The sequence below is a fragment of the Serinus canaria genome, chromosome 3, assembly GCF_022539315.1.
Source record: "Serinus canaria isolate serCan28SL12 chromosome 3, serCan2020, whole genome shotgun sequence".
Lineage (NCBI taxonomy): Eukaryota > Metazoa > Chordata > Aves > Passeriformes > Fringillidae > Serinus > Serinus canaria.
Genome location: NC_066316.1, coordinates 66,301,593 through 66,373,681, shown reverse-complemented (window position 1 = coordinate 66,373,681; position 72,089 = coordinate 66,301,593). Strand labels below are relative to the sequence as shown.

Genomic DNA, 72,089 nt, shown 5'->3' with positions numbered 1-72,089 from the left:
TTAAAGGAGGGTTATAAGGCATGCAGCCACACACAAAACAGCCAGCCGAAAACAAGCCATGGGCTCCCTGCCTGCGCCCTGAGCACTGCCCATCCTGCTCCAGGAGTGCTGAAGAAAAAAGTGCCCTTTGGAAAAAACAGAGCCTTTAAGCCATTAATTCCTCTGCAATAATGTTTGTAGGGGAACTGGCTCGAGTAACAAAGCAGTCACAGTGGTAGCAGAACCAAACTTTTGAATTTTAATAATATTCTTTCACCGTGGCCTGGTATATCATCCACATGTTCTGTATGTTCCAACTTCAAAGAATTACATGGAATAGAAAATAGTAGCTTCAAGTAACCTTTTCAACCGTGAGAAAAATGCCTTCCTTCAAGATACTAACTATAGCACATTTTATGTTTCTGAACAGTTTTTGCTTCTTCCACCAACTTGGTGCAGTCAGTTTTCAGTGAAACATGTCTTACCCACCACACTGAAACACAAACCATCTTTTTAATAAGAATCACATTTCTTTAGCAATGAGTATCAACTGTATTTTTCTAGTATTCTGGGAGCAGCTCTCCTTGTTGTGTCCAAATGCCTTTTTTCTCTACAAACCTTTTTCTCAGAAATTTAACTAAACACATTCTTTCCTTTAATTGGGGTGTCCAGTTTTTGGTTACAGCATCTGCCCCAGGTAATGCCCCATCTAGCATTTGTCTGTGGAGAAATGCTAGAAATTCTCTTTCAAAATTTTGAAACACATCTCTGTATCTAAAGATGCAGACCAGAATTCAGACAGATTTGATATGTCTTACATCCTAAGAAAGATGGCTGCAAAGAAAATTTTTTGTAACACAAAGTCAGGGACAAGCACAAACAAGAAGAGGATGAACTAATAACTTTGTAGTTTTGAGAACTACACTAATAAAACATATAAATATCACTAGATGCAAGGCCGTCGGTTGAAGAGCAAGCAACAGAAACAAACTGTAAATAGAAAGATTATCTTCTGAAAACACTAAAAGAGGTGGAGAACACAAGAAATCTCACTAAACAAAAGGTTTCTCAAGAGCTGCTACTGTCCAGGCTGTGAAGAAGAAAATGATGAATCCTATTATGCATGCCAACAGTCAGAAAAATATAGATGGTGCACCTGGCTCAGCCTTGTGTGTGCTTTATATGTCTTTATAGATGGTCCCCTGTCCCGTTATACACAGCTCAGCTCAGATTTCTCCTTGGGAAGACTATGATGGGGAGAACTGGCTGCATGGACAGACAGAAGACCAAAAAGCACATCTACCAAGAGGTTGTGAAAGCCTTGGCTTGCTTAGTCCAGTGAAGAAAGGCTGAGTGTGACGGTACTGATCTCTATAAATACAGCAAACGAAGAGACAAATCGTTATGCAATTTAAAAACAGTGTTGTCATAAAAGCAAATGGGTAAGCAGCATCTGATAACAAATTCAAGCAAAAAGATATGTTTCCAACCACAGGCACCCTGAGATTACTAAATAGTCTCCCAAAAAGGTATCAGATGCAAAACATCCTAACAATTTTGAAAAAATTTGAATAGTTTATGGAAATATTTACATTATGTCATTTATGACTTTTTGGAACTGCAGAAGAACAACTCACTACACGGACCTTTGGAGTTTCTTTCATGCTATATTTCAGTAACTAAAAAATGAATATGATCCAGATTCTTACTTGCTGTTAGTGTAATTCTTTTAGTTCCACTAAATATGAGCCTTTCTATGACCATTGAGATTTTAACCTTTTCTGTCAATTGTCTCTATCTGTATTTTAACAACAAATATAGTTTTAAAAGAAACAATTGTTATTTAAAATCCTTCTGTAAATCCTGCCTGTTACATTATAGTTTGGATAAAATTGTTTTAGTAGCTTAAAGCAGAGCAAGATTTAGCAGACCATTTCAAGTACTGTTTTAGTACATCCAGAAAGATGAGTTTGGCTGATGTGTAAACACAAAGCAGCTACATCCTACCTGAAGAAAAGAAAAAAAAATTGTGCTACATTTAGTTGCCTGCACAGTGCAGACAGGACCTAGCTGTCTCCTCAGATAGTGTCTGTGCTCATGGAGTAGAAATCTAGACGACAAACTGCTAGGGAATGAAATTCAATGTCAGAAAAAATGTATTCTCAAAGCAGCCCCTGACCTGCCCTCACTGAAGCACAGACACTGGCAGCACAGCACCTTCCCAGCAGAGCTGGCACAGCCTTGTGTGTGCTTCTGCCTGCTGTGAATCAGCTGTCCAGCCTGCAACAGCGAGGTGTGAGAGCTTCTCCTGAGCTCATTTGTGTTTACTTGTGGAAGCACAGATGTGGCAGCAAGTCTGAAGCAAACCCTCCTCTCCACCATGGGTACAGCCCAAGCAGCTGCTAGATAAGAATTACCCCTCCCTTTACACCCGACATGAAGGAGAAGTGTGTTTGTATTTTCACATACAGTTACATTATATAGGGTGAGCAAACACTGTCAGCTAACAGCTGAAAAAGGGAGGGGATGTCCCAACTTCACAGCCAGGCACAGAGTCCCATCACTTTCCTTGTGCTGGCTTTGATAGACCAGGATAGACCAGGAAGGCCCACTGGTCCTTACTGTCAGATGACCTAACTGTGCTGAGAATCTAACCTATCAAAAATATATCGTTTGATACGGCAGGGACTAAGAGAGGCAGAAAGAAAAAGGATGAAGTAGAGAGGAAGAATAACAAGCATGATTCGTGTTTCAGCAGGAGCGAGGAACATGCTACAGACCTCAGCTGAAGGTAGAACTAGGTCCTTCAAGAGACTGCCTGCACCTTGAGTCATGAGCAGGTGCCAAAAGTCCTGGTGAGTTTTGTTACTCTGATAACTGTTCCTCAGGAAAGTCCCAAAAGAGCTTGCCACTTGGAAATAGCAAGCTTAGTGACCAATCTGTTGCCTCAGATTGGCTCCAAAACACATTTGTGAAATAAATGCTCTGTCTAGATTCAGGTCACCATTTCCATAGGCTTTGATGCTACTGCTGCTCCTTTGATCCAAGGGTCCATGTATTTGTAGGCGTCTCCAGCTGGGAAGATAAACTTGGTAAACTGTGGTTTTCCTTGGTGCAACCTTTTTTAGAAGAAATTCACAATATTCCATTTCTGTCTGTATGGAAAATCTGCCAGGTCAGAAAATGGTGGCACTGTATCCTCATGCCTTTAACCAGAGCCTTATCTTAAGAGTTCATATTTGTCCCATTCCCTGTCACCTTACCAGTCTCTCATGCCTTACTGCCTTTTTCTTCTCCATGCAGGCTGTTATTCCCACAGACACACCCCAGCAAAGACTCTCCAGAGCCTCCCCTAATCATTTGAACTCCTAAGCAGCTTTTCATTTCCTTTCATTTGGAACAGAAATTATGGGCTTAACTGTCTCTTGGAGATCCTTTAAGCAATGATTAGATCTCCTGACACTTCAGGATATATTTCTGAAAACAACAGTGTGATCCCAGATTAAAATGCTCTTTTGCCATTTGCATGCAGGGAAGTGATGACTGATTTTTAATTTTCTGTGAAAGTGAGGCCAAGCCTGTTGACATCCTGAGACTTCCTGGTTCATATTCAGTAGCAAATCTGTGGCAGAGTGCTCCTGTAGCACTTTGGACACCTGGGTGCTTGTTAAAGGGAAAGCCTTTCAGAAACTCTAAAGGTTGTTGTGCTCTCAGAAAACAGAACTAAAATAAATCTGTTATTTATTAATGTTTATGCCAGTAATGGCATGAGTACTGATTTTCCCACATCATTATTTCCCTTAACACTTAACACCTGGAAAACTCTCCTTAACCAAACCTGAGAATTGAATTCCATTTTTCAGCTGAATAATAACCCTTCTGTTTACCTACAAACTCCCCTCAAGTTGTATTATAGTTTCTGTCCTGCCTTCTCCTGCCCAAAGCTTGTATTCCTCTATGCAAGTAATAACTCCATCTCTCTGACTTGGAATCCTGGTCTATCAAATCATGCTGATGTCAATAAGTTCTCTAAAATAGTCATAATAGGAGTTCTTCTGCAGCAGTTATCTTTGCAGAAAGCTTCAGCCAGCAAGAAAAGTCCATGAGAACTTCTGGGAGGATGTAGGATCTGAGGCAGTAGAAGAGTCCTTGCACCTTCTCTCTGCATTTAGGATGTGAAGGATCCTAAGCAGGAGGATTTTAGCAGGAAAAAGATAACTTTTTAACCCTGCAATAAGATCTTTATAGTTTCCTGGAAAGCCCCACAGTCAGTGGTTGCTGCCCTGTTTACACTCAGGCCAGGTGTAGCAGCAATGAGATCATCTCACCTCAGTCCTGAGGGCTGGTTCCCCCAGGGGTGGCACACATTGACCCTTATCTGAGAGATACCTCCATGCCAGCTCCTAGGACAATTAGGCTCTGAACACAGGAAAAATAAAGTTGGTTTAGGAGAAAATCAACTGCCTGATAAGAAGATTCAGGCTCACTGGTTAACATAGCAAGAAACTTCCAAATCTATTCAGCAGGAGCTTACACATGGGATGAATTTGTCCCAAATCCCACCTTTCTGAGTGTTTTATAGATTCTTAGCCTTGAGCATCATCCAGGGCACATGAAAGACTGGAATTAACAATCCTGCACTCCCCTTTTTTAAATATGATGTGCTTTAAAATGGGGCATACTCCCTATCTTAGCCCAGGGGACATAGGAGTGTAGAAGAAACTTCTGCCTCCTTTTATAGGAGATCCCTAAACATGGGGCTGAGCAGAGGAGATGTGGAAATGTTTCTAATTCCTGTTAAAACTCTAGGGGGAGGGGGGAGGGGAGGGGAGGGGGAGGGGAGGGGAGGGGAGGGGAGGGGAGGGAGGGGAGGGGCAGGGAGGGAGGTGCAGGGAAGGGAAGGGAAGGGCAGGGAAGGGCACGGGAAGGGAAGGGAAGGGAAGGAAGGGACGGGAAGGGACAGGGAAGGGAAGGTAAGGGCAAGGGCAGGGACGGGAAGGGACGGGCAGTGCCGGTAATGGAAGGGCCGGGACTGGAAGGGACGGGAAGTGCAGGGAAGGGAAGGGAAGGGAAGGGAAGGGAAGGGAAGAATTCTGTGCTAATTACTAGGGCACTTACCTAAGGCATGTGGCATCAGATAATTTCTACCCCAAAAGACATTAAACAGTGGTTGTATAAACTGCATGAGTAGCTCACTGACCCTACAGTATGCTTAAAACCCTTTGCTGTTTAGAAACCTGTGAGCAAAACTCTGAATGCTCTTGTTCACTGTTGAGCAATCAGCTTTCCTTTGCTCAAGGCAAGATGCACAGCTACTTGGATCCAGTAGTGTCTCATTCCCCCCCCAGCAACATCTTCATGGGACTTTCTCTTCAGGCACTCACAGTTTTGAAAACAGCTCTCCTGATGGCATGTACAAAAATCTTTATGCAGGGTCAAATTCTGACCACGGCCAAAGCAGTAATCCACACACTTAGTCTCACAAGTACTGTTTATACACATGGTATCCAGCTCATAAAACTAGTGTTAGTACTTAAGCAGTGAAATGCAGTCACTGCAGCAGCCTTACATAGTCATCTAAAGGAAATAAAAAGTGAATATTGCTTACAGCAAAGGGCAGAATGTGTTGGCAACAGTTATACTTGTGCATTGTCAATATGAGAAGTCAGAATAGCATATTTGATGAAGAACTCTATTTAAGAAACAGTGTATTCCAGTTTACTAATCTGTGTGAGAGTGAAATTGTGGGAACAAAAATATTATGCTAATGTGAAACCACTTCAAGAAAGAAATCAGAAAATATGTGTAGTTAATCTTCCACCCAGGAAAATGAAAGCATGAGAACAAGCACTAACTTTTTGCAGAGACAGCTGCTGATGGTGTAAATCACTCACACATTAGTATGTTTTTTTCATTTAGAGTTATGTACTGAGCTGTTTTTGTAGCCTACAATTCCTGCTCCAATCTATTTACCAGTAATAGCCATGAGCTTTGTTACTCTTCAGAAATACAGTACAATGGAATTATTCTAGTGCTGCAAAATGGCTCATTCTTACTGCACAAATGACTTCTACGTGCACTAAATCACGCTGCATTAACAGGAGCTGATGAAAAGAGCAACATCTCTTCCTCTTCTCTGGTTCTGCCCTGAAAGGAAGAGAAGGAGAGGGGAAGGGAAGGGGAGGAGATGTGAAGTAAAGCTGTGGTTTTCAAGACTTGCACTTGCCTTTCAGGAATTATATTTTTCCCACCTGATGTTAGTCAGAAGTAATTATACCTGTGTGAGTGTGAAAAAAGAAGTCAGAAAATTTTAAGGGGGATTTAAGTGCTAAGTGGAGGGGTTTACTCCATTCCTTTAGCTAACTCAAATAAAGTTCCAAGGGAGTTGGGAAGAAAATTCTGTACTAGCAAAAAAAAAAAAAAAAAAAAAATTAGTCTTGAAGTTTGTACAATTTTGTTGAAATAACAAACTGTACCCAGATCTATATCAGTGATAGCTACATCAATCTGCATCAAAATGCTTGCTACAAATAAAGGTATTTTACCCTTTCACATGAATTTTTAAGTTGCTGTTAAATTTAACAAGATACTGCAGATATCAGATAGAGGAAATGTGGACTGGAGGTGGAAAAGATTAATTTTAATTTTTTTTTAATCATCTTCATCTAGTTTATTAGTCTTCATGGAAATAATTTTCAGGTGTATGCATTACCTCTGAAAAACAAAAAGCAGAGTGGGATGGATATAAAACTCACATCATACTGTCTTATCCCTTTGAGACAGAAGTCCCCACACTACAGGCTCCTATTCCCCCTCCAGCATATGGATGAAACCAAACTGTGCTCTCTCTCCCAACTGTGCCTAGTGCATGATCATGAAGAGGAAAGAAATGATTAAATCTTCAGCCCATGGTGGCAGCCCTTGCCCTCCACGTGCCCCAGGCATAGAAGCCTCCCTGACTGTGTGTCTCAGCCTGTCACTGTCACTCAGACCAGGGGCAGCTACTTCAGAGTGGGAAAAGGAAGCGCTGATGGATGGTTTAAGTACAGACACATCGATCTCAGCTTCTTTGGCTACTTCTGGGAAAAAAATAGAAGAAAGAGTTGTTCTCTTTGTTGGTGCCATGATGCACAAAGCAGAGTTAAGCAGAGTGGTTTGATGATGATCAGGTATTCAGCTGCTGGGCACAGCAGCCTGACAGCTCTCAGCTTGTGGATGATAGCACAGAGCAGAAAAAAGTTTTCCCAAAGTTTTAAAATGGGCCAAGCTAGATGCATGGGGGAGAATCTGAGCTATGAATTAGTTATTTCTGTAATGTAATCCATGTAACTTATCTTAAATATGCACCACAGGATGGGAAAACTGTATTCCAAACCAGCTTATTTTTCTCAGTTGATAAGTAATACCACAAAAAGATTGTTTAACATTAGGCCCAGCCACAAAATGTCATTGTAAATAACTTCTTGGAGCTGGGAAATGCAAGTAACTAAGACAAAATTTTCAAAGCCTCAGAAGCAATTTTTAACCTTACGTCATGTCCACTTTCTTTGGCAATGTGATCCCTTTGGGCAGTTTGGAAATACCATGCCTCAGCAATCCCATTTGTCTTCTTGAGGAGATGCTCTGAAATGAAGGAGGTGTTGAGAGCATGCACCAACATGGAGGGAACCCTGAGTGACCACAGCAGGAGAGCAGAAATCAGGGTACTCTCCCATACTGGGGAACTCCAGGAGGACAGACATGGGTCCAGAGGATTCCCCAGAAAAGGAAGAATAAAGCATAAGGGTTACCATAGAGAAGTGATCCCCAAGGGCCATGTTGAGGAAAATTATTCCACAACTGATCATTTGAAGACCAAACATATCCCCTCTTACAGAAGCACTTCACAAAGAAAGACCTTTGAACAAAAGAGGCAGTGAGGAATTTCTTCAAGGATCATGTTCAGAGGAGGAAAAGTATTGTAACATTTCCACCTTCAGGCTTCACAACCCAAAAAAGAAAAACCCAATATATGTGTACCAATGCTTCTGTATGCCTATGTGTATATATTAAAGTGGGCAAAGTAATGTATTTATGATGAGATGTTTAGGTTATAAGGAAATTTATCAGGAGCAACCAAAAAGTTGATAAGAAAGGCCCTTGAGCAGGTAAGATAAATGAATCTGTTTAGGCACTTCATACCTAGACTCATAGAATGGTTTTGGTTGGAAGGGATCTTAAAGGTCATCCAACTCCAGCCTGCTCACCATGGCTATGGATGCTTTCCACTAGACCAGGCTGCTCAAAGCCCCATCCAATCTGGTCTTAAAAACTTCCAGAATTTGTGGGTCATCTGCAACTTCTCTGGGCAACCTTTTCCAGTGCCTCACCACTTTCACAGAAAATAATTTCTTCCTAACATGTAATCCAAGAGTAGACAGTCCCCCTCCCATAAGGAACTCATATTTTCCTACCCCCACTTACCATCCTGTGGAAATGTCAGTCAGAACATTTGCTACTCTGTAATCTGGCCTTTCCCAGGAAATTTGCTGGGTACTTTGAGAAGAAAGTCCCAGTTTATTACTAAAACTGATTCTACCAGCCACCTCAAATTTGAGTATAATTAAGATATAATTTTCCAGCATATGAATATTTTTTTCTTGTGCAATAAATCTTCCTTGAAAAAAAGGAACATTTTACAGAATTTACCGACTGCTGAGTTTTGAGCCTGTTTTTGATCCTTTACATAGCGTGTTATTCCACATTATTGTTTCTCAAGTAAAAAAGTGTTTCTTGCTTTCCTTCAGTTCTCACTTTCCTGCTGAATTAATTCCTGTCCCCAAGCAGTGTTTTACTGTCCCTTCTTCTGTAGCAGCATATTCCAGGGCTACAGTGATAGAATATCCTCTGAAACACTCTGAATTGCTTTTATTTTTCTAAGCATCCAGAGAGGATGCTTAAAAGAGTTTTGTTGCTGTGGTTGTTCTGTCCTTCTATAAATTAAATTGTTTTATGAAGAGAGTCCCACTTTCTCCTGTCCTTCAACAAAGCAGTTGCTTGTTTGCTTCTGTATTAATGGGATCATTTCACTAATGTGGTTTATTGCACAGCCCTGTAAACAGAACCATAACAGCAAGAAACTGAGAATGCGAATAGGCAGCTAAGGCTGGGGAGTTCTTATAACTGGGAATTTCTCATATGAGCTCTGCTGCCTGAGTGAAAGTTGCATGGAACAACTTCCTCACTTTTTTATATTCTTGGCAGCTGAGATGATCATAAAAGTAAACTTCGGCTCTGAACTTTGTGAAAAGCTGGACTGAATCTGTATTTCCAGCAAGTTTAACTGGAATTGTACTTCACACTCTAGGAGTCTTGTCCTGTTAGTAGTTTCTAGATATTCCCTTGGCGTCTGCTCTGTTTATATCACTGAATGTTGAATTTTCAAAACCAAAGTGCAATTGACTTACAGTTACGACTGAAATTCCATAAACAGGTTGGAACAAGTGGTTTGTGGTCACCAAAACTAGATTTTCACAGCCTGGCTGAGTTGATCCAAATGCTGGGGTTGAGCAGTTGAGGAGTCACACATGTGACTCCTTTGCTGCCTGGCCTGGAGACCTAGCCCTGCTCCCTCATGTGCACTGGCTCTGGTGTACACCTGACCCCACACAAGCCCCCACGTTAGGGACTGGAGCAGAGAGTAACCTCTTTTCTCTCCCACAGAGGTCAACATTCTTCACATTAAGCTTTCTAAATAACTCCCTGAGTGAGTGAATATTTTTTCCAGAAAGACCTCAAAGCTTGACTGTAAGACATCACCAAGCAGAAAGCTGTCTTCTCTCTGACTGTGCTTTCTGGTGGTCGATGGCCCTCCCTGAAGAATTGTGTCCTATTTACAGCTCCCTCTCTCCAGCCTGCCTCATGGCCTTAGATTTACACTGTGATAATGTCAGAAAACACTCTGAACAAAGCTATCTCACTTTTTATCGGAAGAAGTACTGTGAATAAGACTAGGAAGACAATTTTTACCTCTGTGTTCAGTATTCAAGAGAATCATAATTTATTCAAGCTTCATAGGTATTAACATTGGAGAAGATGCTGAAAATAAAAACAGAATTTGTTTGAAGGCCTGAGAAAGTGTTTTGCATTAGAAACTTCAGAAATCAAATCTATTTAGTTCAACAGACAGAGGTGCAGTGAGTAAGTTCCTTCACGAGGAGATAATGCTAAAAAGATGTTTAATCTGCTGGAGACGAATGTACCAAGAATCAGTGGTTGAAAACCGAAGTAAAAATAATTCAACTTGTAAAGGAAAAAAGGAAAAATCCCTTTTTTTTTTTTAATCACCGTGAAAGTAATTAATTAATGATGTTGGGGGAAACTGCCAAGGAAACAGTGGATTTTATTGTCTTGATGTCTCCAAATCAAGACTGACTAACTTTCTGAGGAAAACACCAATTAAAGAGCACAGTACGTGGGTAACTGGGTGGAATTTACCACTCTGAAATGCACAGGAGGTCAGAGTAGATACTCTAACCATCCCTTCTGGCCTTAAACTCCATGCATCCATGAATTATCCTAGATTTTCTGGCCTGCAATAGGAATGAAAAAGAAATCCTTTGAGGTAAAAACTGTTTGAGATTTACCTCAGGAAAATAATCTTCTGGTTCACGCAAAGGAAAACCAGATTGATCTGCATTAATGGTGTCTGGCAGAACATTTTCTTATTTGCTTGCCAAAATTTTGGTGAGGGCTTTATTGCCAACTGTAGGAAGTGATATGAGTTGATATAAAATATACAAACAACTTGGTAACCTTCTCATGGGAGTGAAATATATACAATGAACATAATTTCTTTATTTTTTTCCCCTTCAGAGAATTCAGGAATTTGGCTCTTCCCAAAGTGTAGCAATCATGCCTAAGCATTTTATAGACTTCTAGTGAGAAACTGCCGAGCCTTAGAGACTTGTCAAGGGCAGAGGTTGAATATTAATCTCCACCACTGTCTTTTCAACTACATCTGAGCTCCCTCTTCTGACATTTAGATTTCTTTTAACCCTTTAGAGGGACTGCAAAATAACTCCATGGAGTATACTCCCCAGAGCAGGTACTGCAAATATGCCTTATCAGAGTGATTGCGAACAGTGACACCTGAATAGCAATCCCACTGACTGTAGGTCCATAGCCTTTAATTTCTAGCAGGAATGTATGTGATCATTTCTCAGTGACATAATTACGTGACTTTTTCTCCTTTTTAAATTACAATATTTTGCTGCCACTATCTTCTGTGCAAAGCCTTTCAGGGTAAATTTTTCAAATACAATTATACTAGGAATTAAAGTCCCCAGGCACTTTAACCGCTTCTTCCTGATTTACTGTAGCTGGATATCTTCCTAGGATACTGTCCAAGACACTGATTTTAAAGCTTGCACAATGTTTAAGGGAATCAGTTCTTTATTATCCTCAGAGGTATGCACTCTTCTTTAATCAGGTCACAAGTCCTTTTGCAGTTTATGTCTAAGCTGTCATCCTCAGAGGGCAACATTTTATGCTTTTTTAAATACATAGACCCATATGAATAAACATTTCATTCTTTCTTCTTTTTGGCTGCCAGGATCTTGACAGCATTCTTGTACTTCTTTTTCCTTTTTTTTTTTTTTTCCCTAAGCTTGTGGTAATGTTTATTTCTTTGGTTACAATTGTTTTTTAACATGTAAAGATTGCCTGTATAGTCACACATTTCTTAGCTATCTCCACCCACGGCCATATTTCACCATCCGCTCCCAGTCCCCTCAGTGTATCCAAAGTTTCATCTTTTTAAGACTTTTTTGGCAAGAAAAGAGCTCCATGGCAGCTACTTGTTCAGCTTTAGCAACAGAAGAGAAAAGGGAAGACTAGAGTGAGTTATCAGCATTTTTAATTGACTTTGCATGATGCTGCAGTTAAGAGGTTTTTTTGGTAAAACTTCTTCTGGTCCAGGTAATTGGTTTGTAAGCATGACAAAAATTTGCCACTCAGAAAGTCTTCATATTACCCATTAGGTCTTGGATATGTCTCTCACACTCCAAAGTATGCTTTTCCATTAAGGAAGACAAAGGAACAAGAACCCCACAATGTAATTGCTTGTCATGTTTTAGGATGCATCTTCTAAAAACACAGTGATGATGGACTAGGCTGTGGGTTGATGGCTTCATTTCTGCCAGTACAATTAGATTTTAAAATCCCACATGATCCCTAGGTTGACAATGAAGACCTCATGAAAAACCAGAGAGTTACTTACCCATTTCCTCAAGGGTTTTTCCACCAGATTAAAGTCCTCTGGCCACCTCATCTTCTCTCAGCAGATTTTCTTGAAACTGCTTTACCTGCTTCCTGAAATGGGTACCAGCAAAAGACCAGCAATGAACAAGAGACAGAACAGTAAAACCACATGAGAAATTGCTGGAAAAAACCAGGGAAGAACAACATCAAGGAACAGCCTCTACAATGGAGAGGATGATTTAGGAAATGTATTGGTGCACATTAAATCCAGTTTGACAAATGCTGACCTTTCACAGAGGTCTGAGCCAATTTAACAGCCAATTTTGTTCATATATTCAGTAAAACTAAGCACTAAGTTATCATTACCATTCAGATTGATAAAAGTTTTACCATCAGCTGAAGTATTTTAGATTTCAATTACTTGTCTTTTTCTACCTATAAATACAAAATTCATTATAGAGTGGGGTATATACATAAGGAAAGACTAAGAGAAATTAAAAGGCACCCCACAATAGATTTGGCATACAGAAATTTGGTCTTTCAGCACTACACATCTAAGTAATGATGCTGCAGGCTACATAGGGTAATATTTTCCTTTGACAAAAATATGTGTCTTGGTTGGTACCAAAGAATCACCCAAATCAATACGAATTTCCATCCTCATCCTCTTTCTCGCTTTCATTCTGATGATAAATTTCATCCTGAACTGGAAAGTTTCTTTGTTTGAAGTCAAAACAAGTACCTTGGATTCAAAGTTTCATTCCCAAATTAAAAATAACTCTTACCAAAATCGACAATGATCTCTCTTCAAGTGTAGTATCTGTTAATGACAGCTATGCTATGACATTATACAGTGCATATCCATCAGGATTGGTGATTTGATTTCTTGTTTTTTCTTAGACACATTAGTCTTGTTTTCCTCACAACTCTCTGTATTTCAGCTCTGCTAGGCACAAAGAGGCAGAAGATGAATTTTTGATAAGACTTATACCCGCTCACCATTCTACTGTTGTGTTTTCTAAGCCCAAGGTTAGCAGGGTTAGGAAGTCAGTGCTGAGAACAAGGACTTAATTGAAAACAATTCCCTAATCTGTAAAGCAGCTTCTGTGTGAATGCTGTCACAACTAGAGACTCAAAATTCTGAGTTTAGACACTGATTCTACCCTGCTCATTTGTTTTGCAGCTGGTATTATTCAAGCACCAGCACAACTGCTCTATGTCTTTGCCCCTGTACATTTATATTCTGAAGCGTAGCAACAAAATATATTACTGTATATTACTTTCTGTGGTAACAACTGATTACACTTGAGTGTACTGCATCAGTTATAGTGGCAGTGTCCTGGTTTGGTTATTAATAGATGTTGTTTGAAGGTAGCTACGGTTCTGAGAAGAGAGGATAGCTCTGATTAGATGCTCTCAGTTCTATGTATGAATATGTGACCCTGAAAAGTGATTAATACCAAAGCCTGGCTCCTCTGATGATGGAAGCAAATATCTGAGAGCTTACCATGTTTATTCTGTTGCCAGGGATCATCAGATCATCAGACCAATGGCATGAGAAAAAAATCAAAATATTTTAACATGGTGAATTGTGCTTTAAGGAACAGAGAAACAGAGAAATGTGACTGATAATTTGGGAGGCTCTTTGGAGACTAATAAACTAGGTGAAAAATCAAAATTAAAAATGCAAAAGTTTTGATAGAATATCTTAGAAACAAAAAATTCTGCATATGAGACCCAACTACAACATCTAGATGGGAGTTTCAAGTTCTTCCAGGTTATGCTGACTGTTTATGCACAGGCACATATCTAAAAAAAAGCATTGTGAAAAATGTCAACAATCCTGGTGTAAACCAGCTGTAGGACTGTATTCATTATGTTGAACACTCAAATGTAGTGTTACAAAACCAAAGCTGCTGTTGTGATACCAGCTAACAGGACACAACATGATCCTGCAGTGATAAGGCAGATAGAATTTGCAAGGTTTAGCACAATGGGATACTCTTTCTAATTTGGCAATAAACACAATGTAAACTTGACTATGTGGTCATTGAGCAACTGATGATTGAAGTTTAGACCAGGACACAATGCTCTAAAGTATTAGTAAAGAAATACAAATAACTGGTCTATTTAATGTCCAAACAACATCCTGTCCTTTCTTCCAGATTGTCAGATTTCTGCTGGTACTTAAGCCTGCAGTGCCCAAATGAGTATCAGCTGCAGGCTGTCTTACAGATCTATCAGATGTAAACTAGGTATAAGAATAGACATAGAAGGGACTCATATGAATTTCTTTCAGGTTAATGGATGCATTAGTAACCACCTAGATTCTATCTGGGATTCTGAGCCCTGACTTGGGAAATGCAGATCTAAGCCTTGAAATGCTGCTCTGGCTGAGGCCTCAGGAAAACTGCATTCATAAGCAGCAGGACCCATATGCAGGGATTTGCTTTGTTCTTGAGTCAGGGAGGGGGAGATGGACAGGGAAAAAACTGAATAACTATGACTAGTCCTATGACTCAATATGAATGGAAAAGACAATAGTAAACAAGATTTCAAAAGCATATATCATCACATTCAAACACAGAAAATACATCCTAAGTTCTTTCTTGGGACAAATCACAAGGTAAATCTATGGGAGAGTCTTGAAATTTCTCCCAAATGAGCTGTGAGAGGACTGTGGAAGTGATTCCAGGATCCTAACCTTTACATCAGTTGCTTGATTTAAGGGATCCCAAATGCAATTGCTAGAGCAGGAGAGAATATATCATGATGATGTCCAAGGCACTGCTCAGGAGAAAGAGGAGACAGGGATATCCACTTGCCATAGATCCACTGCTCAGAATGAAAAGTTTAAGAAGCTGCATCTTGAATCTTCCCCTCCTAATGCTCATTAGCACCATCCTAATACTTCCTTCAGCACCAAATGGACATTCCTCCACCTCCTCACAGCTTTCCAAGGTTACTCATAAGGCCAAATACTCCTGAGGCTGGTGAGCAAATGAAATTCTTCTTTCAATTTCACTCAAGCTGCCTACCCCTGCAGCAGGCCCACACCTTTCCCCATGATTTTATTGAAAAGGCTCCCAATAAACTCCTCAAAGAAGTCCCATCACAGGTACAAAGCCATGCTGCTCTCTCAGAGAGCAATAGAAACACAGACTGTGCAACAGACTTCAGATTCATAAAAATCTAATTTAGAAAAGGTGATATAATGGATTTAGGAATATAGACTGAAACTTTTGCTCTACAGCTGAAACCAGTTTCAGTTTTCCTGAAGGACCCAAAATAATATGTTTTTCCAGTTGTCTGCCTAAATTCTGCCTTCCCAACCCAGGTAGAAGACTTTTCTTCCTCTCTATGATTTTGTGGGAATAGAATCTGCAGATAATCACAAGGCTCTCAGATACAGTGATACCTAAAACCAGCACATAAACTATAGTCCCAGACCGCACTTGTGACAATATTTTAATTTCAGATTTGGATTCCAAACCATTTGCAGCGCTTCTGTGTAAATGCTTAACTTCAATTAAGGCAGTGCATATGAGCAGCCATGAGCCAGTATGTCCTGTCTTCTCCAATCATTTTCCTGTTTCCTTGCCTTCCCTTTTGCCTCTATCAGAGCTGCAGGGGTTCCAGATTTGAAGTGTTGTGCTGGGCTCAGGAAAAGTAAGATTTGCTCTCCCCTTTCTGTTGTCATTTTTGTGTGATGTCGGGGAAATAATTTGACCCTTTTGTTTCTCATGCACAAAGAGAGAGTGAGGATGTTTTCCTTGTCTCCTCTGCCAGTAGGATAGAGCAAGCTCCCGTAGCTGCTCTCGACTACATTTGCAGACAGTGAACCTTGTCTGCACCTTGTCTGGGGCCCTTCACCACCACCATGGCCACAGCAGAGAAGAGCAGCAGTTAACAGATGGTAGCTGTAATGTCAGGCCCCAAGCCATTCCAAGGAGATCCCCTGGCTTTGAGGTTATGAGGAGAAAGGTGGTACTTTCCACCCACCTTAATCCTGCTTCCATATGGCTTTGAGGAAGAGTTGCAAAGAAGGGAGACAGCAGCTGACAGATAAGAGGAATAATAGGAGCCCACTCAGGAAGCACTGGACATTTGCAGCTTTGGATATTTTCCTTTTTTTGTGCTGTGTGGATTGGAGGCTTGCTCTGCTCTTGGCTGAGCTCAACAGCTTCACGGAGTTCCTCAGCCTCCTCCCAGCCTTCACTGCACTTCCATTCTCCTGGAGTGTCCTCCTCCCTGACAAATTGCTCTTTCCTCACCCACTGAGAAGGGGAATGCTTTTTTTGATTGTTTCTGCTTCTGCTGCTATGCCTCCTTCCCCATTTCTTGTCTATCTGTAAACCTTGGGCTCAGGTGGATCCACTCACTATTCAACATTTGACTAGCACCCTGAAAAACCTTACTTTGTTGGCCCTGCTACTTTAATCAAGATGATTATTATCTTTGTTAATATTTGCAACAAGGCAGGGGTACTAGCACAGAGGATGACAGGTCTTCCACAGTGCTGTTGGACCTGGTTACAAAACAGTTTTCAGAAAAGCAGATCTATACCATTTCCATATGTTCTTTGTCATTAATTATCACCAATATTAGGCAGAAAACAAAGCACTTTAGTTACTAACACTGTGAAAGCTGCTTAGAAGAGAACGATATGTACCACCTTAACATCATTAATATAGCTAATAAAAGCACAGTGCAACCTGCAAATGCAGCTGTCAATGAGGTTTTCCATAAATCCTTTGGAAACCAGAGCTGATTTGATTTTCCATTTCAGAAAAACCCAAATATGGTGGTGATTTAAGTACTTCAACACCCTACCTTTCACATTTTCTCCTAATCTTATACCTCTGCTGCTTCAGTGTTTAAGATCTAGTAAATACCAAATTATGACTTCGTTAATGAAATGTAAGAGTAACTTAAAATGTGTACTGATTTTGCCCAGGATGCCTGTCAGAAATCTCAAATACAGTTGACATATGTAAACACACATGCTGAGGAAAGCAGAATTAAAATCAGATCTTGAGTTGCTCTTTTCTCTGTTTGACTTCAGCAAGCTTGTGATACTTGTAAAGGTTTTTGTATGACGACTGGAACAGTGAGCCAATGCATAACAGATATATTTGTGTGAAGATGTACTTGTGCTGTATACAGATTTGTGTTTTGAAATATAAAGTTTAAAGGGAAAAACATTGTGTCTGGAAAACTCCCTCCAAACCTATTTGAACTCACAGTCTCTCATCAGTTACTAAAAAAATTCAGAAATATGAGTCTGAACGATTCTCTTGATTTATGTTTTGTTATCTTTCCTGAAAACTCTGATAACTGCTCAAAAACAAGTGTGAGAGCATCACACTTGTACAGCATTTCTGCAGAGCTGGAGATTAATTTCACCCAAGGAAGCAAATTACATTTGAAAGAATTTTTATATAGATACACTTCCAAATAAAGCAAAAATAAAGTAAATGTAGATATAAAAATAAAACTACCACATTTTCTTCATTCTCTCATCAAACTTGGTGGTATCTCAGTGGGGCCCCTCACGAAGATTTGAGGAAAAGAAAGAAGCAGGATGATTTGCCCCAGACCTTGAAGCATAAGAAGAGAAGAAACTCACTACATTTCCATACATAGAGACACAACTTGTGAAAAGCTCACATTTTGTTCTGGGGCTCAGGCCCTTGTGCTCCACTAATCATTTACTTGGCAATCCCTGCAATCCCTGCTCTCCATCTGTGGGCACTGGGCCACAGTCCCTGGCAATGGGCTGGAGCTCCCCCAGCCAGGGTTTCAGAACAGCATTGCTAGAAACATTTCAGGAGGGACCTCACCCCTCCATGATGTGCACTTCCTCCAGAATGAGTGTAATGTCCTGTCCCAAGCACTTCTCCAATCCTAGAAATTGCTGGAAACTAACGGCCTTGTGTCACCAGCCTTCACTGAAACCCAGACAAACACAAACTGCATTTCCTGCCTTGTCTTGGCAGAAAAAGATAATGGGAATCCACAACTTGGAGAAAGGTGTGGTCAGCCTCCCTCCTCTTTCGGCCCTTTTGCTGGCTAGGCAGTGGATTCACTGTGTGTATCTGATGACAAGCAGGTAGATAACATAATCATGTCTCAGTCTTGGGTGCTGTGGTGCCAAAACCTCCCCCCTGAATCCTTTCAGACAGACTGGCTTTTTCTAATCTTACACAATGCCTTTTCAAGATACAATCATCTGCTTAGAAGCACAACCTGACAGCACAGAACAGAGCAAACCTCCTTTCCTGGGACAATGACCAGCAGGGTGAGGGGCAGCAGAGCTGTGCTCGCTGGTGACAGTGTCAAAGGACAATGACATTGCAGCCTTTGTGCTGACACAACCACAAAGCTGAGTGTCTGGGACATGAGTGCCCTGCCCCTGTGTTCCCCTGGCCAAGTACAAACTCACCTCAGCTGCTGAGCCTTTCTTCACCCCCAGCAGCCATGCTCCTCTTTCTCCTCAAGCAAGTGCCAAGGAAGGGTAGAATTCCTCTATGTGTATCATCACTTTTGGATCTTTAGGTGACAGGAAATGGGGTCCTGCATTCACAGAGAGGAGGAGAGCAGAAATCACCCTATGCTCTGTCCTCTATAAAGGGGTTATAAATGAGGTGTGAGGTATGAGAGAAGAGATGTAAAAGCCTTTCAAAGACTGGTCTCTGCTCTACATGGGGATTGATGAGCTCATAAAGAAAGAAACAGTCCTTATCTGCACCTTCCGAGAAACCCAGCGACGCTTAGCTCAGAGTTTGATATCACTGTAATACGTGTTTATAGCTTTTGACACTTTTAGTGTTAATATCATTGAAGACTCAAATCATACTCTCCATAAAGAATGAACTTTGCAGTCTGAAGCAGGTCTCAGTCTGCCTGCTTAAGCCAAGCTCAGCTCCATTTTGAGCCTCCCTGAATGTAAGTTTCTGTTTCTGGTCGCCACAGAAGCCTCAGCCTGTACAAGAACTGCACTTCAATTTGCTGCAACTGTGCAGAGGAGGAAAGAGGATCTCAAAAACCTCAATGCTACCTGTTTTCTCTGGGCACTGGAAGTCCAACTGCACATTCAGTGGTAACTGTTTCTTTCCTATCTCTCTTTTGGCTTGAATTTTTCCTGCTTTTACTAGTGTGGAGATGCTTCATACTTTCTGCTCACAGATTTCCAGACCACCCATGAATGTACTGCAAATGCTATTGTATCTACAAACTTCATAATGCTTAAGAATACAAAAAATTCCTCTGATTATGCTTCATAAAATTTAGATTTAAAGGAAAGCATTTCTTTTTTTTTTTCAGTATTATGAATTCAGTATTAGGCTCATAAGCATTTAAATGAGTCAGATGCTTTATTTGTTGATTTCAGAAATTTTTCTTTTAGATGAATGAAAAATTTAAACTGAATTGATTTTGAAAGAAATAAAGAAATAGTGCTGAACACAGCCAGATAAAAAGCAATCTGAAAATCCTGACAGGGGTAAAGAAAGAGAAATTAAAGTGCCCATGATATATGTGAGGCTAAGAATGAAAGATAAATTGTTCCTTGCACGTGCTGTGTCAAGCCAGTTGTTGCTCCAAAGCTCTTTACAGGCTTTATGCCCACACACTGCCTGAGCTGCACATCCTCCCTGGTAAATCTCAGTAAAATGCAGAAAGGGGAACTCTACTCAGGCACTGCCAAGATTAAAGCACCTCAGAGGCTTAAATTTGCACTTTTTCTGTCCTTATGCTAACTGATAAGGCAATGACAGTCCACAAAGGTAGGCCTAAACCCACAGAGATTTCAAACTCAAAATAACTACCAATAAATCCAAGGGGGGAAAATAGAAATCAATGGATTAACCAGTCATTTCTTTGCACTGGTAGGTGTAAAAGCAAGGAAGGGGTTTAAGGAAGCATACAAAAGAAAATAATAATGCATTTTGCAGAGTTCCTTAGAAGCATGAAAGGCAGTATGGCAAAAGGGACACAATTGCCACATTGAAGACAAAAAAGGGAAAAATAGAGGCCAGCATCATGAGATAATTTGAGGAAGACACAAAATTTCACCCCTTGAATGTATGCTTTGCTTAGCATGGTATGTCCAGGAAATGAAAAGGGACTAACTCAAATAAAAATGGGGAACTGGGAATGAGACACTTTAAGAAAAGAGAACCATAAATTCTGTAAGAATAGCTACTATAAAAAGGACATTTACGTGCTGAGAAGGAAGAAATAAAGGATTCAGCTGAAGATTGTCAACATAGCTCGAAGCCAAATGTGAAATAGTTTCCAGTAATTCAGATGCCTCGTGGGCAGCCAGGTCCTGGGCTGTCCCCTGCGAGGGGAGCACTCGGGGCTGCCGTGGTATGACGGCGTGTGCTCCAGTCCAGTATGCTCTCCGTGTCTCACATGCCAGCCCGGGAAAAGGAAGCGGAGCGCGGGGGGAAATCGCCATCTGCTTTTGTCAATAAAAGACCGCATGTGTGCCTTGAGCCTAAACAGACTGAAGGCAGCCTTTTATAGCTGCATGGGGGAACAGGAGACCTTGCAAAAGTGTGAGAAAGTATAATTTAAAAGGAATAAACAAAAATTACTGTGACACTACTTCATCTGCTCTGTATAGGCTCCAACACAGTATCACAGAAGGCATGGGAACTTATAAAGGCAGGGGTTCACATTAAACCTGTGATTTACTCGGTTTCTGAGTTCCTAGTTTCAAGAACATTATTACAGACATTGTTTTCTCACACTTTAATGTAATTTGTACTGTTCAGGGGGAAAAGATTGTAAAGTTTCTCTTTCCTATAAATGTGTACAACAGGCATTTGTATGCCTCGTTCACTGAAAGCAGCTCACAATCATTGGTGTATTTATACTGCCAAGGCACATAGGCAGGTGTATTAATTTCCACATTCCATAAACCATTTAATGGAGGCACAAGATCTCAGAAATACAACTTGAAACTAAATTGAGGCATAGCTAAGCAGTACTGAAAACAATATCACAGCCTGAATCACATAGAATCACAGTGTGTCTGTGATAGGGAAGCATTTCTGGAGATCATTTACTCCAATCCCCCTGCTCGAGCAGGGCTGCCAGTTGTCCAGGACTGTGATCAGATGACTTCTGAGGATAGAAGCTTCACTGCCTCTCTTTGGCAACCAAGGGAATGCTGGCTAGAGCCTATAGTTCACCAGCTCCTTCTTTTTGGCCTTCTCACTGATAAGATTGATATTTTCTTCTTTCCAGTCCTTGTGATTCTGCTCTATTTTTAAAAGATAACCTACAGTATCCTTGCAGTGACATCAGACAGCTCCCTTAACACTTGTGGGTGCCTCCCAGGGGATCCCATGGGCTTGTTTCAGTTTGTTTAAATGTTCCTTTCTATGGGCTCCTCCTCCACCGAGGGTGAGTTTTCCTTTTCCCGGACTTTCTTTTTGATGGCAGAGTCTTGGTGTTCCTGCAGGCTGGTCTGACCAGCAAGCACTGAGATAAAGAAGGCATTCACTATCTTGATCTTTTCTGTATCCCTTGGCACCAGTATCCCTGCCCTTATTCAGCAGCAGACCCAAGTTATCCCTGATCTTCCTTTTGCTGCTGGTATCCTTGTAGTAGCCCCTCTTATCCCATGTCAGGTATAACTGTAGGTGAGACTTGGCTTTCCTAATCACATCATGGCACTCTGTGTCTGCATTGTTCCTGCTTCTGCCTCTTGCCTTCTTCCTTTTACAGTCTGAGTTTAGTCAGGAGCTACCTGTTCATCACACAGCCCTCCTGCTGCCTTTGCTTGACAGTGGCTTTATAGAAGCTTGGGCACAAGGCATGTGTGTTTGGCACCATAGACACAAAGAGTTCCAGGCAGAAAAATATTCTTTACCAAGAACTGAAGCCAATTAATCTATGCTTATATCCATGTTTGCTTCCAATACCCACAACAAGCTGTACTACAGCTAGTGCCCCATCCCAGTACCCTGGGCTGCAGGGCAGATATACCTACAGAGACTTCCCCAGGCACAGAGGCAGTCTACCACTGGACAGAAATATGGACAAAATGCCCCCATCCTAAACTAGATATTTCACCACTAACTCCTGGCAGGAATATGGACACAAATGCCCCAGTCTTTAACCAGTTATTTCACCAAGAACCCCTCCTGTCTCTTGCATTATATATATGTGCTTTTCTAAATCAAACAGCTGAATTTGTAATCATTAGCCCATTTGTTTTAACAATCCTTAATTTACTGCCCTGAAGCCTGCAGCCCAGACTGTGGTTTCTTGCAACACTGGTGACAAAAAATGACCTTTCAGTCACTACATGTTCAAAAATCAGTACATGGCTTAAGGAGCATTTATAGAACAAAATTCTAAAGCCACTGTTAAAAACAAAAACAAACAAACAAACCTTTATTACACATATCTCACATAAGGAGGCTGTATCAACACCCTCAATATGCAGACAGTAGTTTTTGTTACTTATTACACTCAAAAAAGTGGCTGTCATTCTAAATATCCATACTCCTAAAGACACGTGAGCTCATTGTATAGGTAAGGTGAACTCTTCTATGGGTTTGTAGACATGGCTATGAACTTATTCCTTTGCACAGGTTACACAGAGTCATAAAAGATCCTGAGTTGAAAGGGACTCAGCAGGATCACAGAATCCAAGTCCTAGGCCAGCACAGGACACCCCAAGAACCACGCTGCTGCAGAGTGATTCTACCCATAAAGTAATTTCCTAATATCCAATCTAAATGTCCCCTGACACAATGTCAGGCCATTCTCTTGGGACATTTTCATTGGTCACCACAGAGAAGAGATCAGTGTAGCTGCCCTTCTGCTTCTCCTTGTGAGGAAGTCATAGACAGCAATGAAATCTCTCCTCAGTCTCCTCCAGGCTGAACAAGCCAAGTGATCTCAGCCACTCCTTGTATGGCTTCCCCTCAAGGCTCTTCTCCATCTTCATGGTTCTCCTTTGGATGCTCTTTTATAGTTTTACAACCTTTTTACAGTCTAGTTCTGAGAGCTACACACAATTACAATGAAAAGCAAGGTGCTAAAACACAAAATACACATAGAATAAACACTTTCTAATATGAAAATGTTTAGTCTTAATATAAACCAAAATAAATATGGTGGGTATGTAATATCAGAACAATACTCTGAATAGTCTAAATCATTCATTGTGACAATGGAGAAAAAGAAAAAAAAAAAGATGAAAAATCTGAAAGTCTTACATGAAGAGCCAGTTCTCTCTCTGTTGATGAGTTACAAACTGGAGCTAAATCTACAAAAGGACACAGATGCATTTTGATTGTCTAAACTCAAACAGAAAATTTAAAGCCACCGGTAAGTTGCTGAATTCATCAGACTGGACCCAGGAACAGTAGCTTTTCAAAATGCCAGGAGACACAAGAGGCAAGATGTGTCCCCAGAGATGTCGAACGAATGGACCATGTCTCACCTCAGCTGTCCTTTCTCCAAAGCACTTCAGAAGCACCTGCTCAAAGGCCTTCCCTAGGGAAACACAGAGGAGATCTCTGCATGTGTGATGTCCAGAGCAATTGAAGTCTGTGTGGACACTGACCTACCTGCATGTGAAGGACATCTTGTCACATGCGAGGGGAGGGGCAACGGCATACAGATCTCTCTTATTCTAAGCCGTGGGGTTGACCTGTCTGGCTGGAAACGTGACAGTGCCAGGGCATACCAGCTCTCTGCTCAGTGCTCCATTTTGCAAAAAAAAATATTATTTGAAGGCTGAACAATGACACAAAACAGGATAATGACTGTATATCGAAGTCATTGGGTCAAACTGCTAACACTGGACCATGAGGGCCAGTCCTTGCTTGCCCTAAGAGCTAGAAACTAGAAAACAGTAACACTTTCTGAAGAGTAAGGACCAGAGGCAAGCTATCTCTCACTCCCGTGCAGGCCTGCAAAGTAATTAGACTGCAGAATCATGCTCAGGTTTTGGAGCAATTACTATGTAATTCTCCATGCCAAAGAGTAACTCTTAATTCCTTTGCTGAACAGCTTCAGCGAGAGAAAATGGAAACATTTGTGCTCACATTTCCTCGTCCTAGAACTTCATGGGAAAAGCAGAGGGAGGTAAATGAAGGGATTCAAATTTTCTTAGGTGGGAATTAAAGCCATGCTTCCTGGATGAAAAGGGACTGCCTCTTAAGCTTTCAAAGGGGCAAAAGCACCTCACGGCAGGGAAGAGGTCAGAATGCTGGCTTCCAAGTAAAGGGATATACTTCTGTACAATCAAGTACAAAGAATCCAAGTCTCTGAGACAGGCACAAATGCTTTGTATTTCCTATTTGTGATGTATTTCTGTATAGCTGGGGATTACATCACCACTGGTATAAAATCTGTGCCCTACTAGCATGCCAGACAGTACATGTCACATACATTTCTGCCAGGCTGACTGGGATGCACTCTATAACGTTTATTCCAGCTACCGGAAACAAACAGCCTTTATGAGCTGAGTGTAACAACAAAAACAAAAGCTCAACAACATCAACTTGTACTGGCTTAGCCTTCTGCACCTTGTGGCTGCAGTGTATTTTTTCAAGCAGTGAGAATCATAAAACCAGACTTAGGGTACCAGCCTCTACCTGCCAGCTGGGCAAATTACAGACTTTGGCACTTGGCTTTCTCCCCATTGCCTGAGACCTTCAGAGAGCCTAGGTACTTGATGTGCAGGCTGTTAATTCCACAACCCCAAGCCCTTGCTTGATTTAACCCTAAATCAGTTTCAATTCACAACAACTAAATGCCAGGAATCCAAATCTCTGAGTCAAGCCCAAATGCTTCCTATTTCCTATTTTAGACAGACTTCTGTTTAGCTGGGTCCATCAGTTTCATTTCACATTCTGTGACACTTTTCAGCATAAATTTACATTATTCTACTCTTACATAACTCCGGTCCCCTCCAAATCTAGCTGGAATTCATAAAAGCCAGGCTGGCTGTAGCCGCACGACACAAAGCAGTCATCATTAAAGCACACATCGTGGTCTTGCAATGAAACATGATGAGACATCACCTATCAATGCCATTCTGAAAGATACCTGCTCATCAGGCAATTTCCACTTCCCAGGAGAATTGAGAGAGAATCAGGAAACTGGAAGCAAGCACAAGATGCAGAGAAGGGGGATTGTGTGAGGCTGTTGAAGCAAATGTCAATGGAATTGCAGCTTAACTTCATGCTCAATCAGGTTATCACCTGCTTGTCATCACTGCAACACGTCTGGCCACACCAAGGGTTGCAAGAACCTAAACCAGCAGGAAGCTGCCCTTCCCTGCTCAAAAACATGGGGGGTGAGGAAGGGTTGTGGGGGGAGGAGAATGGAGGAAGAGTATTGGGGAAGAGAGAAAGACTATTTTTCTGCTGGTATAACTCTCCAAAATGGCTTATCAGGAGGTCAGAGGAAAGCCAGGGCACACACAATGGAGGGAGTGGAACTGTAGGGCCAGAGCACAGGAACGAAGGGAGTAAAGCACTACTGCTGCATTGCCTTGCCCTGTGTAAAGCTGTGATTACAGTGGAGCAGTATTTGTCCTTAGAACTGAAGGTTGTAAAGTGTTTACAACTCTCCACTATCTCTATTTTTTTTTTGTCCACACCCTGCTTAAGGCAAGGAAGCCCTGATGCCCTTTCTTTGCTGCTGAAATGGTGTTCTTTAAAGAAGAATCAGCACATAGCATGGACCAGTCTTTTAGTGGTATACTCACACCTTCCCTGTTGTTAGGTATTGTGACTTGCTGCGATTGCCCTTCAGGGAGGGGCTTGGGCTTTATATAGAGGGTTTTTGCTTTTGTATCATCTAAGAAATCTTTGATTGGGTTGGACTGGGTTGGGTTTGTTGTTTGTTTTCTTATTCTTGATTTTACTTTGGGGATTTTTTTTTTCTTCCCAGGAGTAATCAACCTCATTCCTTGACGCCAGTCATGCAGTTGGTTGACAGACATTTTTTTATTAGCTGTGATAGAGACCAGCTGTATGATACTTTTAAAATACATAAGCTCTGTTAAGTTTTCAGTTTCCCAGCACACTGGACATTCAAACAGTCTGGATCCTATTTAACAAACATTGTTGAATGTATTCAGTTAATAAAAGCTTGGCAAATATTAGTAAAGGACTTGTAATGGTTGTGAGTGACATAAAGGTTAAAAGCTTTTTATAGCATTTCACCAAACTGGAGTAAAGCTTGAAGAAACTGAAGTGATGTGTCAGTAGGAAATCTCAGCATAGATTCAGACTTCATGAAATACTAATTTTTAAGAAACTAGAAAAGACGCAACAATTCTGCATATCTGAATTTAGTTTTGAAACTTTTAACATTATTTACCTCATATTAACCTGTCCCCCTGTTACCAGAACAGTCCCAGTTTGAAAGTTCTTGTGAAAAAAAGATGTTTTCTGTCCTATGCTTGTCTTACACTGTTTCTATATAAGGACCAGGACAAGAGAAGAAGGGACTTGTGGTAGATGAGCATAAAGGGAATAATATCTCTCAGAGTAAAATTCGATTATAATTTTTTAGTTCATTTGCTACTGTCTCTGCACATAGGAAAGTTCTCTGTGCACCCCAGGAGGTTTCCCAGCACCCCCTCAGAGCTCAGGTCACCCAGGGGAGAGTCACAATGTGAACACTAGAAAGCACACACTGTTTCAGGAATTCTGTAAACATTGGATTCCAGCTCCCAAAAACCACTTGTAGATTCACTTTCTTAAAAGACTTGTCTGGACGAGGATAAAGGTACATTAAGGAAAAAAAAAAAAAGATGTCAGTGAAAACTTTTAATTAAGGTGTTTTCAGATTCTCAGTGTTGACAGGGTGTGTTGCATTTTAGTGCATTTGCCAGCAAACAAGTTAAAATACATTTGTGTCCCAACTACACATGGCAAGTTAGGACATGTTTTTAAAAGTTTCAAATTTTAACAGGAGTTAAAACATGTTCATGACTGTCTTTTACCTTAGCAGAGTGTAAGTGTCACTGATGGGTTTTTCTGGGACTCCAGTAAGAAGCTGCCATACCGGCGGGGAGCTGTTATTGAGCAGTTTTCTCCTTTTCCTGTCAACTGTCAAATGAAAATACCATTTCATTCACCTGTATTTCAGGAATGGATAAAATTAATGTCTTAGGCAGTATTGGGAAAAGAAAAAAAGCTGGCTACAACTGAGTAGGGAGGTTTGGCAGTAGCTGCAGGAGTCAGAAGCCATGCTTTCATAAGATGGTAAATTGCAGCTTCAGAGTACCTGATGTAAGGTCAGGATTTCCATAGCCACATAACCCAGAGTGTGGCACCACATTCAGCTTTCATTCTAGTCGTGGCCAAATACTTTTCAGGAGCAACTTTGCCTCAGCTGCTCTTGGGCCAAAAGCTATCAGCTTTTTTCCTAGCCTCCCCACAGAACGTTAGTGCAAAGTTGACATAAGCACTATATACCATGCTTATACCTGGCTAGCTTGACAGGAAGGTTTGTGTTTATGCCCAAAGTTGTGGCTGCGAGGCACAGAATTATTATTAATGATCATGAAGTCACAGCCAAGAGTCAGTAACACAGTCAGCTGCAAGGCTGATTTACTGGGCAGCCCTGCACAAAGCATTTTATCATTCTACACCTCAGTCTTCCACCTTCCCAAAAGGCTGAGGATGAAAATATCTCGGGAAAAATGTGCTGATAGGAGTCACCTTTTGGAAGTACTGCAAAAAGACAACTTCATCTAGAGGGTGCAACTCACTAATAGAAATCTGCAGTGACAGAGCCCTCAAACGTTTGGAGAAGCAAGGGGAGGCAAATCCTGTTGCCCCTGCCCTCCCACCCCCCCCTCCCCCCGAGAACAGCTCCCCAGCCTCATCTCTTCTTCAACTGGGGACTCCACAGAGCTGTCTCTCAGTTGTGGTTGTCATGTTCTTAGAAATATAACTACACATGACACAGGGGGGAATATGTTTTTTTTGCTGACACAGCTATTGTGGTAAAAGCCTTAACACAAATTCCAACTAAGAATATTCTATTCTGTGCAAATACACTTGACAACAGTACAACTTTTTTCAGACACTAAATCTCCAACACCTTATACACAAGCAACTTTACACTGGTGCATCCTTGCTCCTGCCACAGAAATTCTGTGACAACTTTTTATGTGGAAGGCACAGCAGAAAATTATTATTCTCATCTTCGTAACTGATTAGTCCTGTTGCAAAAAACTAAGGAGGTCTTTCTGTCTGTCTGTCTTTTTGTCTCTCTCTTTTCCCTCTCCCTGCCTCTTGGAAGGAGATTAAAAGACCAGGAACTTGAGTAAAGTACAAGTTTAAGAAAGAGGAATCTCCCCTCCAGCGTATCTCTTTGCTTGGTGCATAAAGGTGCGGTGTGACAAGGAGCAGCCTGGTAGCTGATGGGCTCAAGAGGTCATTCGAGGGGTTAAGTCTTGTATTTGCACCCTGAGGTCAAGGTTTTGGGTTAGACATAGCTGTCCAGGTTTTAATTGCACTGGTACTGACAGAGGGACCATACAAATATCCCAGATTTTCTGCTTGTCCAGAGGCTCTACAGAAAAACTTGTGGAACTGAGTACCTAGAGTAAGATCAGTCAAGGCTTAGCTTTTTTTACTTTCTCTTTTTCTTTTCAAGTTGTAAAACATTGAAATGGTTGAAAAACATATCAAAAGCATAATGCAAAACACATCGTCTAAACTCCCGGTCACCATGTGAAATTTTCTATTGACGCTACTCTGAAATTCAGACGTAGCTACGGTGGAAAGTAGAAATCCATATGCCCGTACCGTTGAAATTGCATATACCCGCTCAGGATGGACAGGTGCCTTTTGATACTGACTGCGAAGTCCTATCATGGTGTTCCAGCAGGTCTTCTTAGGTGATCTGTTACATAAACCAGTCTAAAAAGATAAAAACCCAAACCACCACCAACAAAATCACGACTTCCTTAATATCCAGATTAAAAGGAGCAGGCAAAACACAACGCGTGCAGCTGAGAAGCGGGGGAGGATCCCGAAGAAGGAAGCAGTCCGGCTGGCCGTGCCCCACGGTTGCGGTGCCGTCACGCCATAAGGTGAGCCCTCCACAGCTCGCTCCGTCCCTTCTGCCGCCGGTGCCCGCTGCCGCACACCACTCCACCAGCACGCCAGGGAAAGGCGGCAGCCGGCAGATCCCCGGGGAGCGCCTCCCGCCACTGCGGCCCCCGGAGCTGCCGCCGCGGCGCCCCCGGCCACGACCCCGGCCCCACCCGGCCCCGCCGAGCCCAGCCCAGCCCAGCCCCGCAGCAGCGGGGCCGGCGGCCGCAGGTGACGCCGGGGCGGGCTGAGCCGCTCCCTCCCCGCTCCGCTCCCGATCCCACCATGGAGGCCCCGCCGCCCCCCGCCGTCGCCAAGGGAACCGCCCGGCGGCGCGGCCCCGCCGAGGGAGCCTCGGGACGCGGCGGCGGCGGCGGCACCCCCGCCCTGCCGTGGGCGGTCACCCCGGCAGGGCCGGCGGCCGCCCCCCGCGCCGGCCCCGGGGGCTGCGGGTGTTGCCTGCGCGGGGCGCACGGGTGGGCGTGGGGGGCTGCCCCCGGGGGAGCGGGACGCTGCTGCGCCGTGCTCGCCGGGGCGGGCGGCGGCGGCCGAGACAAAGGGAGCGGCGGCAGCGGCTGCGGCCGCTGTGCGTGAAATGCGGCGGGAGGGAGGGAGGGAGAGGTTTCATCCTCCTCGCGAAAAACACCAGCCAAATGCCCCTTTTTGCCCTCCCCCCCCCCCCCAAGAAATGAAGTAATCCCCTCGAGCGGTTGAAAGCAACCGGCTGCCCTTGCCGGGGTTACCGAGAGGCGGCTCTCGGCGTCCGCACGAAGCCCACCGATCCCGCCAGCCCCGGCAATCCACGGGGAGAGGGAGGTGGGCGGCTGAGTTGAGCCTCCCCGCTCCGCAGCCCTTCATTATCGGAATCATTTTAACATCCTTGTTTATAAACAAGAGGCGTTCGGAGGAGATTACCCGACTATGGGAAACGATCTTTCTGACGCTAGTTTCTGCTCCTTAAAAGGGGATGGGGGTGCCGGGGAGGGGGGAGGGGATCTAGGCCAGCCTTCCCCGCATCGCAGCACGGAGGGAGGGAGCCGGCCGGCTCCCCGCACTCACCGCCCCCTCCCCCGAGAAAGGAAATCACTCGGGTCCGTGATATTTCGCCCACCCCAGCGCTGATAAGCGTTCCAGATCACCAGTAATTCGGATGCATTAGTTTCGGGTTACATCTTATTCGAGGGTTTAAATTTAACGTAAATACACACTCGGGGCTGAGGTTTGGGAAAGCGTGAATGTTTCCCTGATAATGTCGCTTCGCCCACTACTTGAGTGCATGGAAATGTAATCGTGAAGTGGGTCACCGCCTCAGAAAATACTTTAAAAACACAAATCTGCAATAATCAGACAGCAGAATTTAATTAGAGCCGTAGGCTAATCACAAAATATTTTATTCCAAGCCAATATCGCTATGGGGGAGGGGTCCGTTTCTGCTCCGGCAGCGGCTCCTGCTGCCGCTGCTTTAGCGTTTGCAACATCTGGCCTACAGACCTACTAATTTCGACTCGTGATCTCGTTCGGCGAAACCCGATCTACGTGGTTCAAATACCTTCCAAATTGGGGGCGATTTAACAATCGCGACCAATTAAACCCGGGAAGAAAAGAAATGGGAAAAAAAAAAACACAAAGGGGGGAAAAAACAAAAGCAAGCAGCAAATCCCCTCCTTCCCTCGCTCTCCCCCGCCCGGGGCTCGCACACACTATCTGTTGCTCTCTCACGGCGGCAGCGGGCGGGGGCGTGCGGCGGGGCCGGGACGCTCTCACTCACACTCGCACTCACCCGCACGCCCCTCGCACCATTGTCCCTGCCTGCCTGCCTGCCCGCCCCGCTCCCTCTCTCTCTCTCTCTCTCTCTCGCTCTCCCTCGCTCGGGGTGTTTTGTTGGCGGCCCGGCGCGGGGCCCGGCTCGCCCGCCCGCGCCGCGGCGGAGCGGAGCGGCACATTCATTATCGGCCGGGGGCCGATTTCAAACCGCTGCCATCGCGGCTCCATTGTTCGCCGGGCGGGCGGGCCCCGCCCCCCTTTGTGCACGGCGGCCGCGATTGGCCGGCGCCGGGCGGAGCGCTGCCGTCACCGCTCGGGAAGCCCATTCATCTGTGCACTTGGGCGTTGGACTCCGCATCTTATTAGCAACCAGGGAGATTTCTCCATTTTCTCCTTGTCTACAGTACGGCTACAAATCTGGGATTTTTTATTACTTCTTTTTTACTAAACTTGGGCTCCTTTTTTTTTTTTTTTGCTCGACTTTTTCCTCCCTTTTTTTCCCCTCCCTCCTGTGCTGCTGCTTTTTGATCTCTTCAACTTTAAATTTTTTAAAAGGAGTGCATTATAATCGGTTCTGTTCTCTCTTCTCTTTTTTTTTCCCCTCTGGTGTGTGTGTGTGTTGCTGCTGCTGCTGGTCGCCCAGTATTTATACCAACCCAACGCTCTTTGTTTCCCCTCCTTTTGGATCTGTTGAGTTTCTTTGTTGAATAAGACAGCATGGGTGCCCAGTTCTCCAAGACCGCTGCAAAGGGCGAAGCCTCCGCCGAGAAACCTGGGGAAGCAGTGGCTGCATCTCCATCCAAGGCGAATGGACAGGTAAAAAACGAAAAGAAATTTAAAAAAATATTAAATCTACTCCTTTTTTTAAGCCAACTTCGACGGACTCTCTTTCGCATCCTGTCTAATTCTTCTTCCTTTGATGCCCCAGTGGCACATTCAATGGAGAATACGGTCGATCCTTTTATCTTTGCAACTCGAGGCAAAGGAATAATTTCTTTGTTTTGGTTAAACGGGCTCGGCTTTGAATGATTCCTTCCTTTATCTTTCCTGCGTGGGGGGGCGGGGGGGAAGGGGCACGGTTCTTTCTTTCTTTCTTTTAAATCCCTCGTGTATTATGGTGGAGTGTCCCAATGGCTCGTAAACGGAAGGATCTTACAAGGCTTGGCTTTTCTGCCCGCTTAACCTCCTCCCGAAGACACTCGGTGCCTCGCGCAGAACGCCTCTCGTGGCACAGCCGGACGGCCGTGTAGTAGCGGGGCCCGGAGACCCCGGGCAGGAGGCTCCGCGGGCAGCCCCCTCGGGCGGGAGCGCGGGCCGGGGGCTGCCCGCCCGCCCCGTCCACGGCAGCCCCGCTGGGGAATCGCCAGCCGCGGGACACGGCTTTCTGTCACCCACCCGCGCCCCCTCCCCACGCGTGAGCCGGGCTGGCCGTGCCACCGCTGCCCCGCGCAGCGGCGGCGGCGTTGCGAGCAGCCACCCCCCGCCGCCCCCGCAGCTGCCGCCCCGGGCAGCCAGCCGCGCTCCGGGCGCCCGAAAGATGCAAATGCGGCGTGAGTGGGGAGGGGGAGGCGGGGGGCGCTTCGCCGCACCGCCCGGGCGCAGAGGGGCCGCGGCGGGCGGGGGGCCGGGGCCGGGCCGGGCGAGCTTTGTTCGCCTTCCCCGCCCCGCGCCGCCGCCGCGGCTTGGACGGGGCGCGCCGAGGGCGGGGGAGAGCCAGGCGGCCGCCGCTGCGTGGAGCCGGGGCGCCCTCTGGCGGCCGCAGCGCGCTCTGCCCGCCGGTGGGGGCGCCCGGCCCGGCGAGAGCGCGGGGCTTCGAACCGCGGGAAGCGGCGCGGCGAGGCTGGCGGGCGGGGAGGGCGGCGGCGGCACCCCGCGACCCCCCCGGGCACCGCCGGTAACGCTGGTTCTTGTCTTGCAGGAGAACGGCCACTTGAAGGTGAACGGCGACGCCTCCCCCGCGGCGGCGGAGGCGGGCAAGGAGGAGGTGCAGGCGAACGGCAGCGCGCCCGCCGAGGAGACGGGCAAAGAGGAGGCGGCCTCGTCGGAGCCCGCCTCCGAGAAGGAGGCGGGAGAGGCGGAGAGCACCGAGCCGGCCTCCCCGGCGGAGGGCGAATCCTCCCCCAAGACTGAGGAGGGCGCGACCCCCTCGTCCAGCAGCGAGACCCCGAAAAAAAAAAAGAAGCGCTTTTCCTTCAAGAAGTCCTTTAAGCTCAGCGGCTTCTCCTTCAAGAAGAACAAGAAGGAGGCCGGCGAGGGGGCCGAGGGCGAGGGCGGCGCCGCCGCCGCGGCCGCGGAGGGCGGGAAGGAGGAGGCGGCGGCCCCCGAGGCGGCGGGCAGCGAGGAGGGCAAGGCGGCCGCCGAGGAGGCGTGCGCGGCCGGCAGCGCCGAGGCGGCGAAGGAGGAGGCGGGGGACTCGCAGGAGGCCAAATCGGACGAGGCCGCCCCCGAGAAGGCGGCGGGAGAAGAGGCCCCGGCATCGGCGGCGGCCGAGGAGCAGCAGCCGCCTCAGCAGGCAGCGGAGGGGAAGGCGGAGGAGGCGGCGGGCGCCGGCGCCGCCACGAATGAGGCGGGCAGCGGCGAGCAGGAGGCGGCCCCCGCGGAGGAGCCGGCGCGGCAGGAGCCCCCCGCCGAGAGCAGTCCGGAGGGACCCGCCGCCGAGTCGGCGGAGTAGTAAGCGCCGCCGCCGCCCCTCGCCGACGGACTTTTCTTCCCCCCTGTTTGTTTTTGGAGTGGTGCCAGGTACTGGTCTCGGAGAACTTGTCTACAACCAGGGATTGATTTAAAAGATGTCTCGTTTCTTTTTTTTCTCTCCCCCCGCAGCTCCCATCTCAAATCGTTATATGTTGCCGCCATTCCAACGGGCGGAGGGGGGCTCCCCTCCGCCTTCCTCTCCCATCCTTTATATTTTGGTTTTTTTGGGGTTTTTTTTTTCATCAGTATTAATGTTTTGTTTTGGTTGGTTCGGTTTTTTTTTTTTTCCGTTGGTTTTTTGCTTTTTTAAATTTTGTTCGTTTATTTTTTAATTTCATACTTTGCAACTCTCTTCATATTATAAAACTTTTGCCGATCGGTCTATGGACATGCCCATATATGAAGGAGATGGGTGGGTCAATAAGGGATATCAAATGAAGTGACAGGGGCCGCAGTGGGGAACCCGGGGCGCGCAGCCCTTGCCGGGAGCGCGCCCCGCCAGAAATGATGTAAGGGGTTAGTCTTTTTTTTAAAAGAAAGTTATTACGATGTATTTTGTGAGGCAGATGTTCTATAAGGTTTACAACACTACAAGTCTTGATTAAGAAGGAAAGGAAAAAGGAAAAAAAAAATAAAAATCAATACCCAGATAAAGAGATCATAGTCTTAGAAATTCATTTAAACCATAGGAACTTTTCACTTATCTCATGTTAGCTGTATCAGTCAGTGATTAAGTAGAAATACAAGTTGTATAGGCTTTATTGTTTATTGCTGGTTTATGACCTTAATAAAGTGTAATTATGTATTACCAGCAGGGTGTTTTTAACTGTGACTATTGTATAAAAAAAACAAATCTTGATATCCAGAAGCACATGAAGTTTGCAACTCTTTCCACCCTGCCCATTTTTGTAAAACTGCAGTCATCTTGGACCTTTTAAACACAAATTTTAAACTCAACCAAGCTGTGATAAGTGGAATGGTTACTGTTTATACTGTGGTATGTTTTTGATTACAGCAGACAATGCTTTCTTTTCCAGTTGTCTTTGAAAATAAAGGAAAACTCTTCAGATGCAATGTTTTTTTTTTTTTTTTTTGTGTAGCATCTTGTCTATCATGTTTTTGTAAATACTGGAGAAGCTTTGACCAATTTGACTTAGAGATGGAATGTAACTTTGCTTACAAAAATTGCTATTAAACTCCTGCTTAAGGTGTTCTAATTTTCTGTGAGCACACTAAAAGCGAAAAATAAATGTGAATAAAATGTATAATTTGGTTGTCTTTCTTTTATGGATACTCTGGTAGCTTAGAGGGCCTAGCCAGCATTGCCTAAATTTGTACAGAGACAGTCATGTGTGCTGTTAGCACTAGCTTTGAAAAGTACCTTCCTGGATCTTGGACTCTGTAATACTGTGCATTTTACAGAGAAAGTGTGCAGTGCACCAGGTAATTTGTAGGCTTTTCTGGCTTTAAAAAGAAGACTGTAAGGCAGTCTGAGCATGTAGTGTATGATTCTCCTGTCCAGGCTCCATCTTGCTTTTAAGACCAGAGGTATCCAGTGTGTGAGGATCTTGCCTCTTGAGGAAAATAAGATTTCGTTTTAATTGCTTAAGGTGGGGCACTGAAATTTTTATGCTGAGTTGCTTAAAAATTAAGCTCTTGAACAGATATCTCACTTTGGTGTGTCGGTGTGCTGGTCCTGCTTTGGTACCTGGATGATTGTCTTGAAAGTTTGGCCTGGAAGGAGAAGGGGGAAACTAACACTGCCATTCAACTTAAAGTAATTAAAAGCAATATTTTCTTTTTTTCCTCAAGTGCTACTCCCAAGTACAGGTGAGTTTCAAAGCAGATTTCAAAATTTGTTAAAAAAAAAACTTACTTGGTGCTTGCCTTTAATTGTTAGGCTTTTTGGCTAATTTCCAGCATATTGCTCAGGGCAATTATGCCTTAATAAAACAGTGAGTTCGTGTAAGAAAAGCAGCAGTGGTGTTTGGAGGGTGGAAATTGATTCAAGAAAGTGTTGCTTCTAAGTTTATAGGAGAAAGTTTAGTGTTACACTTATTTGCTTCCACCATTTTCAGCAGAAACTCTTTGGAAGCAATTATGATTCATTTTATGAGAAAATGGCACGTTAGCACCTTGTTCCCTAAAGAACAAAGCCTAAACTGAATGAAGTATAGTAGATTTCCTGGTGAATGCATACTTCTTTTTGTTTTATTTGGGTTTTTTTTTTTTTGGTTTTTTGTTTTTTAATTCAGCTGTCTACCATTTTAACTTTGGCTTGTATGTACTCTAGTTGCCCTGGTATTTCTCTATAACTTTAGAAATGTATTGAACTTATGCTATAATTGCTGAGGGACAAAAATAAATGGATGTAAAACAAGATCCTCCACACCAGTGTCATTCCTGGAGTACATGTGTTTGAAGTCTAGTGCACAACTGCTTTGCTAAGGGGTTTTTATACCATGGCTGTAAAAACCTGTTCTGAGACGCATAATGTCTTGGCCATAGAGTCAATGTCTCTTTTTAATAAATATATATATTTGAATCCAAGGATTCTTAAAGAGAAGTCTGAATTTCTTCTTTTTTATTTTCTTTTTTCTTTTTTTTTTTTTTGGTCAATCTATGTATGTACATATGAAGAAAATAATTGCTAGTAAAGTTATTTTTCAGATTTTTCTTAAACTCTTGAGATTTCATGGTTTTTTTTACTCAGCTGGTGGTTTATGAAGCGCTTCCTATTCCTGGGAGTGGAGACTTGCTCTTGTCCCTGGCAGATGGACTCTTGGCTTGGGGCTTTGTCATTCTGTGGCTTGATTTGACTTGAAATACATTTCCAAGTCCTAACACTGGTAGAGTTTCAGAAGTGCATCTTAAGAACACCAGTTGCGTGGTCTGCTCTTCCTGTCCCAACAGTCGGGTGAGATTTGATGATGCCAGTTTTCCACTCTGTGGTTTAAGAAGACAGAAGTCAAGAAATGACTTGGAATCATGGAAATGGAGGAGTTCTCAACTGCTACCTCCTGCCAGAGAATTGAGCAGGAGCATTTTTTCTTCCTGGGTCCCCAGGGGACTGAGTAGTCATTTCTGTGGAATTGTGGAATATCCTTTCTTATGTACAAGGAAAATGAAGGGGCTGGGTGTTAGTGACTGGTCAGGTGGTTCATCTTACCAAGAAAGCTTTATACTTTTTTTTTTTTTTTAATTGCATTGGTTGCCTTGATGAAAATGCCAATTATAGTAAGTATTGTAATTTCAACAAATTCTCTCAGAGCATATGTGAATTTAAAATGTGTGATTTCAAACCCATTTTCCTATATCGTGGTTCTTTTTAAGCAGAATATTGTTATTGCTATGAACATGGTAATTTCTGTTGAGCTGAAACAATGTCATATTTTTAGATAAAACACTGGAATCTAATTTTACCTGACTAGGGGCTCTAGAGATTTACTTCTTTTGTTTATTTACTTACACTGAGACAACAGTTTTCCTTGTTCAAGAATGTAACCTGGTTGTACAAAAGATCTCATGCCTTCCTTGGTAAAATCTAAACTACATTTCAGATTTTCCAAATGAAGGTGTCTTATCTCAAGTACTTGAGTTTTGTATCTGGTCCTGATACTTATTGATGTGAAACTGTAGAGACTTTGCCTTCAGGCAAGGAAGCAAGGCAGGAAAAGGGAAAGGTAAGATGGGTGAGGGAAGTGGAATCCAGGCTTTGTCTTCTGCTGGAGTGCCATCACCTTCTTGCTTGTGTCCACAATCCTTGGATACAAATCAAGTCTTTTATCAGCTTCTTCTAAAACTCCTGTTGGTTGTGTTAGGTACAAGTGTTGCATGTGTATTTTACTCCTTTATTATGATGTTGTCTATGTTTGAAGAATGTTTTTTGTTCTACAGTATTGTTTGAAACAGCTAACTCTTGAACTTACTTGCAGATGATCAGATGAAGGTTGAAGGTTTTCATCTGACTGTTTGAGTTTTTCTAAGTTACAAGTCCTTTAAAAAAATCTAGAACAGTACACATTCTACCCTGAAGCTGTAATGCTGGTTAATAGTTTCCTGCAAAATTAGTCCTGTGATTTTGGTTTTTATGCTATTTTGTATAGTGAAAGAGTAGTAAAAGGTCATCACTGGCAGTATTGGACTGGTTTCAGTGTTTGTTTTGAGAGACTGAGGTGAAATGTGTTTTTCATGATGATATAGCTTAGTTGAAAGCATCCTGATTCTAGCTTAGGACAATTTTATTTTTTTTTTAACCATACTCAGGTCACCAGTATAGAATAAAGCAGGTCCTTTTTTTCCTGAAGTAAGAAGCAAGTGAGAATGGTACATTGTTTATAACATGGTGTAGACAGTGGGATTAATTTGTTCTCCTTACAAAGCTGAGGTCCTGGGCTAGCTGTCAGTGATGGGAGCTGTAGGAATTGCAATGAGTCTGGCAGGGCAGAGGCAAGCAGGCTCCTGTCGCTCCAGTGAGGGAGTGTAGGAGGTGGTGCTACCAAGAAGTGCAAGGTTTCTGAAAGCCTGTGCGCTGCCTTGCCTGGGGAGAGCCAGGGTGGTGGTGAGCTTCCAAGGCCTGTTGCTTGTTTGAGGATTGAGAAAGGGAAGATGTAGTATGATGTGTTTACTAGGACAACTGTTGAGATTGCTCTGAAGTGGAAACGTTGCCTTTTGGGAAGATCAGAGCAGGGTTAGCAATGAGATCCAAGTGGCAATTATGCCTCAACAGAAGGGTGACCAAAATATTGCCCTATGAATACAAAATATTGCCCTATGAAGTACAGTTAGATATATGTAAATTTGGGCTGTGTTGTTGAGTATACTTCTCATCCAAAAGCTAGAGGTATTCTTTATACAGAAGAATTCATATTCAGAATGCCCCATTTTTAGGATATCTCTTATGTTACCTGGTGGAGGTGACATAAAGGTTAAGTAAATGTTTGTAGAATGTTTTGAAGTCTTGAGGATGCTTACAAGTATTATTTACACATCTTTGCTCTCAGTCTTTGCTGCAGGAAGGCATGTTTATCCAAAACAGGACTATCAAGGTACTAGGTGAAACAAAACATTAATATTTGCAATTAGAAAGACACAAACAACATATATGGAATGTTAGTTCTAAGATATGGTGAATTTAGATAAAATATCAAAGACATTATTAAGTTAAACGGAGGGGGCTGGGTTTTGTGGTTTTGTTTTCGTTTGTTTGTTTGTTTGTTTCACTTAGCACAATTTTGATTTTAGAACTGCAAGTACAGGGAAATCTTACTGGTGAAGTATGCATTTTTTATCACCAAGTTGCAAATAATCCAGGAGTTAGGATTCTTGGGATAGTTCCTATGGCCATGTGTGTGATAACCTGCACCAGAAGAGTGCAGGAGAGGGAATGTTTTGAGCCAAGCAATGCCACTTTCTGGGGTATTTTCCAACATCACAGCTGATACTATGGGTAATAAAATATTTGATAGTTGCTCTTTGCAGAGACCATAGTGACTAGAGATTTATTTTTAGATACAGTACAAATGAGACTCTTTCTCCTGAAGTTCACACCTTAGTTTCCAAAACAAGAGAAAAATACCTATGGATCTGTTGGTTAGGTAAGTTGTTCTTGCTGAGTAGTTCTAATAGCTGCAAAAAATTCCTTTCTAGCCTATACTAGAGTAGTTACTTCTCTGAAGTTTGGTATGGAGAACCACCTGAGTATTTAAAATGAATTTGATGACACAATAAGCCATGCTTACAAGGGTCACCTGCTGTTCAAAGGAAGCAAAACCCATTCAATCTCACTGGAAAATAACCATTTTGAACCAGTTAAGACCTGCACAGGCAGGGCCTTTAAAAGGGGACCAAGAGAAAAAAAGAAACCAATCCTCAAGTTTTAGGAACTAAAGAAGAAACTGCTTTTTTTAGGCCCCTGAAGCAAGACTGTCATAGGCTCAAAGTACCCCTGTTCTGTCTTTAAATAATATCATTTACTTATGAGAGACACTGCTTCCACTGGAGTGCAGATCCATGTTCCTTTCAGACATCACCAGTGAAACCAAGTCCAAAACTGATTGGGGAAGGTAACATTTTTCAGGAATGAATCATTAGGCCACTCACAAGTCCCACATCATAGTTTAGGAGTCTATTAAAGCAATCTTAGCAGATATACCTCAGAGGACTTACCTCCTCTTAGGACACTGGGCAGCAAATATATCCCACCTTGGTAATTAAATAAAATGACAGAAATCATGGACTGATACTCAGAACACAGGAAGAAAAGTGATCTTTTTTATTTTTCCCTCAGTACTATTTTTGCATATCCTACATAGGTTTTTGCTTTCTAATAAATATCCAGGCAGATAATTCAAAGCACTAGAGAGCTATTGATAATCTGTTTCAAGCTACATTATAATAATTCAAAGTGGAGTGAAAATGATTCCAAAATTTCTCTCAAAATTCCAAATTTCTCTCAAAATGATTCCAAAATTTCTCTGGATGTTTTTATACAGGTAAATTTGAAAATTGTTATGATATTTTATTCTGCTGTTTAACAACTTTACAAGTTAATGTTCACATGGAGAAACAATGTCATTCATATGTATGCTAAATAAGCTAACTTCCCTTTTATGGAACTTGGCCACACTAGAGTGAGGCCAAAATCAGTGCTTCCCAAAGTTTCTTAAGCTATGCAATGCCCTTATGAAATTCCCTGATAGATGTTGCTAATGATAAGAGAAACACATTTGATTCTTCTGTGCAGCATCCACCCAGAATCCACAAGAAATGGTGTGCAATAAAGGTACCAGAAACTACTGTGTCTGCCTGAATTAAGAGGCTGAAGACCCTCAGGACCATACTGGCAAAATGGACAGGAGCACTTTCACATGTTGCTGTTACAAATGAACCATGACCAAAATGAAATGCTGCTGGAAACTTAGCTTCATTGTTATATATGTGAGAGTTTATTCTCTGGAAATTCATCAGTCCAGGCTTTTCTTCTGCCTCCGTCACATGGAATCTTTCTAATGATCAACAAGCTTATACATCAAAGTGATGATGCAGAAATGTATTTACAAGCTCCTCTGGATAAATCATCAGAAAAATTTGCTATTTTCAATGTAAAAAAGTATTCTTTGTGGTCATCATTGCTATCCACTGAATGCTGTGTTAATCTGGTGAATTTTTTGCCTTCGTGTTGCTTGCACAGAAAATTGTAATTTCAAGATAACGAAGCTTCTGCTCTCATTATAAATTGGGCCAAAGAGAAGAAAGAAAGGGTGTTAAAGTGGTGTTATAATAGGACTATCAATTTTAAAAAACAGTGGGATTCAAAGCCAACTGTTCTCTATTTAAATCCCAGTGCAAATCTAATCTAATCTAAAGAGGCTTTAGGGGCTTGACTTGCATCTTGTTGTTATTGCATATATGTTATGATAGTCATTAGTTCAGTAGTCTGTGGATATATAGAAGTAGAAACAAACTAGTACTTCTGAAGTTTTCCTACTCCTAATGCTTCGTGGCAGGTGTGCCAGATTTAACTACAAAAGCAATTGCTGGAAAAACATTCGGTGTGGCTTTGTCACAGAGATACAGAAGATGGAAGCGCTGAGTTCTTCCTGAGGATTTTAGGAGAAATAATACGCTCTTCATCTTTTTTGACAAAGATAGAATGAGGACACTTGTAGTGTAACTTCAGAGAAGCCACACAAGTTTACAATGAGGCTAAAAAATGGTGCTGAACATCAGACCTTCTCAGCAGCACTTGAATGAAGCAACATAGGTGTAAGAAATGCACCATTTGCAAGTGAAACTGGACATTTAAAAACCTTCCATACTGCAGGCGTCCTTACACATGAATCTGCCCCATTAAAGGCAATCAGACTGCAGATGATGGTGACGTGGACAGCTGGGAAGGAATCCCGCAGGAGGAGCAGGGCCAAGGACGGCTTCTGAACAGCAGTGTAAACAAAGGTTCATTTCTGTAAGACTGCTACTACTACTAGGAAATATTTATACTGTGATATGGGCTCTAAAGGCCAGGATTAAATATGAGTCTTGTTTGTGCCAGGCACTGTGTGTAAACATCTCTGAGAGACAGTCCCTACTCTGAAATAGCTTCCAGGCTAAATGCAGAAAGGTTAGGCTGCTTCACTTCCTACCATTGTTAGAATCACATTTCTATTTATCTTGGTCAAGATTATGAAGGGAGAGGGAATAAATTACCCACTTCCTTTTTTTTCCCACTCCCCCCGCCCACCAAGATCTGTTATTTGCAAGTTTCTTTTTTCACTTCATGCTCTTTGCCATCAGAAAAGTGGAACTGTGATACTGAAAGCCTTGCCATCCGTGTGCAAACGGCCAGGGAATTTTCATGGCCACACATATTGGTGGGCAGTGCAAGCAATAACAAAGATAAAGTTAAAAGTGGCCCTTGAGTGAAAAGATCAGGCAGCCCCAAAACCTTGAAATATAGCTTGAAACAGATTATCGATAGCTCTCTAGTGACACTTCGAGGCCATTCTCATGTACTGAAACTAAGATACTTTTCACTCTTTCAAGTGGCTGTTTTGAGCACTGGCAGCAATTTCCAGCATGGAAGTACTTGTGGGTTTTTGGAAAGCTGGGAAGGTGCCCATTTTAGGAAGAATTATTTGCATTTAGAGATATGATTTTTCTTTCAGGGATTATTAATTTTTTATCAAAAGTTATCCTCCAGCTTGGTTAAATATTGGTATGTTAAAGTACAGAAAAGAAGACTCTTCATTGATTTTCTTTTCTATTAAGAAAGTACCTTAATCAGAATTTTCCCGTTATAATTTGTGATTCCCAGGAGTTTTAGTAAGAAGTTATCTATCCAAATTGTATTCCAGAACTTCAGATATAAAAGAAAATGTATTATTCCAGTTGACTTAGAATGGAACTACTGGAAAATTGGTTCAGATCTATCACCTGGAATGCTGTGAGTCCTCATGGACCAGCAGATAAAATTAATGTGTGTATTGTTCATTAAACAGAAGAAAAAACTGTTTATTATTTCATATTTATTTCCAAATGGCATTGAAAAAAGTGGCCTCACTAGTTTGTAAAATCGATTGTGTTCCCTGTGATTTCTAGAACACTATGGCAAAATTATCAGAGGCTCTTACCTGCAAATCACAAGTTTAAAAAGGTTGCCAACTTTTCCTCTAACACAGACAGAAATGGTAGTGCAGGGATTGCCTGATGACATTTTCACCGTCATGTTGCATAAATCAGCTAAAGTGGTAAAAATGCTTGTGGTTTGGCTATATTTATAGTCTCTATTGCTAGCCACATGGGAGAGCTATGGGAGGGAATTTCCCTAAAATTGTTTTAGCCAACATAACCACTGGGACATCGAGCATTTGTTGCTACTGAGAGTGTTAGACTTGGAAAACTCTCTCTACAACATGCCAAGGGAGAGGGAAATAGTAAAGAGAATAACATTTAAAAGTAGTTGTCAAAGGATTTCACACAGCTTTAGGAAATTAGCTGAACAATTTCTGAGTCATTAGTGAGAGCTTTTGACAACAAAAATGAAATAGGATAATCTGGAAACCTAGATAAACTTTCATGAAACTATACCTAAACCATGCTTTAGGTATGGCTTCATGAAAGATTTGGGTAAAAAAGATAAAGGAATGAGGGGGAAAAAATGGTGAGGTGTGTAAAAACAGAAGGAAAGGGACTGGCAGAGAACAGAGAGATGTAAGGTGAGTGGAACCACAACATGATGTAACAAGGGCCTAGGGAAGATACAGATGAAACAGCTAATAAAGATAACTGAAAATACACTAGAGAAAAATGTATTTTTAGGTGGATAAAATTTTTAAAAATAGACAAGATAAGCTTCACAATGAAAAACCATGTCAATTGCCTGGTATTATCTCTTCTGACTGTATACCCAGTTTAGTAGTTCAGTGGGAGTTAGGAGCTGTAATAGATGTTGACTTCAGTAATATTTTTTGATGCTCTCCTGTGCAACATTCTCATAAACACAGCAATGGAAATAAGAACTAAGAAAATAGGTGTTGAGAAAAGTCAGCTAAAAAAGTAACTTCATTTTATAACAGTCAATTGTTTGCTGCCATATTGGGAGCACTGGAAGTGCATGTAGAGGGGAACTCAGAATACTCATAATACACATGAGAGAGACAGTCCAAAAATCAAGCAGAAGTTCAGCAAAGGACTGTGCTTCAGGAAAAGAAATTTAACTCAGAAACAGAAAATGGGGACTACACAGGCAACAGGAATCCCAGGGTTAAGGTGGTTCACAGGTAATATCACTCAAGCATTACTCCTCTTTTGAGTGCAATGGCAAGGGCCCAACAGGGTTGTTTTGAGCATCTTTTGAGGAAGATACACTTAAAGAATAGTTCTAATTTTTCCTGTGAGTGTATAATACCTAACTCTATAGAGTCTACGCCGTAGACTGAATAGTCAACATGTAATGAAATATATTATTAACAGTGATTGATTTATTTCCAAAATCTGTTTTTGCATAGAGACCTTATTGATAACTGCATTAAGAATAATATGTGGCTGTTAGTGCATGTGTGTTTTTATTTAGTTGGATGTTTATACATATATATCTCATGACATAAATTGTGGACAACTGTTATTATACACTCCCTTTCCTGTACTACTTTTACTGAAGCACAAGACAAAGTTTTCCCTGATCTCTCAAGACCTTTTGGAAATCATTACATTGAATTAAAATTACAAAGCAAAGATATATAGGTAGGGAAGGGAGCTTAAGATAAACATTTTGACCACCACTGACATTAAGACAGGATAAAGACAGATTGTACCTTTCAGATGATCTGTTCTAACCTCAGACCTCCACAGGGTTTCCACACCTTTCCTACTGTGTAACCTGTTAGCCCTTTGAATTAGACTTGTAGTCAGAAATCCTTTCCTAAAAGCTAAGTAAAATCCCCTTTCTCACAAGCTATACAAAATTATTTTTGGTGCTCCCTCCAGCTGGCACAGAGAACTGATTTCTCTTTATTATAAACTTTCATGTGATGAAAGAGCCAACTAAACTCCTAGCCCTCCAAACTTCTCCTTGTTTGTAGTATACAAACCCAACTCTTTTCTATGTAATCCTGTGTACTGCCTTCCTTAAAATCTATAGACTATATAGAAAAAGCCAGCAGTGGAGTATTGCCATGCTGGTTTCATAAAAAGGAACTAGTTTTCCAAGAGGAGTGTCCCTAACCTTTAGCATCTGCCGTTAAACCACATGGATTTTTTTTGTGGTGACCAAAGGTACAAAGACAGTCTGCTAAGTGTAGCAGTTTACATATCTGCAAGTATAGATATATATTAAGACATATGGTGGACCTGCAGCAAACCTGCAACACCTAAATAGTGTTGTAGTGTTGCTGGACACAATGGCAAACGTGCCTGTAGCATGCTGTTCTGCATTGAACAGATGAATAAGAAAATAACACTTCTGAACAAAGAGAAATGTTCATCACTCTTCACTGAGTCCTCCTTTTTGGTCTGATCTTCAGGTGCTAAAACCAGGCCCACATTTTCATAGTCTGCAGCCACTTTTCTACATACACAGCATGTAATATAGCATGTATATATACATTCTTTATTATGTCTACCCTGGACAGGCACTACTTCATTGTGTGTTTTCTCTTAGGACACACACTTTAACACTCTCCTCCAAGTGTGACTGGGCTTATTTCAAGGGGAATTCAGACACCTTCCCCTATGCATGTATTTTTATTAATCACTGAAGTGCCAGCAGGGAGAGTGGTAATTTCCATCACTCCAGTAATCACTGTGATCTGATCTAGGTGGAGACTGAGATTCCCTGATCTCACACTCCTGTCTGTCTCAGCTTTTCAGAACAAACTTGGTTTTCCCCTTTTTTGTTTTTTAAAATATCAAAATTTATGAGTTATTCACTAAAATGACATGCAGAAATTGACTTAAGGATGTTTGTTATGAGCCCAGTTTTTTCTTAAAACAAGAAAATACGAAGTACAAAGCTAGGGTTGAGAAACTGACAAAAATAAAGTTACACATGGAAACTTAATTTTAGGTCTTTTAACAAACACAATTTTCATGGAAACCAAGAATTTCTTCCTAAACATGAAGGTCTCTTTGTAAAGGTACCTGCCACAGCCAGCACGTGGGTTTCAGTAGTACCTACCCCTCCTGTGCCTGTAACAATCAGAGATGTGGTTATTTATGAAGTAGATCAGCAAAGAAAAGAGTAATGCAGTGTTCTTCAGAACAAACCAGAATGAGGCTGATGTCTCTTCCATCCCTATAATTCAGGTAACAAAGCAGGAACGAAGGAGGGACAGGACTCTTGTGTGCTCAAAGCACTGAACTGGAGTTCCAGGGAAATGTGCTCTTCCAGTGTCGCTGACACTGCTTTGCCATACATCTCAGGCAAATGATTAGGCCAATGATTTAGAAGTGTTCTGTGGGGGTTTCTTTCAGATTATATGAATATTTACCACTCCAACCAAACTAAATGTGAACAATCACTCCTTTGGTATTTAAGAATTTTACAAAAGAATGAGGAATACAGCAGAAATCCATTTAGAAATGTAGGGTTTAATTTCTCTGCACTGTAGTTCTCCCTATAATAGGGGGAATAACAGGATTCCTTGACTTCACACATGGATTTGATGTCTAGGGTCCCTTTATAATGTCTTAGAAAGTAAACTACCTGGGAAAGACATTCCAGTACCCTGCTCCTAGCTGCCCTATTTAGCCAGGGGCAAACACAGCAAAGGGGGAAAGGAAGGATGTGAGGGATTTTCAACATATGTTTTTATGTACTTTTTTTTTACAATAGCTGAGAGCTAGCATACTCTTGGGAACTGCTGGCAAGCTTCCACGCCTGGCTGAAGAGATTTGAAAACCCATCTCACAGAAAAGTCCTTCCTCTGCTCTCCAGTGTATTCATTCTTGAAGGAGGGAAGGAGTAGGAAAGGGAGAGTTTAGGATTTCTCAGACTGAGGACACCCCAGTGTGCTCCAAATTATTAGATACTTTGTGGACCAGAGATCGAACTACCTTGAGTCTTACTTTTTCCTAGATTTAAGTAGTTGAGTTTAAAAGCTTAATCTTTTTCTAAACACAGGCTTTTGTCAAAGTGTGTTGTAAGCTTTATAAGAACATAAAGAGGGTGTGAAGTCTCAGTGCTGTTGTAGCAACCTCAGACTCTGTGGTTTTCTGATTTTTAATGGTTACTTGTCAGCCACTCTTTTTAGCCTAGGTTTTGTGTGTTATTTATCTTTTTAGGGGAAAAAAAAGGGCAAGAAACAGTCTGACCATACATATGCAAAAATTGTGATTGTATTGACCTAAGCAAGATATCAGGTCTGATGCTTAAACTGGTAAGAACTGGGAAAGGAAGCTGAAATACACAGATATACTGAAGCAATGATGTATATTTTGTCTTTTTCAACTCCATTGGTCTTAGCAGCTGGGGTTCTTGACAAATGTATCGATAACTGGGATGTCATTAAAGATATTCTTAGTAAATGAATCCCTGGCAAACTCATTTGAAACAAGGGTTTAAAAACTAAATTAAGAAAAAGGGAGAGGGGAAAATGAAAGAGGTCTACATAGTATGCAGAAAAAATGACAAGTTGATTTAAAAGTGCTTAACCAATTTTCTTCAACCTAAGATTGTTTTCTTGAAGAGGCTATATTGCAAGCCAACACAAAGATTTCTCTCTTGCCATTTTTGACTTAAACAGCTACAGAAGATTTCGATAACAACATATGGAATATATTTTTTTCACATTCATTTAGCTGAAAGAATTTTGTTCAAACTTGTCTGATATAATCCAAGAGTAAAACCAAATATGGAAATCCCAAGTCCCAGAAGAATGTGAGAAATTAATGAAAGCTGCTAAGCTAAAGCTAAAACGAAAGTTGGCACTGAGCTTTACCTAAACAGTCACAAGGAGGGATTTTTAATAGCAGCCATCTTGGGTACTTTGTTAAGCAAGGATAAAACACCAAAACCAAACAAACCCACAAGAATCCCCCTGGTCACTCATGGATCTTTTAAAGGGCAGCATAAACAAGCTTGCTACTTGAATTTGAGATGTTCCACCAGGCCTTTAAAGAAATATCACTTCTACTAATTACTTAAGACCAGTTATTAAAATTACTAGAGAGATTTCTCTGCCCAAATTAAGGTGCAAAAAAGACCATATGCTGAATTCAATAGTATGTATTTTTTTTTAACAGTAAATGAGATGTAGAAAGGGAGAAAGAAATAGGAAAAGGGGTCTAGAGAAGACAAGAAAGAGAGTGACAGAGAGATAGATTAAGTAGAGAAAAATATCACCCCTCCATGGATCCTGGCAGCATCCATTTGGTCCTCTTCTTCTGGTCTTCCCTGCTGTGGGGATCCCAGCTTTATCACAGCGATGGTTGCAGTCTAGATCCAGTGATAGAAGCCCACAAAGCATAAGCTCCACTCTGTATCCACCTGAGCTCAGGCTCAGGTGGGAATGCTCAGGCACCTCCTTGGTGGTCTATTGTGTGAGTCATTAACCATTAACAGTCCAGACTCTCACAGATATAGGTACAAAACCCCGTTTGTCTTGCAGGAGATGACTGTTGGCATACGGCACAAATGAACATCAGCCATAACTTTGAAAACCAGTATTAAGCATGGCTGCAAACATTTTGGTGAAGGATGGCAACTGTATATGGTAACTGTCAGAACAGAAATTGGGAAAGGCATTCACCACACCACTGGTGCATTGAAGTCCATTAAAATCCAATGAGGAGACTCCAATGAGTCTCCTCATTGTTTGTACACAACAAAGGCTGCATTTTAAATTTGCCCTGTATGTTGTTTCGCTGGGTTGCCAGTTTCACCATGTCAGCTATACAGTCCATGGAGAGAGCAGAGCTTTGCCTGTGTGAAGCCAACTTTTCCTCTCTGCTGAAGAATGTGAGATTGGGATGCACCTTTGCATCAGCCCCAGTGCTTTCAGGAAGGGTTGAGGGGGGATGAAAGTGCCCAGGGTCCTGCACCCTCATGCTGTGTAACCACAAGGACAGTGTTGTTGGCAACATCTGTGACAAATGTTCCACCAGCCCATGGGGACAATCATGAGCAGGCAGGCAAGGATGTGAAGACACCAACAGCCACACCAACACTGACATGCACTGCAGGAGCTGCTTTGGTGGCTGGAAGAGCTGAGGCTCCAGCTGCCCTGGATGGGTCTTCTCCTGGCCACCACCCCAGCCACGAGTTACAGCACAAGGTTCCCCCAGCTGCACACCAGACCATGCAGCCCTGGGTGGTGACTGCTCTTGGACTCTGCTCAGAAAAACCTCCTCAGGGAGGCTGAGTGCTGCCAGCAGTGTAATGCAGTCTGGCTCCTTGCAGTTGGGGAGTAAAGTCAGCTGGATTTTGGCCAAGCCTTTCATAGGAGCCCAGTGGGGGAGTAAGGGTTCCCTCTGCAGAAACATTCTCTGTGGCTTGCTTGTAATTTGATCTACAGCTGTCAAGAGTGAATGTTGCCTATGCTTACCAAGTTTCATAAAATAGCATGTATAAGGATGTCCCTTGTTAAGGAACACCCATTAAGTGCACTAAATAATGGAATGAATCAAAATTTTTATACAGAGAGCATTACACTAAATCCCTAGCATAAAATATTTTGTGTACTAATTGATTTTATCTTGCTGTGCTTTACTCAGCTTTTGCTGTGATGGCGTGAAATAAACAGCAAGGCTTCAATTTTGCCCACTGTCAAACCCAAATTCTGCATGTTTGTTTCATGGGACCCATCTAAGTGACTTCACTGCCAGTGCACAGAGCTACTTCATGGGACAGGAGCAAGAGCTAGTTCTCATCCACTGCACTGTGGTGGTAAACACTGACTTAAATGCAGCTAATGACACAATTAATGGACAGACTGGTTGCTCTTCATTAACCAGTTCAGATAATAAAACACATTTCCAAGCTCTGAAGGTGTCAGTGAACATTGAGAAAAGTTGATTTATCAGCAACAGAGAGCCAAAGCCTTCGGTATGCCTTTCAAACAAATATTCCTTCACAAAATTAAATAAGTATATGAACTGCTATGGAATATGTCTGTACAAAGAAAACCACAAGTCATAAGATAGTTTCTGCTGATTTTTCTCCTTTACCCCTTCAGGTTTTCTGTTGTCAGCAATTTTAAATCTTAAAAAACTGCATAGGATTATAAATGAGCCAGAAAACCTCGCTACAGCTTCTAATTTTTACCAAACTGACCATACAAATTGTCTAGATGGAAGTGAAACAGCTGCATTGGAAATGTCACGTCATGCTATTGTACAAATTAGGAAGCATTATCAGAAACAGATTTTGTCCTCTTTCAACTAATTATAATTTCTTCTCCAAAATTTGTGTTCTTCTGTTTATAAATTCAATGTAGCACCTTTTGCAATTAGTTACATGTGTTCAAACCAAAAGGCAAAAAGCCTGTTAGAATGGCATTACTCTAGTGTGGTATGCTAGCCATTTACATGGGAAAAGCTGGCTCTGTCTCCTTGAGATGTTTCTATTTTGACTTTCAAAAACCACCAAACACAGTTATTTTAAACAATAAAGCACTTCAGATGTATTTCAAGCAGGGAAACCATTAAATTAAAATTCTCAGAATCACAGGTCATTTTTTGAAGTGTAGATCATTAAATTTAATTGTCCCTTACAAGAACTGGGCAAATCAACCTCCTAAGATTAAAAAAAAAAAGATCCAACTGCTGTGCTTGAGGAAGATATAACTATTCACATTATTTATTTTTATTGCACAGCAGTAAAGCATTCTGTATAGCATTTTAGACAACTGTATTAAATATAACATTCTCTGCGCATTTTTGAAATAGACGCTGTCATTTTCTTTCAAAGTAATTTAAGCAATGTAGATCTAAGTTAATAGAAAAATTTTTCAGGATCGTAACACCTATAATAATTATCTTTCACAGAACCAGTATTTTATTTCATAAGGGCTTTGTAGCTGACGTGCTCAGCACAACAAAAGGAGTTGGTGAAAGTTTTGGAAGATACTGTGAGCAAAAGAAGAGCCACTGTCAGCAACCCATCAGGTGAGCACTCCCTGGCTACTGCAGGGCTTGTGCCCCCTGACAGCGGGGTCTGCCCAACTGCTCACTGGATTGCTGTTCCAGCAAGAGTGTCACATCTCCACAAATGAGCTTTTTTCACAAATTCATAGAGTATCTTAGACTGACACACTCAAGACCCCCTGCACAGTATTTGGGTTGCCCCAGGCAAATACTGCCCACAGCTCATTACATCAATCTTTAGAAGGCTCTGCCTCTTTCTACTTGCAGTAGGTTAGCAGTCCCATGCACAATCTCTGGCCTACTATCCTGATTTTTTTAACACCCACACATCTCATAGGGCTGGAGAGAATAAACAAGGATCCCAAAGTTTCCCTGTTATCTTCAGAGAAGTAGAGAAAAACACTTCTGTGATGCTTAGTGCCTGACCTCTCTCAGCAGGGTCAGTGGAGGGGTGAAAAAGCCTTTGCTGTACTAAAGAACAGGGCAGACCCCAGCTCCTGGCACACGGGGTTAGCACCGCTCCTGGGACCACAGTGCTCTCAGGATGTGAGCAGATCAGCCTGAGACTGAGCATTTCAAAAAGCAGAAGGCCTCTGCATGTCCCAGTGTCAAGGAGAGCTGTAGCCCTGCAGAACAGAGTGCTGCTTTCTGGCCCAGCATGGTGTGCTCAAATCCTCTTTGCTTTTCCTCTCCCCCAGGAGATCAACTTTCTTACTTCAGCCCCTTGGCATGGGAGAGAGGCTGGGGGTAAAAGGGGTGAGCATGAGGGGATTACATTGGATGATCTGTTCCTAGCCCACAGGAAGAACAGCTAGGTGACTCCTGCTCCAACCACATCTCAATGCCTCCTCAAAGACCACCCTTCACCCATGAGTGATTTGATCTCAGAGACGAGTTCCACATTCCCAGCTTTTATCCCTCCTTTGACCCCTCCTAGGTCAGTGCTTGGAAGCAGCTCCTCTCCTCCCAGTTCGTAAGCCCACCCCAATGTTAATAGCAAGTGACCATGTTCTAGAGGCAGGGCATGAAAGGGTGGTGTCTTCAATCTGCATGGGATAAAAGGGAGGGATAGACCTAAGGGCCTTCCCAAACAGCAGTTAGTCCCAAGGAGACACACTGTGAAACGCAAAAATACTCTATTGTCAAGTGCAAACAAATTTTATTGGCCTCACACAGAGAGGCTGCTGGCAAGGAGTAAGCTCTGAAAGCTAGTCCATGCTTCACAGCCTTTCAGGGACTGTCTTCCCCACTGGGACACTAAAAGAAGAGAAAATATGTATGCACAAGCCAGGCTTTCTAACTAGTCTCAGCCTACATTGCAATGTTCACAACCAGGAAATATTTCCAGATAGGCCACCCTTGTTTATTGGGGCTGTTTGGATACCCTTGGAGTCCATTCAGATTAAATGCATGTGGAGGTCCTTCTCAGGCCGTGGCATAGTTGGGTTTCTCTGAGAAAAGCAAACACAACACAAGCAGGCTATGCTCTGGCCTAGCCCATAAAAACACCTGGAAGACAGCAAGGCCCCCATCCTTCTAAGGACCACACATCCTTAGAAACAGAGTAAACAAAGGCAAGTGCCAATAGCCCTTCCCACCATGCAGTTCTGAGGCACAAACCCAGACAATAGGCTGTCTGTCCGTGCACTCATTAAAAAGCATCTGTTATTTCAGGCTATAAAAACACAGACAGGGCACTCTGCTCCTGGAGATGAAAGCAGGCAGAACCCAGGAAGAGAAGAACTTTATATCCCACAGTGATCCCCTAGCACCCTTCTTCTGACCTCCACACCCAGGAGCTCCTTTGTTCCTCAGGGCTGCTGGCTCATCTGCTTCGAAAAAGGGGCACACACTGCCAGCATTCAGGAAGCTGCAGCCTCTCCCACCAGTGCCTGCAGCACCACAGACACTTCCACTGCTTGCCAGCTGCAAAGAGAACATGCTGGGAATCTCTGGCAGGGTAAGTCCTCCTCGTAGCAAAGCTTTGGCACTCTGCCCTCAAAATACCCCTCTTACCACCCCCATCCTTCCTCCCTAGATACCGAGGGGTCACAATATTCCCACTTAACCCAGCTTCCAAGTGGCCTGGAGAAAGAGATTGTAGACACATGTAACACCTACAAGAGCTCTGCAAGCAACATGTGAATTGCTCTGTGTGAAAGTGAGCAGGCAAGGTCTGAGCTGCTCCTACCTTTGCTCTGTTCATTCCACTGAAATGAGAATAGCTAGAAAAGATAGCACAGGAATCTGTTTTTGAGGGATAATATAAAGACAGCTTGTCCATCTCTTCACATTGTGTGACCTAGAAAGGAAAGAGAAGTGAATCCTTTCTTTGGCTGTTGCAATTATACAGCTTGAAGCAGTCAGGCTGTCTACCTTCCTGCAGGAGATGTGACAGCTCCCAGTGCCAGAAAGCTGCATTCCTCTACTTTGAAGAGCAGATTTATAATCCATGAGCTGCAAAATCTAAAGGGAGTCATAAAGGTTTTCTCAAATAATAATGAAAAAGGAAACAATCGCTACAGCCTCAATTATGGAGCCTTTGGATCTGTTTTTAGCATTTTCACATGAAAAAAAATCATCAGCTGAACCAGAAAAAGATGACATGGGCCAGATGTTACCATGCATTATAGAAGATTTCTGTCACTGCCCAGGATCAGGCTGTCTTGGGCTTCAGCAGATGCATCCTTTGGTCAGGGAGGATTCCTCTTGCTTCTTCCTCACCACACCCTCAAAAGAGCCAGTGTGGCAAAGGGAGGCTGGAGCTGCAGCCAGCCACTTCAAAGCAGCCAGCCTCACTCAGAACTTGCCTCTGGTGGCCCAAAACAAGGAAGAGCCCAAAGACATCCGTTTTACCTTTCTTCATTAACGGCTCCATTTTGTACCAGTCACATTAATGGGTCTCTTTGAGTTCAGCCTACAGGAAGGAAAAAAATCTCCAATGATTTTATGAGAAGATGACTCTGACAGTTTTCAAAGCTCCATACAGTTTTTCTTCATACAAATAATGGAATTGCAGATTTAATTTTTTCCTTCCAAAACAGTGTTGAAAATTCATCAGAGAGTCACAAAATCTTCTCTCAGTCTGTTTTCCTTGTAAGGGCAAAAGGCTTTTAAAAAATGGGAGCTGAAATGTAAGAACTGGAAACATTCTGGCTGAAAGTTGCATCTCATTATTGCAGTATATGTGCAGGGTGAGGGCCTCCCAAAGCTCTTTTCTTTAAGTGTTTAGCCTTCCTTTTAAATTAATGACATGACAGAGTTTAGGCTTGGCCTTTTCTTAATGATCAGGCAAGAGCTTTATGTCTTGATTTTCCTAATAAAAAGATGATGTAGGGAAGTTCTTCCAGCCTCATCATATGCATAATGTACAAAGTAAGCATTGCTCTTTGCCCTGATCCACCATTCCATAGGATCAAGCTCTTCTTTGGTCCCTGAAGATTTCTCTCCCCCTTCTCCCCTGAACTTGCATGGAGGGAATGGACAGTGAGAAAAGACAGGTCCTTCCAGTTGGCTCCCTCCTGTTCCTTCCTCAAAGCACATGAAATACACAAGATTCCAACAGCTTCACCATCTGCCCTGACTGCCCACAACCAGAAAGGAGAGCTGCACTAACCCAGACATTAGTCCCTGTCCAGTAGGCACTGCTGTGCTGATAGCCAGAATTTTCCAGATAAAACCACCTGTGCTTTCTCCAACCAGCACATACACAGAGTCCACAGAGACACCCCATACAAGCTTCTTGTTCCAATCCTGCGTGTCAGGAACACTGTTCTTCATAGCTGTGATTTGTCCAGGAAAATTAGATAGAAATATCCAAATATCTCAAATAGTAAACAAGGTACCTTAAATTGTACCTAAAAAACTTTCCTTCTTTTTTTTTTCCTGGAAATGCTGTAGTTCTGCTACAGATTCCTTACCAGGAGCTCAATCAAAAGAAGTAAAAGGACCATATATTTCTATTTTCTGCTTTCCCAGCATGTTAGCTGTTTTCTTTTTGTTAGTTTAGACAACTTTGCTTGACCTGAAAACTAGTCCCAGCAGCATGCTATCACAGGACTACCTCCATTGCAGCTGGTTTTAGGTACTCATTTGGTTGAAGAAGGGGAAAGTAATTAAGTCTTTAAGTATTTATTCCCAGCTGCTACCAAAATCCTGTCTTTGTTATTTAAACTAAAAGGAAGCAGCCACAAATTAAATCTGCCTTTCCAGAGGAAGAAGACTAGACTTTCATGACAACTGGTTTGAGTCTTCATAAGAAAACCTAAAAAATAATGCACCATCTGGTTGTTCATCTATAATATAAGGACTGGTAAGTCTGTAGTACAGTGGGGATAAAGTGTGTGTGTGGTCCCTGGGCAAGCCTTCTTAAATGGAGATGTGTCTGAGAAAGATTTGAAAGATGAAATGTAATATCCTAAAACTTATATGGCTAAAGAAGAAAACATAGATGTAGCTGCCTTGTAGAGATTTTCCAGCCTCAAGGGGACCTGGAAATATTTTTTGGGCATTTCTACAGAACATTGTGTTTCATGCAGGTATGACACAACCTCTCTGTTGCCTGTTCCCTCCCTGGAAGTTGGAAGTGGTCTCCTTTCCCCATGGTGGAGCATTTGCTGGGCTGGTTTCCTGTTGGTGGCTTTATGAATGCAGCATGTTGGCTGGCCTGTCTGTCTGCAGCCACGGCTGGAGGCTGTCCTTCGTGTGTGTCCCCTGCAGCTGTTAAACCGATGGCTTTAACACAATGCTGAACAAAGGGAAGGAGAGCTCTCCAAAGTGTTCCTTGTGCAATCTACTGTGATGGAAATGAGGTTCTCTGGTTTCTCCTGCCCCACACCTCAATAGGGAATGCAGCCTGTCTTTGCAGTTGTTCTGTGCATAAGGAAAGCCTGTCTCTCCCTTTGAACAGTCCACTCTTTCTTAATGCATCGAGACAGAGTAATCTGATTTTCTGCCTTTTGTTACCCTTCATTGCTGTGGCTGTCTCTCAGGGGCAGCGCTCAGGAACATCTTAATTCCTTTGGTGTCAGTGACTGAGCCTCTCCTCTCAGGTGAGCCCTGCACAGGACCAAACTAATACAAGAATACAAGGAAAAGCATAATAGAGACTCCCACGTATTCAGGCAACTTTACCTGCTCATAATCTCTTCTTCCTCCAGATGTTATTTTCATCATTGCATGTACTTCTGCTGTGAGTTTCTTCCTGCTGAAATAGATCCTCTCAAACTTGGGATCTTAAGGGATAAATTAGCTAAAGTTGTGAGGCTGAAACTGGTGCTGGCTTGGCTCCATGCTGCCAAGCCACTGCATTCCCCATCCAGTAGCCAGAAGAGCTCCAACCCTGCATCCATGGGAAGGTTACCACCCTCTCCATTCCATTGGGAGTGTAACATTGTTTGGTATGTAGCCAATAAAGGAGAACCTGAGCCCTAAGAGCGTGAGAGGGACTGAACTATTCCCTTCACACTTAACCTCAGCTGTGTTATCTAATTGCTATTTCACTCGCATAATGCTGTTTATTAGACTGGGGCTGAGTAGAAGCAACTAAAATCAAAATTTGGCTCTTATTAAACTCTATCTGCAGTCAAGAGAGATAGTTTGTGGTCCCAGAGGATTGAGAAGAGATAATCATGGAAACAAAAGAGTAAATCTGGGTTATAAAATAGCCAAAAAAACTCCTATAGTTTTTCTTGGGTCATTCAAGGACAGGAGGATGATGTGTATGAAGAAAAATGGATAGAGACCTAGATAAAAGAAAGAGGGAATTTAGACCAACCTGCATCTCAAACTTGTCCTGGGAACCATCTTCATTGCAAATATATCCAGTCCAAACCTCTATATTTTTGATTGAAATGTTTGCACAACTTACTATGACAAAATCCCCCTCTCTGTAACTCTGCAAATGAGGTCTCCAGGTAGGCCAAATTTTTTCTCTGTTGCTGCTTTAACCTCATTACTTCTGTCCTGTTTTCATTAACTAATGATAGGAATTTGATTGTAGCCTGTTTTTTCAGTCTCTCTTTAAAAAATTTCAACAATCATGTTCGCTCCTGCTTCACCCATCAAAGTAAACCTTCATTAAGAAGGAATTAAGGTTGCTCAAGCAATATGCCACCAGAACCACAACTGAAAGGAGGGGACTCTTCAGGTCACCCTGTCCCCATACGTGTTGGCTTGTTTTCTCTGGAGCACCTCATCTGCATCCACTGCTCAGACCTTGCAGGCTTTCTGCAAGACCTTTCAAACCTCAGCAAACGTCCTTGTCTGTAATGACAAACTGGTGAGTTTTGGATAGAAGTAGCTTCCAGTTTCACTGAACAGCTACTGCTGAAGCCTGTCTCACTGGCAACAGAGATCTGCCATTGCCAGTGGACCTGAGTGCCAGTGCTGGTTAGTGCCTCGAAAATCCCATGGGATCAAGAAGAATAGAGGAACAGCTTCTTATACAGCATATTTGTGCGTTTGGGGTGTGGATCAGTGTAGCACTCTGGCTGCTTCAGGCTGAAAGAGAAATGAGCTCCCTGCTTCCAGTACTGAGGTGGCCAAATGCCTCCTTCAGCAACAGTTTTGTAGACCATATGTACATTTAAAATTTACCTTGCCTCTGGCTGTTTAGCAAATTCCATGGTGGAAACTAGAAGTCCATGAAAAAGAGAGTTTTACAGGAGAAACCCCACATATATTAGTCAGGTCTTTTAAATTTTATATATTTAAGAGATTTACTACCTCTTTTGGGAACATTTGGTGCCTACAGAAAGTTTTATTTCTCAAGTTTTCTACCCCAGCCTAATTTATCTGGGAAATTAATTTTGGGGGGCTATAGAGCCCCTCAGGGAGCCTCTGCTTTTGCTGTTAGGCACATGAAAAATGATATCTTGTCTTTAGCTTTGGACTAAGGTGCCTAAAGAAGGACCTTCCACAGAACAGAAGTACTGAAGTCCTGCTCTGGAGTTGCTGCTAAAGATGACCAAGTTTTAGACTGTTTTCCAGTTCCAGCTGTTTTACAAGTCCGCATCCCAGTCTCAGACTTGCTTTTGTGCATCTGATTCTCTGAGCTCCCAAGGACCATATATAGACATCTGAAATTTCACCTAAAGCCATATCTTTTCATGGCAGTGTTAAGCTCTCAGAGGCCTCTTGTTGGCAAGATACTGTGAGCTCAGTTCAAGGCTGGAATTGAAGGCTCTGATGGCTCTTTGTATGAGGTTCTTACTACCTTAAGAGAAGGGAAGGGAGCCTAGAAGTTGGGGCACTACATCACCCTGCATCAATATGTTACCTTCTTTTTTGCCAGATGTCCAATAAAATGGTCTGTGGAATCTGATATCCTCATAGATCAGTTTTAAAATTAAATGAAAATCTCATACTAAAGAAGAAAAATGCTGATCTATTACCTACTACTGCAGAAATAAGAACCACACAGTGTTATAGCTAGGGCATATATATGAGACTCTGTATCAGAAGAATTCTAGATTCAGCAAAAAAAAACCCCAAAATAGATATTGCTGGAAACACTTTGAGTGTTCCCAAAGAAAAATACTTTCATAATTATACTTTATCCAAATCCTGTCAGCCAGAGCAGAATAATTTTCAAGGTAGGGTAAAAATACTGATCTGCATGAGCTGTTTCTGATTCCTTCTTGTCCCCAGAGAAGCACAGGTAATACACAATTACGGGTACTCTTCCATGCTGAAGGTTCAGTGTTAGATGACTGGTGGAGAAAGTGGGGGAAAAACCAAACAGACTTTAGCAAGACTCACATGGTAAAACTAGAGTCAACTGAAATACTTGAAGTCTTTGCAGACATTTTCCTTCTGGAGAACTATTGTTACAAGCAGTACATTTTAATTTACCAGAAGGTAGATTGTTTGCCTTTCCCTTTTAAAAATATGCTCAGATTTTGTTTCTTCCATTCGCAATTCCTAGTTGCATATTTTGCTGTGTGCTTTTTTAGCTGCTACTTTATTGTTAAGCCTAAAAGAACAAAAATTGTCAGCCACAAGATAAAATTGTGTTAGTATTGATCAGGTCACCCTGTCTATTTAAAACAGACCAAATGTGCTGTAAGGGACATCTCTGCCACTCTGATAATCAGAAGCTTCTGTAAACAAAATTATTTTTGCTATAACTATCAAAACATTAATTCAGGAAAGCTGGAACTGAATAAGTGGAGTTAACCTGTATTTGCCCTCCTCTTTACACATCCATATATTTACAGAAAGTTTCTGTCTCTTCTGGTTGTGAAGATAACCTTTCAAGTATAAACTGAGAGGAATGCTGGCTTGAGTCTGGAGCCAAACACATGGAAACAATAACACTAGACATAAGCTGCCTTCATTCATCTCAGTGGGATTCTAGCAATGAAGTCTCCTTGTGACAATGTAAAAGCCAGACCTGTTAACTCTTTCAGTGCTACATTTTGGTAGTGGAAAGTTTCGTGTAGCTGATGTATCCATCACAGCCTAATTGTATTTTCCTTTGAAAAGATAACCAATGTAATATGACTGTGTATTTGAAATACATACATAACCCATCTTTATTTTTGTCTTGACCAAAAATGTAGTTTATGTGAATGTTTTTATAGCTGATGTTCTGCAGATCAGATTCTACTCTGTACTAAATGAGAAATAAAATCCTTTCTTGAATAAGTTTTCTTTTTCAAGAAACATTTTTTTTTCCCAAGGTTTTCTTTTTGTTTTCTTTTCCCCCTTCCCTCTCACCCAAAAGGCAGTTGTGGCTGAGCAATCCAAAGACTAAACTTAAACCATCTCAAAAGCATATGGACAGATCATCTGTCCAAATGTCCGTCTGTCCCCTGTTTTTATGCAGAAAGCAGAGTGTCGGTTCCTACGGAGGGTGAACATGGTGTGCTCATTCTATCAGCAAGCAGGCTTGGTCAGAGGAAGACTTACAGGATTCATCAACAGGCTCTGCAGGATCTGGTATCAGTCTGCCTTAAACCCTGCTGACTAGGGTCTCTGGCTGCAGTTACCAAGCTGGGAAAAGTGAAGTGTGACAAACCTCAAGGCTGAGCAGGAAGCTCCTATGTCAGAAGAGAAATGTAGGTCAATGTGCTTTGCAAAAGAAAACCTCTGTTTTCAATTAAGTGCATCGTAAGAAGAAGCAACTGTCAATTGTCCCATCTCTGCTGCTCTTTCCCTCTGTCTGCCACAACTGGAAGCAAGGGCCATGGTAGGAATCAGGAGTGGTTCCTCTTATCACCTTGCTCCAGTTTGTATTGAGATTGACAGGAAAGAAATGTATTTACTAATATTATCATTTAATGTTATTTACTCTCTGTTGCTATCTCTGTCCTTCTTCCTCTGTCCCTTGCTAGGGAAACAAAGTTAAAAGAGAATCTGATAGCATCACTCCAAGGACTGGGCTGGGTAATAACATCAGAGTGATATAAAAACTTGGAGTAGTTAATGTTACAGCAGGCTAAAAAAAAAAAGCACCCTGGATCTCTAAACTATACTGACTCCTCAATGGTGAGCAATCAATCCTGTAGGGTGTTTTGCAGTTTGTTCCTAAGAAATCCTTAATAGTATTTTGTTTCTTTCTTGGCTATTTGTTTCAGTTGCAGAAAAAGTTCCATCCAACTAAGTCCCACTGGAAAATGAGGAGAGATTTAGGGTTTTTTTTTCAGTGGATTTGTGATCAAGCTTATAATTGAGATAAAAAAGACTATATGAAATCTGTCTGAGCAAAAGTATTGACTTTTACTAAACCCCATGAAGCTGAACATGTTGCAGTAATAGTAAGAAAATTTGAAGTTTTAGTCTTATTAGAGACATCTGGTACACTAGGTCTTGTTTCCAAAATCTGTGAGTGAGTTTTTAGAAATTTTTATTCAGGAAAACTGCATTTTCTCCTCATCAAACTGTTTAACATAATTCCTAAATGATTATACATAAATGTTGTGGCATTCTCTTTCTCCAGCTGCAAGCTGCTGTATTTCAGAAAGTGTTTAGGTCTGTAGCAAGCATTTATAGAAGAAGTTTACTTTCTTAGAAGTATCACTTATCTAATTGTTTTTCCAAGCATGAAACATAATCATGATCCTTGTTTAGCTCTGGGTTTGTGTTTCTGTGAGGGCTGCTGTTGGTGGGCCTGAAGGAAGTTCTTCGCTTTGGGAGATTTAGATTTCCCCTTCCCTTCTTTTGGCTTTTGGCCTTGATGCATTACCTGCTGAAGATACACCCTGAACCCAGTTTAGCATGCTGCTTTAAAAAGTGAAAAGTCTGGATGATTGGGGAAGACCAGGGAGGTTGGAATGGGGTATGATGCCTTCCTAGAATCAGGCTAGTAAAATCCTAACCCTCCAGCAAGTCACTCAGAGCTCTTTTCTGCACGAGGGCTCTTCAGTACCTGGTGTGAAACATGCAGGCTGTGCTCAGCCTAACTCTCTGGAGAAATATGTTTCTCTGAGAAACACACACTCCTTCTCACTCTCTCACTCCAGACAGATGGGCAGCTCTCTGGGACAGGGGGATGGAAGGTTTTACTTCCAGCTGTGATTTCTGTTTGGGAATCTGATGGGTGGGTCATCCTGTTCTTGGGCTGCTGGGGGCTGGTTGCTCGCATGCAAACCTACACAGAGGAGCAGCACCTTTATGAAATAGGCTGAAGCACCTCAAGGTAACTGGTGTTGAGCACAGCCTGTTGGAAGCAGAACACAGGTATACTGATGAACAATATGGACTTGTATCTGTTGTTTTCTTTCAAATGCCTCCTCGATGGAGAACAGAAATTGTAATTTCACAATCATTAAAACCACATTGTTCATTCAACTAGGTAAATGCAGGCATAAATATCAATCCTACTGGCACAGACTTATTAGCTTCACACCATGTATAAGTAAAGTTTCTTACATTTGCAAGTAATATTGAATTCCCTGTGTTCCAGTTCCACTACTATAATTACTATTATACACCTGGATGGAATGCCAGTGCTGACATGGTTGGGGAGGTTCAGGTCTGTTAAGCTGTCAGTCAGGAAGTGATTTTCTCATCAATCCTGGGTGCTGCTGAAAAGAGCCAGATCAATGAATTTATTCAATTTAAGTTTTCTTTTGTTTTGTACTTTCTCTCTCAAATCTTTCAATGGGCTAATAGGAAGTTAAACTATAAACTTGTCCATCTAAAAGGCTTATTATAACAATGCAGTCCTGGCTGAAATAACCATTTTCAGTTTGATTGTGCTGGGAGAGCAGCATTTGTGTACTCACACACACACACATACACAAGTATATGGATGACTAAAATCTCATCCACAATACTGGTTTTACTATTGCTGTGATGGGAATAACAAAAAACTCCAACGTCCCTCTGGACCTTTAAATGAGGAGAATGCAACAGTGTGGTGTTTTCCTTCCCTATCTCCACCCTCACTTGCAAATGTGATTTGTCTTCAGCAGAGAAACACTTACTGCTTTCTGTCCGGGTGGAAGAAATTTAAAGCTCTGGAAGTTTCAGGGTTTTTTATTTCAGGAGGATTAACATCTGAGGGAAGTACCTTACCTCCCCACATAACTAGGTTTGGCTAAATTAATTTCTTCTTCCTCTCTCCAGCTTAGCTGCTTGGGTTTCTGTCCTTTCTCCAGCACTGATGTTGATATTTTTACCCTGAAACCCAAGCTCTTGTGGTTGAACGATCATTACTCTTTTGTTTGTATATACATTAATTTGTGATTCTCTTGAGCATTTTTTCATGCTCATAATTTTGGTCTCTCTCACTATGGGGCTTTCAACTAATGCATTGCAAAGAAACAGTATTACCTCAGACTAAAAGAACTGGGGTTTACAAATCCCCCAGGCCACTAGATGCTCCCTTAGCAAAAGTGAATTTAACAAAATTGTATTTCATGTTTGTTAGCTCAAGGCCTGGTCATTACACACTTTAGGAACAGCCATTCATTCTGATAGCCCTGGGCAGACAAGAGGATTTTGTTAACTGAACCGTCTTGGAAAAGGAGACGTTGACTGTGTTTCTGCATATTTTCTTCACTGCAGTCTCCATGCCCTGGTGCTGCCCACCTGGTGAACCTGATTATCTCACATCAAAGCTGGCCAACAGCACAGAGCAGTCATGGGGCTGCTGTGCATGTGTGTGGTGATGCACAAGCAGAAGGTGCTCAGATGCAGGACATGGTGATAGTCCTGGAACAGCCTGGGGAACGCTTGGGTCCCCTGATGAGAATGCTGTGACCTCACGAGGCTTGTGGCAATGCTTGTGGGGTGTTTTCCTCCTGTAGGTACAGCACTAGAGGAATTTGGAGAACACAAAAGTTATAGAGGCAGGTTGTTTGCTTTCATCCCACTTATGGTTTGCTTCTCTGAGCTGCTCTGCTAAACACAGGTTTTACCAGTGTGATCAAACCACCTCAAAACACTGCTGTAAAAGTCAAAAACTCTGTTGCATGTTTAAAAACTTACCTCCCTGTCCCTGCACTCTGGTTATGGCATTGCTGCAGCTAAGGGAAAGAGCAGGAGCAGGACTGAGGCCAGTGTGCTCTGAGGCACCTTGGCTTCCTGGCTGACAGCCCAAAAACTGCCCACAGCTGGGCTGCCTGTGTGTGCCTGAGAGCACCTGGAGGCACCTGGCAGCGTGCAAGGGGGTTTTGACTCAGGGAGTCCCACCAGTGTAGGCAATGAGTTCACCTGTGCATGGATCCAGGCTTACCCAGACAGAATCCTTGGGGTGAAAGAAAAACAAACTCCTCTTTTTGTTTTGGTTTGGTTTGGTTTGGTTAGAGAGCACTTTGGGAAGCTGACACTGATTAGTCACCCTGAGTGTGTTGGGGGACACCTGAGGGAAAAGAGTGGCTCCAGGACCTTCTGCAGACATTACTGCCACAGGTAATATTCCCTTCCTCATGAAATTAAAAGCAGACAGATGTAGCAATGGGGTGCAATATATTAACTGCAGTTTTTCATAGCAAACAGGCACTTCCAAGCCTCTTGTGCTAATGATGAATTGTGAGGGAGTGTCTTCAATTTACAAGGCAGGCTTTGGCTGTGTGGATATGGCTGGGATTAATGAAAAAGCATTGGCACTCCAGAGGTTGGTCAGCTGCAATACACACATCCTGGGGCTCAAAAATAGCTGGGCTTTAATCCAGAAGCCTATATCTATCTCCCTGTGAAAAACAGAATGAGGGCTCTCTAATGGAGGAGACTTTAGTCTGCCTCAGACTTCTTCATTTTCTGCTATATCAGAGGCACACACAGTTTGAAATGCCAAAGTAAGTAAAACTTCATAGTTACTGCTATCTTTAAAATTCTCTTCTCATATCTTTGCAGAGATAGGGAAGGTTTCCTGTCACCTCCATGTAGACAGCTTTTATGTAGCGGAAAAAAGTTAAAGAAGCAGTAAAAATAATCCTCTGTTGGGATCTGCATACAGCAGAGTTTGTGACAACAGAGTTTGTGACTACAGTTTAAACTTTTTTTTTTTTTTTTCTGTTTACGTAAGTAAAAGGAGAACTGTGACAAGCTCTTTAAAGCACGAATATTGTGTGCTCCTGGGATGCTGTAAAGATCTATTGAAGTTGTAAGCTTTTCTCCAAGCTCAGTATTATTCCATAAAGACTAAGAATGGCATTCTTGTTCCTGAGGGGAGAAGCTGTGATAATCTATTACATTTTCTCATTTTGAAAATAAAATAGTGAATCAATTCCGTTACATCTTTGGATCAGTTTGAAAGCTGGTCAACGGTAATGGCTCTTCCCTTGCAGTTATGTGCCCTAGCACATTATAGCATCAAATAACAGGCAGTGGACTTCAAAGTTGTTCTTCTAGATTTAAGAAGTATAGAAATGTATAAGAAGTGGATTTTGTTTATTAAATTTAATACCAATAAATCAGTAGCTCCCCATCCAGTATTATATGTCACCCTTGGTTTAGGCTTAAAGATCTCCGTACATAATTTGATCACTGCCTTTATGAGGTGTGAAAGTCTACTTTTGAACTCAACACTTGTATACATTAAATGTTCAGCCTTGTCAATGCACATGGCTCACCACTGCAGTCCCTGTTTAGCAGATGAGACAATCACAGTCCATGTGGCCACAGGCACAGATAAATTCAACAGCTCACTGAGAGCCTGGTGGCTTCAGAACTCACTAGGGCAGCTTGGATTTCAACCTTACCCCCAAATAAACCCTACTGTGTTTAGCAAACTAGCATAAAAGGGAGGAAATAAATATATTCCAGCTCTAATGAGAGAGATCAACATCCACCATCCCAAATTTAAAGGTTTGAAACATCTAAATATTGGCATGATACAGGCAAGTTGCTACTTGATTCTCACTCCTTTTTTGGGGAATAATTTTACTCTGAGCATGCGTCCCTAGAAACTGGAACCTAGATAGGGTAATGGCTTTTCCAAGGTACAGGTTTATGATTATCATTAAGCTACTCAGCAGTATTGAACGCTGGGCAATTCTGCCTCAGCAGAAATGGGGTAGTTAGGATTTTTTTTTCTGGAATAAATTTAGGAATTGAGACTTAAACCAACTATTTATATACAAAGAAGCAGAATGGTAATTTTTGCAAATGCTCATCTCAGCTTCCCATCTTGCAGAAATACATGCAGCAGTTTAATGAACATGGACTCAGAAGTGTTCCCTGCTCAGCCTCAAAAATGAGGCTACTCATGTCTCAGCAATGAGCTGTATTTTATATATATATATATATATATATATATATATATATATATACCTGCAGAACACACTGTCAGGTGTTCAGGGTCACTGTGCCAGCCTGTCATGAGGGAAGGAGACAAAACATAAGGGGACAGAGCTAGAAATGACCATGCTGCCAAATTTTTCATCTTTTTAAATATGTTGGGTTTTGGGACATCATAGGTGCCTGAGTTAACAGAACTTCAACCCTGCACATTCAGGGGTTAAATCCTCCTCAGAGCAGACTGCTAAAGCATGTTTTTCATTTGGCCTTAATTATGCAGGAAGGTCAATGTAATCATAGTTATTATTTACACATCTACTGGCATCTGCTCAAATCCATCTTTTTTGCTACTTCCTGGAAGAAGTTAAAGTATTTTCATTTCTTGGTGGGGTGATGTTGTGTTAGTACATTTAGTAAGAATGGATGTTCAGGTTGCTGCCAGTACTGTTTTGGGTCCATGTGTTACTGAGGCATCCCTTACTGTAAGTATCATTTACCCTCCCATCCCAAAAATGGGCAGGCTACTTCCAAAAGTACCGCTCTACTATTGCACTCCAATGAAAAGCATGATAATGAACCAAATACTTCTTTTGCAGTTACTGTTTCCAGACCCTAAGAGGATGAGATTTACATTTGACCTCTTCCCCTTTCTTTGGCTAGAAAAACGGCATGATCTGTTTCAGTGTTATAAACCCCAAAGTCCCATTGCACTAAGAAATATTAAATCCATCCAATAAGTTATCATTAGGATAAATGAACACAGTTTAAGCAGATCTTGGAAGACTATTCAGGGTTCTCCCAGAGAGCTAATTTCAAAGGAGTTCTGCCCTTCCACTGATAGTCCCATGTATTTCTACAAGGGGGATAATTTCAAGTGTGACTGTAAAAGTATCCATAAGAACATTCCTTTCTCTCTTCAAGGAAAGAGCCTATGCTGGCACAGATTTTCAGCTCTCAGATAATGAGATTATGTAACACCTAGAAATCATGTCATATTTATGCACATGCCTCCCTTCTGCTTGAGAGGCAGGCCAGGTCAACAACATCTGGAGGGCTGGTGGGTTTGCATGCAGTTAATAAAGACAGCAAGACAGCAACCTGGAAATGAGGTGCAGCTGCACAGATATTTCCATATAGCTGCTACCCCTATACCCACATCTTGCATAAAATACTGCATTATATTTACCCTGGTACAGATCCTTGTATGACAAATGTGTCCAAGTCTTGACTGAGAGAACAGAATAAGGGTGATCCCAGAACTGTAGGGAAATGGGAGACCAGTGTACAGTCTTCAGCACCAGATCTAGGATGGTTCCCAGGTTTTCTTTGGGTTTTGTTTTTTATCTTTCTAAAACATCTAAGCATATTTTTCCTTGACAATATAGAAATTATAAAGGCAGTACTCACCACTAATTCAAGTTTACTCCTAGATTCAACATTAACTTAAAGGTAGATATGTTGTAGGAAAGAATTTTTAAAAAGAGAAGAAAACATTTTTCAAATTATGTATTTGATTATTCTGCATAGTTTTAGCTTTTGGAAGTGCTCAGAATGATTTCAGTTGATACTAAGTGACATTTTTTGGGAATAAGATCTGAAAAACTTAATCTTATTCTAACTCTGAATGACCTACTTTACAGATGCAACCAGGATTAAAAGAAAAAAAAGCTAAAAATCTGGAAACAGTTGACAAGTTTAAGAGCTTAAGCGAGGACTATGAGATTGGATAAGTCGTGGTACTAGCAATTAGAAACATGGAGCAGCTTTGCTGCGTGCAGAGGATTGAAATCTGTAACTTGTTGCATGTCTAAACAGTCCACTTGAAAAAGCAAGTGAAAGGTTTGCTGAGATAGCAGAAAGCCGGAAAAGAATTGGCTCCAAAGCAGGAAGAAACTGCAAAGCATTTTCGATTTTACAAAGAAAAATAAAAGAAAACCAAAAACTTTTCGAAACACAGAATTCTGGGCTCTGTTCTTGAACTGAGAATTATCAACAGAGATACTGGAAAGCTGCACTTGCAATGTGTGGTGTGTTCTGCAAATTATTATCAGGCAGAAATCCTCACATAAAGAGCACATGCATTCATACATTACACACTCACAGCACTTACACTTTTCCTTTCAAGAACAAACTCTAACAACAAAAAGAAACAAGACGGTGAAGATCATCAGTTGCCCTAAAAAGTAAAGCTCCCATTTTATGGCTACCATTTTATTCCATAAAAGCAAAGTTCCTCCTGCTAATACAGATGAAGTGGTAGAGAAAATAACTTCTCCACTAAGTCTCTTATTCCAAGCTCAATAAGTGAACTTGATCAAGGATGTGCTGCTTCAGTAGTGCCACAGCATGGCTATCAGAACAGATGTATTTCTGTGTGTAGATATACACACACACAAATAGAGCTAGATGAAGCTACAGAAAGCCTGGTATCTTCCAAAAGTGTTCCAATCCTCTTTTCCCATGCAAGGCTGTAGAAGGTAATACACACCATGTGCTAAGTTACCAGGCTATAAAAAAGGATATTATGGGCTTTTGGCACAGATCAACAGAGAGCCTCAGGTAGTTTGGTAAAGCACTGAATGCCAAAGTAAGTTTAGAAAATCAAAAGCTCTAGCCAACAGAGAAAAAAAAAATGAAAGCAAGGGGTGTTTTTTAGGATTGTGCCAGGACGTTAGGATTTGCTAACATAAATTGGTTTTGAAGAGGGAGAAACACACTTTCCAAATGGAAGGAAAAGATGTAGGACTTCGGTATTTTGAAAGCCTGGAGTTATTTGCCAAGCCTGGAATGAGAAGGGAGCCTACCAGTAATGGAAATAATGATGTTGTCCATAGATACCCATGTGAAGCACCAGCATAAAATCACACATGGATCGTTGTTTCTTAAAGCAGAGGGTGTTTTTCTCTAGGCTGAGGAGCATTTCTTCAGTACCTACCTAGAACAAGCTTGTGTGTGAAACAGACCAAAGATGAGCTCGAGGTGTTCTTCACAACCAACACACACATTTGCACCCTTACAGCCTTGTTTCAGTACAACAAGAAAATATTATCTGTACACACAAGGTGTTGCAGGCACCGAGTGTTTCCTGGAAATAACCAGTCCCATAAGAGCCTCTAAAAAGATATTTGCTTCCAAATGCAGTCTTGTGTTAAGAAAGATCTTTCATACTAGAAAAAAGAGCAGGTTATTGCACATTCCGCTAAACAAGACCATTGATGATGGATTGATAAGATAATTAAAGCTTTTATCCAGGCCTATAAAACCCTGACCTACTGTAGCCTACAAAGAAACAGTGAGCACAAAGATTCTCACTGAATTCAAGATCAAGCAGTCTCAGACACCCACTCGATTTTCACGGGGAAGACAAAGTCTTTATGGAATAATGCTAAGCCAACACACAGAGGCCAGAAGTGACACCTGGAACGAAATGCATCTGCTGACTGATGGAGCTGAATTAGTGCCTAATGCACAGGGGGAGGGAAACAAAGACACCCAGCCCATGTATGTGGCAGAGTATTCTTTGCCCCTTGACAGTTCTGAACAATGCAGCTTCACTGTCTTCTGTGGAAAACAACACACCCACACTGCTACCAAAGCGAAGACCTGTGTATGTGAGGGTAGTAAATAGCTGTTTAGTTAGCAAAATTATCAATATATTTTTTTGTTTTCTGAACAGTCTGTAGCAATAGCATGGTTTTACCAGGCCTGATGTCAGTATAGCTGGGTTTATAAGATTTATAAGCATCAGCTGAGAATTTTCCACAATGATTGTCATTTAATGTACTTTTACCACAACTTCCCAAATGAGGTATTTCCTCTTCATGTCTGTTTGACCTTTTAAAAGATGTTTCTCTGCAGTTTCTGTATTACATAGGCACTTAATTTTGAATTATAAGTCCCTTTTTCATGGATAGTTACTTAGAAATAGTGTGATCAGTTAATGTAGAACATCCTGAGTGTTAAAATAATACATATGCCTTTAGGGTGAATTCAACTTGAGCATCAGATTGGTAAGATAATTGGCAGATGATTTAATTGAATTGTTCCTCTGTCTTAATCCTACATGAGGTTTATAACTTTCTTTTTTTTTTTTTTTTTTTTTTTAAAGTGTTTTCTTCAGCATGGCCATTCCTAGGATGAAAAGTGGATTATTGAGTTTATCAACAGAGCTACTATAACGATTTTCAGAAACTGATTTTTAAAAGTGTCTGTTTAAGCTTGTTAAGACTTATCTCTCTGTTTTCAAACAGGAACTGAAAGATCCTACCAGCTGTGCAATGGAGAGCCAACAGAGATGTGCAGCTACAGCACTGCATGGGGACAGTGTTTTGTTCAGCTAGATACAGGCCAGCCATGGCCACACAATTCTGCATCAAACAAGTCCTGTCCTTCAGCAGAAATTAGTTCAGGGGAGCATTATCCAATATGATTATGCTGCACCTAGCTCCAAATATAGCTTCGGAATTCCTCATCCTCGCTCTAGAATGAGCTGCTGATGTGCCCTAATTTTATTTCTTGAACTCAAGACTCTTCAAGAATTACAGGTTTCCAATCCTATCCCTTCTCAAAATCTAGTTTTTTTACTTTTTTAAAATTCAAAACTTGAGTACCTACTTTCAGAAGGTCCAAAGTAAAGAAGTTGAAGGGAAATGAAGCATCTCTGTGTCTCCCAAGGGAGATATTTCAAAAACAAACATCAGCTTTTATTAAGGCCTCCTTTAAGAAACTATGTGTTCAGTAGGCATCCAGTGGAATTGTCTCACTTGTATCACAGAAGAGTTGGGAACAGCACTTCAGAATCTGCATTCCTCTGGGCAATCAAAATTGAGGTAAAGTCATGCTATAATTCACAATTCTTAGATCCAGTTTACCCTTGTAACCTTCAGCTACCCCACACAGAGCACAATTTTCTTGGCTGATGAGCAGAAAGGAAAAGTTTACCTGAAATAAATACACATAATTAAAAAAGGAACGTCTTAATGGGTTTTTTTAAGATTTTCATAGGGAATTATTTCACTAGAGCATTCCAAAGGATGGATCCAAAACACACAAATAGATTGCCATTCCACTTTAGCTCTTTTAGTCTCCTATTTTAATATGAGTTTTCCAGAAGACTTTGGGTCTTGGAGAGAAGAGTTCAGTTTGCCTACATCAGGCCTTTCAAATCTCCTAAATGCATTCCTACTGCTGTGTATAATGTGTTTCCATTTCAAGAAAATGACAGTGGGACAGTGGGCTAGAAGTGCTTTTTTTTTTTTTTTTTAATAATGAGGGTGAGGTTAACAAGAACTGATTTATTTCTCAGAATGCTTTCTCAGTTTTTGGGCATCTTGGTATTAAAGGAAAAGGTCAGCATGAATGTATGTGTTGCTAATATTTTTTACTCTGTGCTATGCATGCTCTTTCAATGTCTGTCATGTTATGTCTGCAGCTATTTTCCCTGGATCTTTATCTATTTTCTGCTTCAGATCATAAAAAAGATACTCAGTGGTGGTATGAAAACTTAAGAGCTGGGATGGAAGGTAAAATAAAACAATAAAAGAATGTCTTCAATTGCAGTGGCTTAGTGCTTACTAACTGCTGTCTCTGATTTTATCAGCAAGAGGAAGCAATAGAGGTCAGCTCAGAAGGGCTCATTCAGAAGTACACAAAGTGCCAGCTGATCCAAAAAGTTCTATAAAGCAACAATTTAAAGGGACTTTACATTGGTAAGTAAATAATTCTGCATAGTCTCCACGACCATTAAATTTGGATTTTATGATGAATCAGGAAAAACTGAGCAGTAAAAGTAGGGATAGAAAAAAACCCATAAAAGCAGCTGCAAGAAGCCTAGGACAATAAACATTTGAAGGACACATCCAAGTATCTTTGGCACTCACACACTGAACACCCCACCCCTTACGGAACTCACCAAGCTGAGAAACTCCAAAAGAATTTACAAACAAACCCTCCAACTACAACAAAACTTGAGGCAGAGGTGAAACAGTAAATAGGACTACACGTAGTAGCAGGACCACAAGTTTGTGTTTGTAACAGCTCTTCAGCTCCTCACAGGTAATGTGCAGCACCATTTCCCTGACTTACCACCTGGGGCTGGAGAACTGACAAAAGGAAAAAGAGCTGAAATAGTGAAAAGATCAAACAAGACAAATTATCTTGCAGTTAGACCTCTTTTTTTTTTTTTTTTTTTTTTTTTTTTTACCCTGATAAAGTAGTCATGTTTTTATCACAGATTTGACAAGATGTCCTTGCTAGAGCAGCAGCCTAGGAACTCAGTGGGAGCTAAACAACAAATGTTCAAGTCTGCTTTAACATGGAAATAATAAATTGGAAAGGAGAAAAACCTTTTAAAAATCAGGTAGTATTTTCCAGTAGTACTGTTGAGAAGGACTCATTTACTCCCTGTTTGAACATTAACACTGAAAAGACTGGCCACCTTCAGTATGGAATACTTCCATAACACTGCTTTTAAACTGATGTAATTTGTACCCTGGGAAGTGAGCCCTGTGTGTAACAAGGAGAAGGAACACCAAAGAGAAACTGTTA

At 42.0% G+C, this 72,089-nt stretch overlaps 1 protein-coding gene and 1 long non-coding RNA gene across 3 annotated transcripts; both read left to right on the top strand.

Annotated features, from left to right (window-relative positions):
• The first annotated feature begins 29,037 nt into the window (after positions 1-29,037).
• MARCKS (myristoylated alanine rich protein kinase C substrate) lies at positions 29,038-35,038 on the top strand. Of its 2 annotated transcripts, none has more exons than XM_050971976.1 (3): positions 29,038-29,314; positions 31,723-31,895; positions 32,998-35,038. In XM_050971976.1, the coding sequence occupies exons 2-3, from the start codon at positions 31,797-31,799 to the stop codon at positions 33,748-33,750; spliced, it is 852 nt and encodes a 283-aa protein (XP_050827933.1). In that variant the 5' UTR covers positions 29,038-29,314; positions 31,723-31,796; the 3' UTR covers positions 33,751-35,038. The 2 variants fall into 2 exon arrangements, with proteins under 2 accessions (XP_050827933.1, XP_050827932.1); XM_050971975.1 differs by lacking the exon at positions 29,038-29,314 and adding an exon at positions 31,327-31,482.
• A 17,546-nt stretch (positions 35,039-52,584) lies between these two features.
• On the top strand, positions 52,585-70,567 carry LOC127059362 (uncharacterized). The gene is made up of 3 exons (XR_007777050.1): positions 52,585-52,812; positions 63,609-63,713; positions 69,794-70,567. It is a non-coding gene; the product is annotated as an uncharacterized LOC127059362 (long non-coding RNA).
• The last annotated feature ends 1,522 nt before the right edge of the window (positions 70,568-72,089 follow it).

What these genes read in the sequence shown, in the direction of transcription:
- MARCKS (XM_050971976.1), top strand. Translation starts at nt 31,797, where the DNA reads ATGGGTGCCCAGTTCTCCAAGACCGCTGCAAAGGGCGAAGCCTCCGCC. An exon ending in CATCCAAGGCGAATGGACAG is followed by an intron (nt 31,896 to 32,997) that starts GTAAAAAACGAA and finishes CTTGTCTTGCAG; the next exon opens with GAGAACGGCCACTTGAAGGT.